The sequence below is a fragment of the Arvicanthis niloticus genome, chromosome 22, assembly GCF_011762505.2.
Source record: "Arvicanthis niloticus isolate mArvNil1 chromosome 22, mArvNil1.pat.X, whole genome shotgun sequence".
In the NCBI taxonomy this organism is placed as follows: domain Eukaryota; kingdom Metazoa; phylum Chordata; class Mammalia; order Rodentia; family Muridae; genus Arvicanthis; species Arvicanthis niloticus.
The window spans coordinates 1,485,980-1,557,107 of record NC_133429.1 but is presented as its reverse complement, the minus strand read 5'-3'; the positions used below and the strand labels follow the sequence as shown (position 1 = coordinate 1,557,107).

The 71,128-nt window shown below is 53.2% G+C and overlaps 1 protein-coding gene and 1 long non-coding RNA gene across 7 annotated transcripts; one reads left to right on the top strand and one right to left on the bottom strand.

Annotated features, from left to right (window-relative positions):
* The first annotated feature begins 11,826 nt into the window (after positions 1-11,826).
* On the top strand, positions 11,827-21,131 carry LOC143435811 (uncharacterized). 3 transcript variants are annotated; one of them, XR_013106203.1, is made up of 4 exons: positions 11,827-12,203; positions 15,705-16,756; positions 19,726-19,871; positions 20,684-20,926. It is a non-coding gene; the product is annotated as an uncharacterized LOC143435811 (long non-coding RNA). The 3 variants fall into 3 exon arrangements; XR_013106201.1 differs by having other exon boundaries at positions 11,828-12,203; positions 19,726-21,131; XR_013106202.1 differs by having other exon boundaries at positions 11,828-12,203; positions 15,705-16,481; positions 19,726-20,938.
* Positions 13,777-57,995, bottom strand: Gng7 (G protein subunit gamma 7). Of its 4 annotated transcripts, XR_013106199.1 has the most exons (6): positions 57,806-57,995; positions 54,443-54,495; positions 23,207-23,283; positions 23,077-23,117; positions 16,003-16,118; positions 13,777-14,886 (listed from the first exon to the last, which is right to left on the bottom strand). XR_013106199.1 is itself a non-coding variant. In XM_076919355.1 (3 exons), exons 2-3 carry the CDS (start codon positions 16,084-16,086, stop codon positions 14,761-14,763), a joined length of 210 nt encoding a protein of 69 aa, XP_076775470.1. In that variant the 5' UTR covers positions 16,087-16,118; positions 54,443-54,466; the 3' UTR covers positions 13,777-14,760. The 4 variants fall into 4 exon arrangements, 2 of the variants coding, with proteins under 2 accessions (XP_076775470.1, XP_076775469.1); XR_013106200.1 differs by lacking the exons at positions 23,077-23,117; positions 23,207-23,283 and having other exon boundaries at positions 57,806-57,969; XM_076919355.1 differs by lacking the exons at positions 23,077-23,117; positions 23,207-23,283; positions 57,806-57,995 and having other exon boundaries at positions 54,443-54,466.
* Positions 57,996-71,128: the final 13,133 nt, after the last annotated feature.

Sequence of the window (71,128 nt, the reverse complement as noted above, 5' to 3'; positions counted from 1 at the left end):
CGCTGAGCATCGCGGGACCTACTGTGTGCAGCCGTTGAGCACATTCCAAGTCTACTATGTGCAGCCCTTTCCCAGAGTGTACACACGTGCCTGTTGTTACTCCAGACAGCATGCAGAGCCCACCGTGCATAGCTTCCTCATTGCATACAAAGTCTATGTGCAGCCACCCATGTGCTATGTGTGTGCAGACACTGACACGCTACACACAGCACCCACTGTGTGCAGGCATCCATATATATAAACAAACACCTGTAGAGAGCAGACGCGCACATTTCGGAACTCTGCTGGTTGCTCGGCACAGAAGAACTAAACAGCCTCGCACACAGGCCTGACTGGACCAATATTCATCTATAAAAGCCTCAGTGTGTGCAGCATATGCAATAACCAGGGCAGAGCTGGAGAGGTCTCTCAATGTGACTGTCCACCCTGGCTGTTGTATATAACTCAGGAAGCAGGCATGTGCTCTGCACGGGGAAGCTGCCCTTGAGCTTAGGGGGCAAATAGAAACAGCCAGTATAGTCTTTACATTTCTGGGCCCGGTTGTTAGGGGCTCTGCTTTGCATGAGACTGGTTCTAACTTGAGGGATGCATCTTACTGTTGGAGAAGTGGCTAGGGAGGCCTGGGAGGAGGCTTTAAGCATACTGGGCTGTGGGTGGGGGTTGGGCCTCTAGGGTTCTTCCAGGAAGTGCTAAAGGCAGGTGCAAGGGCAGGCAGTCTCCGTGGGCAGTGTGCCAGTCCTTGGCTTCCCTGAAACTGGGCACAGCAGCTGGGAGAGGTTTCCGGGGCCTGCCCAGCCCCACCTGGCCTGGGGCACTCTCGGGGATGGGCGGGGCTGGCAGGCGGGCATCCAAGAGGTACCAGACTCAGCCTGAGCAGGTCTGCACAAGAGATACCAAGGCTGGAGCTGAGTGTACACTTGAGGGGTCTGCTTGGGTGGGGGTTGCTGTGCCCTGCACAACAGTCTGATGCTCTCCCATGCATGCCTTCAACAGCTGGACAGTAGCACAGCTGTGGGTCCCCAGGGTACTGTACACTACCCAGACGTTTGTGTGCCTGGGAGAAACTTGCAATCCCCAGTTCTGGATGGCTTATTAACACTCAGTAAATATTTGTTTAATGAACCGCTGCAAGAATACACAGACATTTCAGTTTGTAAATGTGCAGTAATTATGGACCAGACAGTTGTACATCACAAACAAGGAGGGGGGAGCCCTTGGAACGAACAGTCTGAGCACGTAAGCACCTACCTCTACTAACTCTCACTGGCAGATACTAGAGCCAGGTGCGTGCACCCGGACCGTCCCTGCTCGATCCGGCTTACCTTCCTTGGTGCCCCTTCCCCAATCTCCTCTCCCAAGGCCACTAGGCACCCAGGCCTTGGGTTTGGAAGGACATTTAGGGTGTGTCCACATTTCCTGCAAGCATTTTCATGATTTGAGATTTTCTTTGTTTGCAGAACATTTCAGAAGACAAACGATGGACATAAGTGGGGGGTCGGAGTTGAGGGGGGCAGTGTCTTAAGGAACTGACCTCAGGCACCCTCAGAAGCCTCCGCTCCTCTCACAGTGAAGAAACTAAGGCCCAGAGAAGGGAGGACCTCTCTATCCCAACTTCTGAGGACCCTGCTGGGACGCAGGCAGTGAGACTTGGGGGCGGAGGTGGGGGGAGGGGCTGAGACCCGGAGAACCGGAATGTAAGGATGGTTGGCTCTGGCAGTCCATCTTTACAGAAAAAAAGAAGACCTTTTCTTTCCTTCTCCCTTTACCTTAAAATTGTTTTAAATTTTGTTTCTTATGGGAGAAATGCACAGTACCACGGCACACGTGTGGGCGGCAGAGGATTAACGTGCAGGAGGCTGTCCTGGCTTTCGTCCACCAATCAACGGCGTGTTCCATCCATCTGTCTGCCAGGGACGCGCACACAGTGAACAGGAGAGAAGATCACTCAGCCATCCCACACCGTCCAGGACCCACATAGATACCCAAGTGACCACACCAAGGTCATCCCAGACCCCACCCAGGCTCTCTTCTCCCCCACAGTCCTGGGAACTGATCCTGAACCGCTGGGGAGACCCAGACAGGCTGCAGACACACTAGGATGTGTTCATCTTTCCAGCCAGCCTGTCTCACCCTGACGGTAATTAGATCCCAGACTGGTGGGGAGACAGAGAACAGCCCAGCCCGCCAGTCAGCACGGCGGCCCCGCCCACAGTCCACCACAGTCCGCCCACAGCCCGCCAATCATCAGGGCGCCCCATGCCCACAGGCCTGAGGCACCTGCTGGGTGTGTGGTGGTGGTGGTGGTGGTGTGTGTGTCCAGTCAGGAAAGAGGATAGTTTAGGGAACCTCTCTCTCTATTCTTGCCCCATCAGATCTTGAAAAATGAGACTTAGGGTTTGGAAGGATCTCTTGTAGCCCAGGCTGGCCTCAAACTCACTGTATGGCCTAGGATAACCTTTAACTCCTAACCCTCTCGCCTCCATTATCCCTGTGCTGGGGTGACAGGGACGCACCAGGCTCAGTATATGTAGTGATGGCACCTAAGGATTAGTACCCACTGAACTGTAGCTCGAGTCTCAGGTCCCTCAGTCCTCGCCCAGCCTGTGGGTGCACAGACCCTAATCTCACACATGCATATCTAGCTGGATCATTCCGGGATGCCACGAAGTCACAAGTGCTTGCACGCACTCGGGGCATGCGGGCCGGCAGTCCGGCAGCAGCACACTGGATCTGCAGTGTGTAGTGGGCGAGGCCACGCCCAGGCCGGCGGCCACGCCCACCGCTCCTGGAGCCGGAAGTCCTGCGCCGGCGTCACGGGTTTCCACCCGCGCAGGGATTCCCTGGCCGAGATCAGCCATGACGGTGGCGCCGTCCTGCGTGGGCCACACTGGAGTCGGCTCGGATGACATCAGCCTTACGTTTGATTCTGTGCAGGCCGAGCACGTGCAGAAAAAAATAAAATGTGTCCGTGGGTTTTCTTTTGTGTTTTTGCATGTGCATTTGTAAAGAGTGCTTAGGGCGAGGCAGAGCACGGCCTTGAACTATGTGACCCCCATTTCACGCACGGCGAAACTGAAGCTGGGTCCTGTCTGCCTTACCAGCTTACGTCTGTGGCCACAGGGTCTCAGGCTGGGGTCTCAGCACCTGATCCAGGCTTATTTAGGGGTGGAAGTATCTTCATCCCTAGCCGGTAGGACTGGGGCCAGGCGCTGTGGGCCTTCCTGGGATGAAGGAGCCCTGAGTTCTATCCCCAGCACAGCATAAACCTGATGGCACAGTGATACATGTCTCTCACTCCAGCTGCTCAGGAGGCTGAGGCAGGATTGCTGTGAGCTTGAAGCCACACAGGCTACATACAAACCCTTGTCTCCAAAATACAAAAAACAAACAAACACCCCTGCCCCCAAGGACTGCCATTGTAGTTCAGTGTGCAGGGACCTGGCTCCCTTCCTAGAACCACATTCCCCAGACTGAGTGACACAGACCTGCCATCAGCACTTAGGAGATACAGGAGGGTCAGGAGTTCAAGGTCATCCTCGGCTGCATAGTGAGTAGAGTTCAGTCTGTTTCCAAAAGACCACAGCAGATCTCTGTGCAGGGCAGCCCCCTTCTCTCTGGTCACCCTCAGTCCCTAGGGCACAAGTTGGCTCAGAGAAGGTCTTTGGGTGACATAGCTACACACAGCACAACAGGCGCCAAACCTGTAGCCAAGTGCTCACCACTTGACATCCCTGGCCTGTGCTGTGGCCTGAGGCGGTGCCCACAAGGGAGCCAGCAGACCAGGCCAGCCTGCCTGCTGAGTTTGTTGGGGCGTGCCCACTGGCTCCTTCTGACTCCAAGGCAGACAACACGCTAAATATAACCTGGGAGGAGAGAACTATTTTTAGCCCCGGTGGCTTGGGCCCTCCCAGTTCCCAGGTCAGTAGTCTTGAGGCCAGCCAGGACCTGGGAACAGGGAGGAGGTTTGCCTCATTTTCTGAGGTCCCTACACTCTGTGCAGCCTAGAAGACAGCTGGCCCTAGGGAGAAGGGCTGCCTGTGTAGGACAGGAGGAAGGTGAGGGTGAGGGAGATCTTGGTGGAAGAGTCCAGGGGCGCCTCTCTCAGATCCTCTCCTCTCCCCTGCCTGCCTGGCCTTCTCCAGGCCCAAACTGCCTGCTGTCTATTTGGAGATACTTTCCGTGGTTATATTTAGCTGCTTTGGGGATCCCTCCACCTAGCCTGGCCAGCAGGCTCCTCCTTCCCCTCCTCCTCCTTCTCTTCCTCGTCTTCTTCCTCCTCCTCCCCCTCCTCTTCCTAACTGGTTGACCCAGGGCTTGTCTCGGAGGGGCACTGCCCCTCTGACCTGCCACCAGCCTCAACATAGGGACCTTCTCCTGGTCTCTGATGGGGGGATGGCATGTCCAGGATCTCAGTGAGCAAGGCCTTCCAGTCTCCAGGAATGTATGACATCCCACACCTAAAATCTGCCTCCAGGACAGGGCAGGGCTCCCCTGGCTGTAACCTTTCACCTCATTTTGGGGTTGTCAAGAATGCCCAACACCTCCTTTGGCTGAGGGGATACCCTGTTCCACAGGTGGGCTGCAGGGTGAGGGTAAGCTGAGGCATAGAAGATGCTTGGGGTCAAGGGAACATGATCTTATTTCTGTCCATACTATATCGAAGTGCTGGGCCACCTAGGGACAGTGTCTTTACCTCTCTGGGCCTCCTTTCAGGCTATGACTTGGGAATACAATGATGTACAGGATTTATGAAGGAATGTGTTGAGGAGAACTTAGAACATGGGTCACCCAGAGGACAGAGCCAGGGTCTCGGAAAGGAGGCAAGTTCAGTCACCTGAAGTACTAGTACCTAGCAAGGTAGCACTTAGTACTCTATAAAGTGTCAGTGCCTGAGCACCCAAGCCCAGCTGAGGGACTTCTGGTGTCTCTGGCCTTACATCTGGTGAGGCCCAAGACTTTTGTTTTGGGAGCGTGATGGGGAGAACTCAGATCAGCACAGGAGGCTGAGGCCATGGGCCAGGCTCGCAGGGTCTCATGAGTGGTGACACACAGGCCAGCACATGCTCCTGGCTTGCCATTGGTGGTGAGCTGTACCTTATGCCAGGCTGCCTTGGTCATTCTGTTGCCCAGCAGTTGGACTTCCAGAGGCTTGTGACTGCTGGCTCACTGTGCCACGCGAGCTTTCAGACCCCTCCTCAGTGTCCACGCTCGGAATAACAGAATGTTGTTCTGTGTTAAGACACAATCTTGATATGTAATCCTGGCTGTTATGGAAAATATTGTGTATATTCCACTGGCCTGCAACTTGTGGCCACTCTCCTGCCTCTACCTCCAGAGTGCTTGACTGACAGGTGTGCCACATGACCTCATGAAAATACCAGAATTTGGGGGCTGGAGAGATGGCTCAGCGGTTAAGAGCACTGACTGCTTTTCCTGAGGTCCTGAATTCAATTCCCAGCAACCATATGGTGGCTCACAACCATCTGTAATGGGATCCGATGCCTTCTTCTTGGTATGTCTGAAGACAGCAGAAGTGTACTCACATACATAAAATAAATAATTAAAAAAAAAAAAAACAGAATTCCAGCCAGGCATGGTAGTGCATGCCTTTAATCTCAGCACTCAGAAGGCAGAAGCAAGTAGATCTTTGAGTTCAAGACCAGCCTAGTCAACAGAGTGAGTCCAGGGCAGCCAGGGCTATACAGAGAAATGGTGTCTGGGCTACACAGAGAAACCCTGTCTGGAAAAACCAAAATGATGATGATGATGATGATGATGATGATGATGATGGTGGTGGTGGTGATGATACTAATAATAATTTGGGCACAGACAATAATATGGCTGAGTAGGTAAGGAGTGGCTATGAGAGACCCACGGCACCTACATAAAAAGCAAGGTGTGGCAGCACAGGAGGGTCCCCGAACCCCGGGTTCAGTCAGCAAAGTCTAATCTGCCCAGCCTTCTGAGACTGTCTCTAGGCCAGGTCCTAGGTGTCCCCCTGGCCCCTAAACTTGACCCTCAGCTGCTCTGAGCCTGGCGTCCTCCCAGAAGCACAATCAGGCAGGATCGGGAGGTTGAAGTGCTGAGGCCCAGCCAAGCTCCTTCAGAGAAAAGAGCTGGATCTTCCGCCCCCGGGCCTGGCTTCGGGGAAAGGAAGCGGGCATCTTGCGCAGCCTGGCAGGGCAGGAGACAGAAGCATCTTCAGAGAAAACGGCCGGAAGTGCAGAGGAAGCTACTGGTCAGATGGGGAAGTCAGAGTCTTACCTCAAACTCACTCTGAAGCCTAGGAAGACCTGGCTAGGTTTGAGGCTTCGGAAGGGGGTGGGGTGGGGGAAGGTGGAAGACAGTGGGGCTCACTGCCAAAGCCAGGAAACAATTACCTCATGTTTGATCTTGTGTATGAAATTTAAATGTGAAGAGGTGCGTGTGTGTGTGTGTGTGTGTGTGACAGTTCAGAAGCGCCAAGGGAAAAGAACAGGTCAAGCAAGGAAGGGGCGCGATAAAGAAGCCGCAGAGCTCACAAGCTACAGACGCACAAGCTACAGACGCACAAGTTATAAACGCAGCGACACAAGGATTGGGGGAGGAGCTAAAAGATGGTCAGCAGTGAACCTCACTTGTCACAACCAGGACACGGTTTGATTTCAAGCATCCAGACTAGCTCCTGGAAATCTGACATCTCTGGCCTTAGAGGGCACCTGCCCAGAGGTGCCGCCTGCCTAGAATCCCCCACTGAGGGGCTTGGGCGTGGTCAGGGTGGGCACCTAGAAGCTCCCAAGGAGGAGCTGGGAACATGGGTAGGGCCCCTACTTTGCATATACAAGGCCTTAGGCTTCATCACTGGAAGTACAGAAAAACACTTGGGTGTGAAGAAAGGTCGTGGTGACAGCAGCCTGTGAGGAGCGGACAGATGGATTCCGATCCCAGGCACCTGTTGTTTGGCTCGGCCCCCACATCCCACTGGCTGGCCGGGTGTAGTCTCACATGAACAAGAGCAAGTTTCTTTCCCACCTTGAGCTTGGAGTTCTTCCCAGAATGATAAATTCCGGTGAAACTGAGTGGGTGCATTCTTAGGCCATCAGCCAGGGTAGCATTCCACCACTTTCCACAGTAAACTACTGGTTCCAAGTTTAGGGTACCATGTGTCTTGGAGAGAGCTGAGTTTATTCCGGGACACACACATACACACACACACACACACACACACACACACACACACACACACACACTGTGTTCTTTCCTATATGACCCTTCCCTTCACAGGGAAGGTTTTTTCCCTCTTTGGGTCCTCATCATCAGCCTGTATCCTTAGGTAGTTTGTTAACTCCATTTCTCCGGCAGTGATAAATGACCCCGAGAAAAAGCAACGAAGACGGAGAGTTTATATGGTCCTGGGTTCTGGTCTGTCAATGAAGTGAAGGCAGCAGGAAGTCGGAGCAACCATCAAGTTAGAGAATGGTGCATGACAGTCTGTCTCCACGCAGTTTCTCCTTTTTCATACAGTTCGGGGCCAAGCTGCATAGAGAATGGTGCCGCCCATCAAATGTGTGATTTCCTTAATGTCCCCTTGCAAAGAGGAAACATACATGGCTGGGAACAGACAACAGGGACGGCAGGCCCAGGACTATCACCCCTGTCCTTTCCCAACCTTCTAAGAGGCAGCCTGACAGCTAATAAATAGGTCTTGTTAGACTTGGGAGGCAGCTTATGATTATTGTGGGGTGCCTTACTTCAGTCCTGTTGTGGGGGCTGTCATACACTCCCTGTGTGGATCCACACGTGTGGTAGGGACCTTGTTGGATCTGCAGAGGTAGAGCTGGCATCTAGCATGGCTCATAGCTCAGCCTTGCCTTGATGTGTTTGTGTATACAGACCAGAGTGTCTTCTGCAATCTCTCTCCTCATTGTTTATTGACACAGGGCCTTTCACAGAATCCAGAGCTTGACAATTGTGCTAGACTGGCTAGCCAGTGAGCCCCAGTTTACTCCTACTCACCCTGAAGTACTGAGGTGCAGTGTGTCATCACGTGTGGTTTTCAACTTGGGTGTTGAGAATTCGAACTCGGGCTTGCATACAAGCCACTGACGTGCCGTGAGGGTCATCAGCTGTGGGGTGGGCAGCCACTCTCCATGGATGGGTGCCAGAGTGCACAGGAGGCACACTGTTGCCTTGAGGGTGGGAACTCGAGTGACACAACTGTCCAAGAGATGGCCACCATGCCACTAGAGGTGGGGATCCCCAGTGGGGCAGCTACCTAAGTTGTCTATGCTCCTGTAAGGAATCTCAAGAAAGTCCCTGGACCATGCCAGGTACGGTGACACATGCTTGGCATTCCTGCACCACAGAGGCAGGAGAAACACCACAGGCAGAGCTGTACTGTGAGTCCCAGGACACCAGGGTTAGACAGAGAAAAACAAATACAATACCTTCATAAAAATTAATAATAATAATGGAGCCTGTCTCTGGCCTGTCTGTACTCTGTCTCTGGTCTGTCTGTGCTCTGTCTCTGGTCTGTCTCTGGCCTGTCTCTGGCCTATCTGTGCTCTGTCTCTGGTCTGTCTCTGGCCTGTCTCTGGCCTGTCTCTTGTCTGTCTCTGGCCTGTCTCTGGTCTGTCTCTGGTCTGTCTCTGGCCTGTCTCTGTCCTGTCTCTGTCCTGTCTCTGTCCTGTCTCTGGGCTGTTTCTGGCCTGTCTGTGCTCTGTCTGGGGAATAGACAGTGCTCTTCTTCTTACTCTTTTTTTTTTTTTTAAATCTCTCTCCCTTTCTTTAATGTGTGTGGGTGTTTGTCTGCATGTTTGCCTGTGTACCTTATGCATGTAGTGTCCAAGGAGGCCAGAAAAGGGCGTTGGGTTCCCTTGAAATTGAGCCACCAGGTGGTTGCTGGGCCAGGAACCCACGTCCTCTGGAGGGGCAGGGGTTCTCCGGTGCTCTGCTGAGCCGTCCTCCCAGCCGTGAGTACCACATGCACACCGTCTGTCATTAGTCAGAAAAGAACCAACATGGCCTGTCATGCTATGTCACAGCCATCTTATTCCTTTGAGACAGAGTCTCTCCTGGAGCCCAGAGCTAGGATGGCAGCCAGTGAGCCCTGGAGAGCCACCTGTCCCTACTGCACAACACTGGGCAAAGGTGTCCATGCCACAAGCTGCCCCTTCAGGTGGGAGCTCGGGCCTCATTAGTGCAGCCAGTCCCTTTACCTCAGACGTCTCCCTAGCACTTGTCTGTTTTAATTAAAAACATTATTACAATGATTTATGTGTGGGAACCAAGTCACATGCCATGATATTAAGTGTGGAGGTCAGAGGACAGCATGCAGGAATCAGCCTTCTACCATGGGAGTCCCAGGGATCGAACTCAGATCCTTTGACTTGGAGCAAGTGCCTACACCCCGTTGGCTGTCCCTTTGGCCCTGTTTGCTTATTTAATTGTTTTTTAATTTGGTTACATTTGTGTGTGTGGCGTGTGTGTGAACACCCCTGTGGGTGCCTTTGGAGACCCGAAGGGCACATCACATCCCCTCTGGCTGAAGTTATATGTGGGCTCTGGGAACCTAACCTGGGTCCTCTGCAAGAGCAGCCTCTGAGCCAGCGCTCTAGCCTCCTCTGCCTTGTTTGTTTTTTGAGGCCTTAACTCACAGCAATCCTCTGGCCTCCACCCTGAGCGCTGACAGGACAGGCTTGAGCCCCTGTACCTGTCCAGTAAACATTTGCTTACATTTCTCCAGCAAAAGCGATGGTTCCTTGCTCCTATGTAAGTGGACCAAGTCCTAGGCTCTTCTCTTTAGATGTGGGTGTGTTTGGGGCTGTCATTCTGATGATCACAGACCTCTCCCACTGTCCATGGACTCTCACTGTTCTCCTCCGGGCAAAGCTTGCTTCATTCAACCTAAGAGTTCACAAGTCACCCCGTCCTAGCACCGTTTTCATCCCATGGCTGAGTGGCGTCCTTTGGTTTGTACATGTTGTTTCCTTTCTCTGTTCACCCGTGGCCGAGTGCCGGAGATGCTTCCAGCTTTCGTCTCTAGAACCAGAGCCACTCAGAACATTCCTTTAAAAGAAACATTTGTCTTGCTCTTAGTTATTTGTACTACGTCAGTGTGCAGTGCCCATAGAGGCCAGAGGGGGCGCCAGATTCCCCTGAAGCTGAAGCCATAGGAGGTTGTGAGCCGCCATGTGATTGCTGGGAACTGAAGCTGGGACCTCTGCAGCCAGTGTTCTTAACTGCCGAGCCACCTCGCCAGCACCAGGGTCCCATTCTGTAGCTCAGGCTAGTCTTGCACTCCAGATCCTCCTGCCTCAGCCCCCCGAGGGCTGTCCCTGTGTCTCTGTCTTGTGGCTGTGATCTGCCTCTGTCGCGTGAAAGCTTACACAGAGCCCTTCAGGACCTTTAGGTGAGAAGCTGTTCTGGAGGGCATGTGGGACTGCAGAGCCTCTGAGTGTGGCCTGTGATTCACACGCATTAGCTTGGGTCAGGGATATGTCTCATACACACCAGACACTTCTGGAAACCTGCCCTGGTTTTTTTTTTTTTTTTTTTTTTTTTTTTTTTTTTTTTTTTTTTTTTTTTTTTTTTTTTTTTTTTTCCCTTTCTTTTGAACCTTCATGGTGAGAGGCCCTGGCTACCACCCCCTTTAAAACTTCTTGTAGTTCCAGTCAACTTGAGGCTCTGTTTGAGGGAGGGGTTGTCACTGATGTCTCACCTCTTGTACAGCACAACCTCCTACTTACAGACGGAAACCCCTGTGCAAAGCAGAGCCCGGGAATCTATCCTCCCGCCTCCGTTTCTGGAATCCCAGACCGCTGGAGGTGAGTTTGCAAGGCCATGCTCTCTCAGAGATGACCACAGGCTGAGTCGGCAGCACACCTTCTAGCAGGCTCGCCCTCCTCACTGTCCTGAGTTCACCCTGGGCCTCAGCTCAGATAAATGTCTGCCTCAAACTCAGGCTCCATGGGATCCAGGCTTGGGGGTGGCTGCTACGAGCCCCAAACATCACCTTATCTGCTCCCTCAGATCTGTGACATGTCATCTCCCAGAACAGAGAAGCCTTGCAGAGGGTCAAGCTGAGGGTCCTGGCTGGGGACCATCCTAGATTATCCAGGACTTGCTGTCATCAATCTGGTCCTCAGAAGGAGGCAGAGTAGAAGACACTGCACTGCCGGCTTCAAAGGAGGAGGAGGGTGGGGCTGCAAGCCTAGGGATCGGGGCCTCTGGCTACTGTGAGGGACTAGCTGTGGTACTTCCAGGAACTTCCTTGCAGGCCTGGGCTACAGCTAAGGGATGCCTGTGTTGAACCTCTGATCGCACAACTGTTTAGGAATAAAAGGTCTATCTTTTATGCTGGGACTGAACCCAGGGCCTTTGCACATGTGCTGTGAGTTTTCTTTCCCTGAGCCACGTTCTGAGCCCCTTCCTGAGTGACTCTAGGCAGGTAAACAGTGTGCCTGTCTCAAAACAACAAAAAGGCCAGGGTGGAGCACAGTGGGTGGAGCACTCACCCAGTGTGAACAAAGCCCAGCTCCCACCCCAGCACTGCAGGGACCCAGCCATGCTGGCCACACCCGTCACCCAGTACTCAGGAGTTAGAGGCCGGAAGCTCAGGCTAGCCTGAGCTGTACAATGAGTTCAAGGCCAGCCTGGACTACGTGAAATGCTTGTCTCAAAACAAAACAGTTCAATGAGTAGACCTACAGTCCACTCGGCCTGAGCCTCAGTCCTCCCTCACCCCAGTGCCCGATGGAGCCTGTGAAGGAAGGGGGTGTGGAAGGCTGGCCACTGTCCCTCACATTATCTGAGCCATCCTGGCCAGGGAGAGAAAAAGACTTTGGAGTCGAGGTAAAAGGAAAAGGGAGGATTTTATTATGGAGGATTCGCCCTCCTGTGACCTCATTCCACACAATAGTAATACTGGGCGTGGCACACGGAATTTTTCTTTTAAATCAGAAATAAAAACCAACCAGTGTCACAAAGGAAGGGGAGGAACCAGCCCTGGAATTAGAACAGAGAGGAGCCAGCCCTGGAGCGTGAAGGGGGAGGAGCCAGCCCTGCAGCGTGAAGGGGGAGGAGCCAGCCCTGGAGTGCGAGCGGAAATGGAAAGTGCCTTGTGACATTGGCCGGTGTGTATGGCTTCTGTGTAGATACACCCTCATGTCCACCATTCTTCTCCTTAAGTTGGAAGTGCCTCCTGATGGCTCAAGCTGCAGCAGGTACGACAGCTTCGGTTTTTGTGTTTGTTTTTAGACAGAGTCTCTATAGCCCTGGCTGTCCTGCAACTCACTCTGTAGACCAGGCTGGCCTCTAACTCACAGAGATCCCCTTGCCTCTGCCTCCCAAGTGCTGGGATTGAAGGCGTGCCTCCTGCTCTGTCGTGTTCTGGTTTCCTCAAGTGTCTGTAAGCCGAGACAGGGCTGCAGTAGTAGGAGTGTACACAGGGACTATTGGGGCCCAAGGGCTGTCCTGGATACATCAGCCAAGCACGTTCCACCTTTCCTGGGAACAAGAGGTCACTTTGTCCTTGGCCTGTGAGTCACCTGGGGAAGGGGCACTGGAGTTGTGGGCAGAGATGCAGATTTGAGGTTTTGTCCCAGAGGTGAGAAACAAAAAGCTGCCACAAACACAGGCTGGCCAGGCAGCGTTTGCTGCCGGCAACCTCCAGAGCCTGTTATGTGGCTGAGGAAGACCCTGCAATCCTGATCGATCCTCCTGCCTCCACATCCCCTGTGCCCATGCCTGGTTTCTGCAGGCTTGAGGTGGAACCCAGGTTTCTAGCTGTGTGGGTGTTCTTCAAACGCAGTCCCCAGAACATGCTTTTCTTTCTCCTTGCTGTCCCCTGCTAGGGGACACACACCCTGGGACCTGGTCTAATGCAAGTTGTCTGTAGTTTTGGGGGGACACTGGCTTTTCTGATTCAACTACAGGTTCTGAGAACCAGGCTCACCAAAGTCTCTGGCCCTCTCTGACCAGTAATGGGGAGCCAGTGCACAGAAGGAGCCTGACCCTTAGTCTGTGCTCTCTGGGCCCCAGCCCGTGGAGGGGAAAATGGGGGCTCCTCTCTTAGCACCTGTAATGTCTCCCCTTCGTCACACTGGAGACTTCTTTCCCTGTTTCCATCAAATGGATCTGGGGGAGCCTGCCACCTTACCTAGGTGGTATGTTGTGCCTAACGAGCTAGGGGATGAGCTGTGGCCCCATTCACTTTCCTCATGGCAACTTGAGAACTGTGCAGGGATCAGCCTGGTCCAGAGATCAGCCTGTTACAGGCTTTTGGAAGCAGATTTCCACCAGAGCTTCGGGGAATAACTGGACTGGCTTCATTTCTGCTGTTTGCTTTCACGCGGATCCGGCAGGACAAAGAGGCAGCTGAGGTCTCTCAAATGCTTAGGGTGCCTCTGTGTATGGCTGCTGACCACGCAGGCACACGGCCGCCCTGTCCTCCATACCTGCGGCTGTCACTGTGTAGACAGCCAGCGTGTCATCTTCAGTCCAAGCCTATGTCAGACATGCAAGCACAGGCCTGTCATGTAGCTACTCTGGAGACAGAGGCAGGAGGGCATCCAGTTCCAGGCCAGCCTGGACTCTAGGGCTCTGCTCACAAAATAAAAAGAGAAGAGGCCTGGCTCAGGGGGTAGAGTGCAGTCTAGAATCCACCAGTAAGGGTCTGAGGCGTGATCAGGGGCGGAGCCCTGCTTAGAATCCACCAGTGAGAGGGCTAGGGGCGTGGCCAGTGATGGAGCCCCGCCCAGAATCCCCTCTTTCCCCCCCCCCCCCCCCCCCCCGTGTGGGAGTGCAGACCGAACAGGGCCACCGTCCTCACACTGAGGGACTTGGGTTCTAGCTCCTTAAAAATTGTTTGATCCAGGAAGGAGAAAAGGGATCTGGAGCCACAGTCACAATGTGGGATGGAGAATTCCAACACCCCTTCTCAATCACCTCAAGATAATTAAATCTGCATTTCTGCCCTCACAACCACCTGGGAAACTGGGTAACTGGGAGAAAACAGGGAGCCGCCAATGACCACATGGACCTCAGGGTTAGGAGACAGAATTACACACTCGGCCATACCAGCAAGTGCTTCCTTTGTATGGAGACCCAGATGCCTGTTTCTGGAATGGGCCGGAGAAAGGGCGTCACTGTGCAGACTACAGGGCCACTCAAGAAGGACACTGGGCAGCACAGGGTTCATTGTGTGTGCGGCGTGTGGGTGTGGATCCAGAGGTCAAGGCTGGGTGTCCTCCTCTGTCTTGTGTTTGAGGCAGGGTCCCTCACTGTCTGGAGTTTACTGACAGCTACGATGGATGGCAGTCCCTCAAGCCCTGGGAATCCTTCTGTCTCCACCTTCTGGATGCTGGAGCACAGCCTTGTGACACTACACCCCATGCTTGGTGCACAGCCTGAGGCTGCCAGCTAGGGACCTCACGCCTGCAAGGCTCACTCACCAACTGAACCCTTCCCAGGCCAACTAAGGGGAGCTTTAAAACCTGTCACATTAGTGATTCTCGACCAGAGCGGGTGGAAGTGAGGAGGCTATGGCTCAGTTATTCCAGGCAGTCAGAGCCCCCAGGGGTCACAAACTCCAGCTAGGTCAGGAGGATCTGGGCATCTACAATGGTTTCTGTTCCTTTAGAATTCAAAGGAGGAGGGATTCAAATATTTTTCTTACAGGAAAACTTGGACGATATCTTCCGGGTAGGAAGAGAGAGAGAGGAAGAGGGAAGGAGGGAGGAAGACAGAGAGAGAGAGAAAGAGAAAGAGAGAAAGAGAGAACTAGAGAATTACACAAGGCTTTTTGTCTTTGAATGGATTCTCAGAGGCTGGCACACCAACCAGCAAGGGGTCGGCCCGGGCATGTTGCTCACAGTAACTCATCAGCTCTGACGAGGCCTTGGAGACCTGTGTGGCACAAGGAGAAAGGAAAGGTCAGACGGGACAGATATCCACGGCAGCCACAAGGCAGGGGGAGCCCAGGCGGCCACACACACGCTGTGGTACACACGCTGTGGAAATATTACACAGCCATGATAAGGAATGAGGCTCTGACACAGGCCACAACATAAAGAGATTTTGAGGAACTTGTGTTCAGTAGAAGAATCAGACACAGAAGCCACGTAGTATAACTCATTCCAGGGGAAGATATTTCTAGAATGAATGAGTCCAGAGATAGGAGGTAGTAATGGCCGCTGGGGAGACCATGAGGTGATGGATCTGGTAATAGATTTTTTTTTGGTTTTTCGAGACAGGGTTTCTCTGTGTAGCCCTGGCTGTCCTGGAACTCACTCTGTAGACCAGGCTGGCCTCGAACTCAGAAATCCGCCTGCCTCTGCCTCCCAAGTGCTGGGATTAAAGGTGTGCGCCACCACTGCCCGGCTGGTAATGGATCTTTGCGTGGGCTTACGGTCCTGAAAGTAGACCATGAGGTTGTCTAACAAGCATCGTGACACACCAAATATCACCCACAGGGGCTGGGGATGTGGTCTGGGTGGAGCCCCGCCTGGAATCCCCCAATGAGGGGCTGGGGGCGTGGCTTAGAGTACCAATGTTCCGTGTTCACGTGAACCTCCTGGCTCCCCTAAGGATTCTAGGTGGCGGCGGCTCCCCGGACCACGCCCCAGCCCCCTTTTTCTTTCTTTGTTTACTACACAGATCAAACAGTTTTCTTTTGATTTCATCCTTTGAGATGAAATGTTTCTGTTTCATTTTGTCATTGCAAGAAATGAAAACCATGCCAAACTGTGGAAGCAGCCAGACACACATCTGCGCCATTGCTCTGTGTGTACCCCTGCTCGCATCTGTGGTAACCAGAGGAAGACAAGGAACTGTGACACCAGGGTGACCCGAGTCGCCTGCAGGGCCGGCCTGATGCGGCTCTGTCCCGACAGCACGCAAGCGGCTGTGGCTCGCTCAGGGGCCGAGTGCATGTCCCCTGAGCACACAGCCAGAATCTATGGCTAAGGACAGACGCCCATTCACGGGGGTCCCCCTAACCCCCCACCCCCTGACGCAGCTCACCTTGATGCGTTCGATCCCAGCTTCGATGCGCAGCTGCTCCACCAGCTTCCGGGCTTGGGCGACGTTGTTAGTACCTGACATCATCAGCCATGAGCGTGGACCTGGGGTCTAGAGAGCTGGAGGCACAGAAGGCGTGGCGTGAACCTGCTGCTTAGACCCTGTGAACCCTGACCCCTGACCCCGCTGGCCTCTCACAGCAAGAGAACCCAGCTCTTGCCGCTGTCCATCCCTGCAGGCGGAGTGGCAAGGGGCAGCAGCCACCGACGGACAGAGTCATCCCATGCTCTCCCCGGGTCCCTCTCTTAGCCAGTCATACAATCACGCATTCACTCATCAAATGGGTCTAGAGAATTGTGACCGCCAAGGCCCAGGCCTGGGGGCCGATGATAATTCAACTAAAGCTTGTCTAACTGTCCTGAGCTAGACGATTCAAGCAGAGGCCCTGATGTCCCCAGATGGCAGCGGAATCAGTGGCCTGGGTATGGGCTGGGCTGTTTGGGTGGGCTGAGGGAGCCAGACATGAACTCCTGGGACTCTTCAGACAGCCCGGGGTGGGGGGCGTGGAGGGGCTTCTACATGACTCCCTCCTGCTGAGCCACATGTAGCCCCTTTTAATTAATTAATTAATTAATTAATTTATTGTGTGTGTGAGGGGACAGTGTGGAAGTCAGAGGACGGCCAGCTGTAGTCCGTTCTCTCCAGGGATTGAACCAAACTTGGCAGCAAGTGCTTCATGGCTGACCCCTCTCAACAGGTCCAAACATTTGATTGTTTAAAAATAGCTGTGTATGCGTGCCTGTTTGCATGTGTGTGTGTGTGTGTGTGTGCACGCACGTTTGCATGTATTACAGAACCCGTGCAGAGGTCAAAGGACACGGTGTAGGAGTCTGCTATCTTCCAAGTGGGTCCTTGGGACAACACAGGTTGTCAAGTCTCTGCTGCAATCACCTTTTCCAGCTGAGCCCTCTCGCCAGCCCTCGTCTGTATTTTATCAAATGTCACATTAAGCAATGCTTCAGTGGAATGAAAAGTGCCTTATATGTTTTGTTGCAGCTTGCCATGAACTGACAGTGAATTTTGTTTTGTTTTGAGACAGAATAGTCCAGGCTGGCCTGGAACTCTGGGCCCTTCTCCTGCCTCAGCTTCTCAAGCTTCTGGGATGGCAGGCACAGGCCACCACATCTAGTCTATCAATTAATGAGCATAACAAAAATTCCTTTGGCCCTGCCTGGCTCCCTGGCATGTGGGCAGACACCCAGCTCCCCTCCTGGGGACAGCCGGAGCCTCAGTGTGGGCTGCAGAGAAATTGGTCAGCAGGGTTTCCAGGCAGGGCATGAAAACCGCACGGCTTCAGTCCGAGATTTCTCTTGAGCTAAATATAGTTGGATAGAGAGAACAAGGACCAGGCTTCCACATTTTTCCTGGGAAGCTGGGGAGAGAAGAGCAGGGGTGTGCGTGTGAGTGTGTGAGTGTGTGAGTGTGTGTGTGTGTGTGAGTGTGTGACATAAGGATGCATCTGAGTGCAGGCATGTGTATGTGTGGAGATCAGTGTTGAACAGACACAGTGGGAGTGGGTTGGAGTCTATCTTCAGGTGTGTGCTGTGTGTGCATGAGGATCTATACAAACAGGCATAGGGCATGGGAGTTCCTATGTGCATGTGTGTGTAGCTATGTGCATGTGTGTGTGGGGGCTCTGTGCATGTGTGTGTGTGTGGGGGGGCTCTGTGCATGCTAAGCCAGGGCTCCACTCAGGAGCCAGGCCTCCAGCCCCTCAGTGGGGGATTCTAAGCCAGTACTTAATCATGTGTACACACACACACACACACACACACACCTCTGCAAATCATCAGTATGAACACTGCAGTATTTGTCCACATAGTTGTCTAGACATGTTTGTATCTTTCATGATTTTCCTGGTGCACAGTTTGGGTTTTCCATTGTGTCTGCTGCCCCTGAGCTGTGATTCTGCGGGCTGTTCTCTGCTGTCCAGGCAGGGAGTTGTGTCACCAGCTAGTCCCTGACTCATGCTCCAGCCATGCCCCCCACAGGTAGTAAGGGAGTCAACAGCAGCTGAAACCTTGAGTGAGTCAGCTAGCTCTTCACAGGGAGCTCACCATGGCTTGGCTCAGCACGCGGCAGCCCTGGGGGAAGGTCTTGTGGTGCAGCGGGGCCTACAGAGTTCCTGGAAGTATCCGCGGTGACCACAGCCTGGTCTCCAGGCAGCACAGGCGAACTCAGGGCATTACCTGTGGTGACTTGGGATGATGGCCTCTCAGAGCAGCCCGTGCTCTTAAGAGAGGCTCTGAGCATCCTGATGGGGTTGGAAGCCAGGGCTGGGGTTTAGCTCCCCACGTGGGGAGAGATATAATTACACCTCCCATGTGCTGGGGAGGGTGAAGATGGCCACCCCAGGACTAAGCATGGAGGAAACAGAGAGTAGAAGTAACACAGAATTAAGAAGCACAGGGAATGTGAAGGAATTCACCTAGTTACCCAGGACGCTCTGCGTAGTGCCTGCCTCTGCCACTCCACTCAGGAGCTCCCCTCTGACAGCCACACGAGTCTCTGGGGACCTGAGGGGCCCTAGCATTCTCTTTTTGGTTTCACAGATGCCAAGACACCCTGCAATCTGGTCACCAGCCAGCTGAGGACATGGAAACCCACATGCCAAGAGGGGAGGGATAGAAGATGCCCCAGAAGCTGGGGTCCCCTGGGTGGGATGTCTTTGGGGGGGGGGGTCTAGTGCAGCAGAGACATCAGGCAGGTGTACCCAGGCTCTGTGGATGGTTCTCTGTGCAGCTTATTCAACCTATCCCAACAACATTGAGGAGGCAGAAGCCAGCCAGGTTTAGGATAATCACGGCTTCCCAATGAGGCCCTGTCTCAAAACCCCTCAATGAGTAAGTAAGTGCTGAGGTGATGACTGACCACAGGAAGACTGACACTGAGGAAAGCAGGCACGCCTGGCTGGAGCCGATCACACAGGGACCTCTTAAGACAGACATGGAGGTTCAGGGCTTTACCCTAGCGCTCACAAGGTAGAGGGTAAAGAGGAAATCAAGCTTATCCTTGACTACATTGTGAGTTCAAGGTCAGCCTCAAAAACAAAACACCACCATCACAACCACTGGCAAAAGCCAACGGAGACACCTGGAAAGGGGAGGGTGCAGTATGGCGGCCTTCTTGGTTTGTTCTTGGGTTTTTTTTTTTTTTTTTTTTTTTTGTGGTTTTTCGAGACAGGGTTTCTCTGTATAGCCCTGGCTGTCCTGGAACTCACTCTGTAGACCAGGCTGGCCTCGAACTCAGAAATCCGCCTGCCTCTGCCTCCCAAGTGCTGGGATTAAAGGTGTGCGCCACCATCGCCCGGCTGTTTTGTTTTCGAGACAGGGTTTCTCTGTATAACCCTGGCTGTCCTGGAATTCCCTCTGTAGACCAGGCTGGCCTCAAATTCACAGAGATCCACCTACCTCTGCCTCCTGAGTTCTGGGTTAAAGGGCACTACCATGCCCAGTAAGAGCTACCCTTCGTGGACTCTGTTTAATGACAAAGTTTCTATTAATGGTGAAACCCTTTTAGATTCACAGTGGACAGAGTTTTAGAAGGATGCATGGCCATGTAACCAGCCACCAGGACACAGGCCATTTCTGTCACCCTGGCTACTGCACTGCACTGTCATGGCAACTGACCTCAGTGACCTTAGATCCAGTCTTTATTTCCTTGTAGGTTGAAAGTCTTGGAATGTCACACTACCAAGGACCTGGTCTCACTACATCAAAGACAGAAGGCAGAAGCCAGAGACACAGCAGGTAATGGTGCTGCTGCCAAGCCGGAGAACCCGAGTTCAAGTCCTGGGACCCACAGAGTGGACAGTAAGGATGGATTTCCTGAAGTTACCTGAGCTCTGTACATATACTGTGGCACACACACACACACACACATATATACATATACATACATACATACACATACACACTCACATATATATACACACGTGTACAGACACACATACATACGTTCACACATATATACATACACATATACACACATATACATACATAAACATACTTGCACACATATATACACACTAACACACACACACCAGCTCTTTAGCTCCTGCTTTTTTTTTTTTTTGTGACAATTTCATGTCACCTGGACTGTCCCGATTGTATGTACATAGCTGAGGAAGACCAGATCCTGTCCCACTGCAGTGCCAGGTTGACTGGCATGTACCTGTTAGAAGGTTTTACTTTGGCAGTTACAGATTCACAGGCCTGGGTGTGTGGCCAGGTCCCAAGCACATGACCTGGACAACAGCCAACCCTGAACTACAGCACTGTGACTCCCTGCCCACTGCCCTCCACATCACCCTGGGCCGGCAAGCACAGTAACATGCTCACGGGTGGGACCAACATGGCGGCGGGGTGCAGGGGTCCCTCAGGTGCAGAGAATGCTGGTCTGACTCCTGAGCCCCACCTGCTGTTGTGACAAAGGTGACATGTGGGGGGTGGGGCAAAGTCTGGGTCTGGAGCGCTCCCAGATCAGAGAAAGCCTGTGACCCCAGCAGCTCTGTTGGCGAGAGGAGACAAGGTGAATTCTGGTGGCGTCACAGCACCCAGAGCCTGATGGGTCAGAGCCACCTCCAACCAAGTCACTGCCATCACCAAAGGTTCTCTGCTAACAGGGCCTGCAGCTCAGCGGACACAGCTTGCTCACAGCCCAGCCAGTAAGGTGCTTGCAGCTCAGTTGGTAGAGTGCTTGTCGAGCACACAGGAGGCTCACTCCCTAAACAGGGTAGAGCATACCAGCAAACGATTCAGAGTTCAAGACCGCCCTCAGCTACATCGCCATTTTGAGGCTAGCCTGTGCCACATGAGATCTAGTCACCACAAAAATAAATGATAAAATATATACAAAGTCTCTGTGTGGATACAAGGGAGGGCACGGTGGGAGGAAGATGAACAGAGCCCACAGGCAGGGGTTGAATGCTGGCAGTGAGAGGCTCTGTCTCTGGACATCTTGTGGGAAATCTCCAGGTCCCTGGATCAGGGGAAGGGGGACCTGAGCAACCACAACCACCATGGAGAAAGATGCAGTGTCTAGATCCAGGTCAGGAGTCAGCACTGCCTCGAGCAGAGGTGGCTGCTGACTGACAGCTGAGTGACCAGTGCTTCCTGCAAATGTGGCCGGGCCAGTTTGATGCTTTCTTTTGAGAAACCATGTGCAGGGTAAGGTCTCTTCTCTGACCTGTCCAGAGGCTGTGCGGAGAAGTCACTACCACCCAGCTAGGCCCGGGGGACCTGGGAAAGTCAGGGCCCAAACTGAGCCCAGTGGGCAGGGTGCTTGCAGCTCAGTTGGAAGGGTGCTATGGCTCTGTGCTTGCCTAGACGAATGAAATCTAGGCGCCATGCCCAGCACTGCATGTACGGGCATGGTGGCACATCTCCCACCCCAGAACTGGAGAGGTGGAGCCAGAAGATCAGGAGTTCAAGGGCACCCTGGGCTACAACCTCTCTGAGCCAGTGGTATTGAGTCACTGCAGACTGCTTATAAATCAGTAAAAATGTCTCCCCCTGAACTCCCATTGCATAACTCCATGGCAGAGTCCACAGGACGGCCAGGTCCCTACGCACGACAAGGTCACCACCAGGGACCTGGCTTTGTCACAGGTTCATGCAGACACGGGTTTGGATAATTCTCTGGAATCCCCTCTTTCCCAGGCCTGAGATTCGAATCCTGCCTTCTATAACCAGAAAACAGTGGCTTTGAGCTGGAACGGCAGGGTCCACGCTTGTCCTTCTGCACCCAAGACAAGAACCCCACATCCATGACCTCTTTCTGAGGCATGTGGACCTTGAGGGAAATACCTGCAGATCATCACCTTGCACAACCTGGTCAGATGATGAGCTCAGGTCACCTGTTCGTGGACAGAGATGTGGACAGAGATGAAAACACGTTCTGGGATGTGCTGGGGCTAGGGGCGGGGCGGGAGCTGAGAGAATACGGTGAGAAGTTCACATGGGGAGGACAACTCAGTGGGCAGGGTGCTTGGAGCTCAGTGGGCAGGGTGCTTGGAGCTCAGTGGGCAGGGTGCTTGGAGCTCAGTGGGCAGGGTGCTTGGAGCTCAGTGGGCAGGGTGCTTGGAGCTCAGTGGGCAGTGCTTGCCCAGCATGATGAAGCGCTGGGTTCCATTTCCAGCATGGGGTTGCAGAATTGTCATTCAAGTACTTGGGAGGCTGAAGGATCAGGAGTTCAAAGTTATCCTTGACCCCATAGGAAGTCTGAGGCCAGCCTTGGCTACTTGAGACTTGGGCTCAAGTAACAACAACAATAGTGACGCTGATGATGCAGGGGCATTCTAAGGTGGTGACAATCTCTGTGACCTGGTTGGTCTCAAGCTTCTGCATTGAAGCAATCCTCCTGCCTCAGCCTCCATACAGCTTGGAGTTGTTTGCAAGACACTGTCACCAGCTCATTTGTGTGTGTTTGTGGTGACAGCCTCGCTCTGGAACCCGGAACTCTGTCACACGTGTACTTGCGTGGAAGTTGAAGCATCAGGGAGTCTGTGCTTTCCTTCCAATAAGTGGGTCTGACAGAGATTGAACTCTGGTCATCAGGTTTGGCAGCAAGTACCTTCACCACTGAGCCATCTCACTAGCCCTCTTTCCTCTCCTTGCCAGGCAGGGTCTCATGTAGCCCAGGCTAGCTGGAAATTTGTTATGTAGCTGAGGATAGCCTTGAACTCCTGACCTGCTGGGATAGACCAAGGGCTTCAGCATGCCAAGCAAGTGCTCTGTGCTGTGCCCAGTACCAGCCATGAGTAACTCTGTCCACCTTCTGCAGTACCTGTCTACCCAAACCCAGAGGCTGAGGCAGGGGGATTGTCATAACGGTGAGGCCAGCCTGGGATCATCAGTGAGGCCAAGGCCCAAAAGAAAAACAAAACTGGAATCAAACCAATGTGCTGAGTGAACTCAGATGAGCTGGTGACCTGTCTCTGGAGACTGAGCCCAGGTTCCTACCCACAAGCCCTGCACTCCCAGCATTAATTGCTGGTTGATTGAGACAAGGTTTTACCAGGTACCAGGCTGGCCTTGAACTCACAGAGATCCTCTTGCCTGTAAGGAGATTAAAGGTAAGGAAGTTAAAGGCACGGTTTCCACCTTGCTAAATTTTGTTTATACAGTACAGTTGGCCGAAAACTCACCACAATCCTACTGCCTCAGTCTCCAAGACCTTGTGCACTTCCAAGAGTGGCAGAAGGGGGCGTCAGGTCCCCGGGAGCTGGAATCACAGAGAGCTGGAGTCACAGAGGGTTGTGAACCCCTTGTGGGTGAACCTGAGTCCTCTGCAGGAGCAGCCAGTGCAGTAACCGCTGGGCTATCTCCCCAGGCTACAATGCCCCTAAAGTACCGCCCCCACCCCATCCAGGAAACAATGACATTCAGATCCAAAACTGCCGCGAACCTGGAACCTGCGGATGCCGGGCATAGCTCTCATAGCTGGGCACCGCCACTCCCACAGGCTGGGAGAGTCCAGCCGCCCCCACCCCCCACCCCGCAGTCTTCTCTGCTGCTGAGAAAGTCCCAGGCAGCTTGGAGTCCTGTGTCAGGGGACCGGAATGTGGGGAATGCTGGGGAAGGGGGGGTGAGGTAAGGGTCTCGCCAGGTGGGGGAAGGAAGCCAACCCTGCTGAGTCTCATCTGGGAAGACACCCGCCTCCCTCCCCGCGGGGCCTGGATCTGGAAATAGGAGGGAACTAGGCTGTGTGTCTGCCTGTTGCTTTCCAGTGCAGGAGCCAGAAAACCGGCAAACGAAAGGATTCTTTAAGATCACAGCCTCGGGCTGGTGTGGTCCCAGGGACTCCCCGGTGCCCCCTGTGCCAGCCCCACCCACGCCCCCGCGTGTTCATGAAGGGGTGAGAGAAGTGGCTGGGGACGGGGGCTCCATCCTTTGCACCACAGAAACCGAGCTTGGTGGCCAGCTTCTGCAGGCAGAGGCAGGAGGATGGAATCCAGGGTCACCCAGAGTGAGGCCAGCCTGGGCTACATGAGACCGCGCGCGCGCGCGCGTGTGTGTGTGTGTGTGTGTGTGTTTTTTTAAAGATTGCATTGGAAATGAACATTGTTTAATTCAGGAAGAAAAATTAGCGTACAGACTACGTCGGGTGAAGGCTAGGAGCTGGGTAACACTGGGGGGTGGGGGGCTGCACTTGGGAGACTCTAGGCCGGATCTAGGGTGGAAGGAGTGGCCCCTATCCTTGGCCACGCCCCCAGTCCCCTCACTGGGGATTCTAGGCGGGACTTCTTCCTGGCCACGCCCCCTCATACTGTTTATTTTGAGACAAGGCATCCCTAGCCTGCCCTCCTCAGCCTCCCGGAGCACCATGTCTCACTCCTGTCTTCCTGTCAATATCCAGGAATCTGGCTCACTTTTCCCTCCCTGGTTTCTCGTCCTGCCTGCCAAAAAATAGTTAAGAAATAAGTGGAAAACAAACACAAAACACAACAAAACCGCGAGGCCGGATGGGCAAGAGGCAGACGCAGGACGTCTGTTCGCTCCCAGCACACGGTGTTCAGAAAGGAGCGGTATTTACAGAGACCAGATCAGAAGCCAAACAAACCAGGCTGAGCTGCGGCTGCGCACAGAGCCTGGCTGTAGCCCCCTGCACTTGCCCAGCCTAATACACACCACTGTATACAAAAAAGTCTCAGCCATGATTGCACACCACTGTATACACAGGGGTCCCAGTGATGACTGCACACCAATTCAGAATACAAGGTCTCCACAATGACTTCACACCACTGTGTATACAAGTGTCTTGAACTCAATTGCGTGCCAGCTGTATACACCATGACCTTGGTGATGATTGCACGTCCCTGGGGCCTATACACTGGAAGGAGCCCGGGACTGGTGAAGTGGGGAGGAGGGATTTCAGCTTCTGGGTCTTGTGACTGTGCTTGGTTTGGCTCCCCCCCGCCCCCCGAATTGCCAAACTGCTTTCTATGGCAGCTGTGCCCTCTCTTCACCCACCGTGCGGCTCCAGTTGATTTTTCCAATTTAGTTGTGCAATCGTTTGCACTGCTCCTGTAGCTTCTCCTGGCCTGTGTTCACTCAGTGAGTTCTGGCCGAGGGGCTCCCATATGGGGTGACTGTGACACATGGGGAGCCCCTGGTATGGAGTGGGTACAGGCCCTGTAGAGAAGGCTGTAGATCAGGGTGCCTAGCACCCAGCCGGGGGTCTCGGCTTGGTTTAGTCTCCACAGAGAAGACGATGGTCACAGCAGATGTTGGTCTTGGCCTTCAGCAGGCCCCTGAAGGACTGCTTCTTGTGCTTCCTCTGGCAGCTCCATGGGGACCCTCACTGTGTCCCCTGACCCCCAGCATGCCCTCCTGTCACAGCAGACACTAGAGATGGCAGAGAGCCCCGGGCAGAGGTTGATGCCCTCTGCCCAGCCACAGCAATGCACGCAGCTGGGATGCCCTGGCTATCCCTCCCTAGGGTGGATGGGCCGGGCCTGTAGCTTCTCAGGGTCATGGCGTGGGGTCGGCCACGTGAGGACAGTGTGTGACCTCACGACAGGACTCCGGGGAGGGGGCGTATTTCCGAGTGAAATCAGTGACCCAGATGAAAAACAACATCTTATGACTCTCTGTCAGCCGTGGGCCTTTGTTCACAGAGTAAATGGGTCTCTGTGTGGCTATATTTAGAAGAGGAACAAAGACTAGCCATGAGTTAAATGTCCACGAGAGGCAGAAACAGATTGTCCAGGCAGGCTCTGCTCCCAGCACAGAGCTCCAAAATGAGCTGACTTGTGCTGACAGTGACGAGGCTGTCACCTTAGTGACAGGAACTGGAGAGAAAGGACCACTGTTTACCCATCTGGGGGCAGTGGGCGGTGGCGTTTGGTTCCCCCCCCCAGCTGTGTGTGTGTGTGTGTGTACGGAGTGCGTGCCTGTGGGCCATGATCATGTGAGAGTTTGTAACCTTGGGAATGGGGGCTGGGCCAGGACACGCAGCCGAGTGGCTCCTGTCACCCACTCTCGGCTTCCCGGTCCTGAGGAAATGCTGTCACCCTGGTTCCATGCCAGGGCACAGGGCAGCCCGGGTCTCGTGAGCCTATAGCTCCTGGGCTGGAGAGAGGAGAGGGTTGTGTTGGAGACTCCATAAACTCCTGTACGTGCCACCAAGAACTCTATCTCTCCGCAGCCTCTTGGGTACCACCTCCCACAATCACAGCGTAATCCCTCCAGGAAATTCTGACAGAGTTCTTGGCTCAGTAGTGCTGGGCCTCAGAGCATGGCACCGCTTCCCTGGGCAGCAGCCCCAGGTGGGAACGGGAAGGCAGACCCCACAGGAGCTCCTGCCTACCCCAGGAGTTACAGACCTCACATCCCTTGGCCTGTGGCCCCTTCCTGTCTTGTCAGAGCCATCAGCATGGAACTTCCTGGTCTCTCTGCCTCGGACCCCTTCTCTTGCTCTGAGGAGGGCCACGTGAAGACATTATTCCCTGGATAAGCCAGATGGTCCCCAGCTCAGTTTGAATCTACCTGGGACATGCAGTCCCAGGCCTCAGATTTCATATGTAGATGTTTACAGAGCAACCCTCTCTGAATCCTCACATTCTACACTCTGGAAGCTAGCACCCAGAGCTGGCACCAGATGCCGGCCAGGGAGCTCACTGACAATCCTGCTTCATCGAGCTGATTCTGTTCCTAGATCCATTGTCCATCCCAGAACTGGGGCTCCCAGGGCCAGGCACCTGGGACAGAGCTCGGTGGGTGCCGCTCAGAGCACACGTATGACCTCAATTTGGGTGTGTGGGAGGCGACAGCCCAGCCAGAGAATGGAACACCTTGCTGAAGCACTGGCCTCTGGTGGCTGCTCCTATGGGAACACGGAAGTCTCCACACTCCAGGGCTGGGATCTCTTCCCTCAGGGGAGGAACTGTGAGAGTCTCATGAACACCGAGGGCTGTGGCTCAGTGAGCCTTGGCTAGCACAAGGCCAAGGCCGTAGGTTCTAATAGTAAATACAAAACAGAGGACAGGAGAAATGCTGGGGGGTGAAATGCTTGCTGTGCGAGCAGGCAGTCACGGGTTCAAACACACATAAACATCCGGGTCCTGCAGTGCAGACCTGGAATCTGTGCTGGGCAGAGGATGCCTGGAGTATTCGCCTGAGTCACCCTGCCTCAGAAAACATGGGCCTCCAGTTTGTGAGCCCACCATCCATGCACACACATACACATAATAGCAGACAGATTTTAAGAGTGGACAGGGCTAGAGAGAGGGCCCTGTGTCTATGACCACTGGCTGCTCCACATAGGACCCAGGTTCGGGTCTCAGCACCCACATGGGGTTCACAAGCATCTATGACTTCAGTTGTGGAGAACCTAACGGCCCCTTCTGGTCTTTGCAGGTATCACACTCAGGTTAACAATAACATAAAGGCAAAATACACAGAAGATAATTTTATGAGACTGACACACTTCCTACTGCGTTAAAAAGGCTCCTTCATAAAATAATTTTATAAAAACTGAGTGTTATATTGATATACTAGTAAGTTAGACAGTTGGCCTAAAAGACAAAATATCAGTTATTAAAAAAAGACAAACTACTGAATCAGACATGACTCAGATAAAATTAAGAGAGAGAAAGAGAGAGATTTGTTTGTTTTGCTTTTTGTGTATTTGAGTGTTTCCTACACGTCTGTATGCTCCCTAGAGCTGCAGTGACAGACTGGTGTGAGCCCCGCCCTGTGGGTGCTTGGAACAGAGCGGGGTCATCTGCAGGAACCAACAGAGCTGTCACTGCTGAACCAGGCTTCTAGTCTCTGCTGCTGCCTTGGCCACATTCTTATACAGTGGAGAAGACAGGACCGACCCACACGGGGCAGAGCTGACCCACCCACCGGAATGTGAAATTGAGCTCCTAGCTCTGAGCCTATTCTGAGATGACAAGAGGCTCCTCGTGGGTCAAGATAGAAGAAGAAGCTGTGGCTTCTGTCCCCAGTGCTGCAAACCAAACAAGCAACTCACTGGCTCCATTTTTCTTTTCCTTTCCCTGTCTGTCTGTTTGCTTGCTTGCTTTGGTTTTTAAGGATAGGGTTTCTCAGTGTAGACCAGGCTAGCCTGGAACTCAAGAGATCGCCTGCCTCTGCCTCCTGAGTGCTGGGACTAACAGTGTGTGCTGCCACCACCCTGCTCTAATGCACCTAGGCCTCAGAGGCTGAGGCAGGAGAGCCATGAGTTGCAGTCCAGCCTGGGCTATGTGAAATGCCCATAGACAAAGGAAACAAAACAAAGGAATGAATGAGTGAAGTTAGAAAGAGATTGCCTTCCTCTGCAGATGGGCACACTTACGTTCTCACTTTGTCTTCCAATTTGTATTATTCCACGGCAATCCCTGGAGCCTCCCAGCCAAGGTCAAAGTGCACAGAGGCACGTGCACCAGCTGAAGGAAAACAAAATTCCAGGGGCCCGTGTCTGCATGGAACATTTGGGAGGTTGCCTGCTCCTGGCTGCTTTGATGTGAGGCCCTTTCAGGAGGGTGGAGAACTAGAAGTTAGGTTAAAGCCTGTGACCCGGGACCCACAGCTGACAGGTAACAGAGGGCCAGGGAAGTGGGACACTTTAGGAGAGCACTGACTGTGAGCCATCTGTCTGGCAAGCTGTGGTAAAAATATACACCACACACACATACACACACACACACACACACACACACACCACATTACAACACATAGGAACATGAGCACAAACACATGAACATATACACACATGACATGTATACATGAACATGCACACATATGTGCACAAACACACACATATGCACACATATATGAACATGTACATTCACACACACACTTATGCACATATATGACAATACACATGCACACAGTCAAACACACACACAACACATATACACATATGAACACACACACACACACACACACACACACACACACACGGTCTTCCTGTCTCGGCTGGTTGTGTTTTGTGTATATGGGTATGTGGAGGCCAAAGGAGAACCTGGCTCACCTCTTGGCTGCCATCCATCTGTCTACTGAGACAGTGAGCTAGGCTGAGCAGCCAGCAAGCTTTAGGGTCCTGTTACCCTTTGTCCCTGGTTCTGAGGGTATGTGGGTGTTGGGGATCTGAGCTCAGGTCCCCATTTTTGCACAGCAAGCACTTTACCACCTTAGATGTCTCCCCAGCTCCCAGGCTGGCCTTGAACTTGGGCTCAAGGGCTGCCCCTCACTCTCTGTAGGATGCTGAGTGGAATTGGGCTGTGGAGGGACAGCAGGGGACTGGGGGTCCCGTCCTTCAGCTCTGGCCTTAGTTGGCCGATTCCTGGTGCCTGACTCAAGCTGAGGTCCCCGGTGAGATTAAACAGTTAGTAGCCAATGATCATCACGCCTGGGGGATCCCCATCTTTGAGGCTGCTTCTGCAGTGGGCTGTCCCTGGTGAGGCCAACCCAGGCTGGACTTCCTGCCTAGGTTGGGCTGGTGGCTCACGAGGCAGCAGGCTGCTGCCCTCTGGCTGGGGCAGCCCCTGTGACTCCTGCCACCCACCTCAGCCCCTCTTCCTTCACAAACAGTGGATGCTCTCAAAAACCAACAGGGGTTTTCCCATCCACACAATGGGCGGCTGCTTGGCCCGAGAGCAGTCTTCTCTGCTGGAGAAGGGGGCTGGAGCAAGCCTGAGACCTGGACTCTTCACTGTGGGAGTCCTGGGCACTAAGCAGTATTCCTGGGCTCCACCCTTTCCATGGCCAGATGCTTATACAGACATCACTCAGGTACCCCAAATCACACAGAATCAAGGCAGCAGGGCAGAGGCTCTGGGACATCAGTCACCTCACCTTAGAGATGATGCTTAGATGCTGGGAGGTGATTCCTCATCCCACACTCCCAAACATTCTGTGGGGTGCCTATCGTGCCCCCACCTCTGGAGCATCCAGGCCAGCTCCACCACACTCAGCTTCTCCACCACACTCAGATTTTCATTTTGGTTTTGAGACAGTTTCTGTGTAGTCCTGGCTTGTCCTAGAACTCACTCTGTAGACCAGGCTGACCTTGAACTCATGGAGACACACCTGCCTCTGCCTCCAGAGTGCTGGGACTAAAGGTGTGCGCCTCCACACCTCCACCATCCATTCGCACACCTTTTTATTTTGAAGTGCAAATTCACGGAAGCTATTCCTGTGGGGAATAATGTTGCACATTTTAAAGCACACACACCTGTGTCCTGGTAAGATGCGATTCAGTGGATAATCCTGCTTTGTAAGCACGAAGACCCAAGTTTGAGTCCCCAGGCGTGGCTGCACGGATCTGTAAAACCAGAGCTGTTTGAGGTAGAGGTGACAGGTCTCACAGACAATGGGCCCAGCCAGCTCCAGGTCCAGTGAGAGGCCCTGTCTCAAGATGACAGAACTTGACTTTCTCTGACCTCCACATATGTGCATCTGCACACATGTGTGCATACCACACTCGCACATGGCCTGCTTCTCAGGGTTCCGAGCACCTTCTCCCAGCATGCACCAGGACACTCCTGTTGTTGTGATCCCCCTTATAGTGGCGCCTCTTCAGTGCCGGAGGACATGAAAAAGCAAACAGAGCCAGACACTATAACCATCACTAAAAGACACAAAGTTTACTACAATTCTGTACCAAAATTACCACATCACTACCAACTAACGCTCTGCACGGAGGGTCCTGCCTACCATTCCCTGGCTCAGAAAGCTGAGACAGTAGGATGGCCGTGAGCTTGAAAGCAGCCTGGGCTGCAGAATAAAGCTATTCAACTGAAGAAAAGCAGGCAAGCAAAAAAGAGAAAGGGAGAGCCACCTGCTTCCAGAGCAGCAGACACCACAGGGAAGCAAAGACCCTTCATCGGAGGGGTGGGTTGGTCATAGCAGCTCCATCAGCACCTTCAAGGACACAGAGCCAGCCCACTTGTGGTCTGAGACATGGTCTTGCTGTGGGGCCCTCCTACCATGACCCAAGTGCAGCCATGGCAGATGGGCACCCTGGTGCCAGGCTCCTCGCTCCTCTGTAAATAGTGGACAGGGTGATCCAGAGTCTTCAGATGGTCTCCTCTGGCCTTTTCACAACCAAACTCTGCTTTGGATGCAGGGCAGACAGAGGTGCTTGCTTGCGTGACTGTAACAGGCAACAGTGCCAACTCTATCCCTAAGCTAAGACAGGGAGAGAGACCTGTTCTGACCCTAAGCAGCCTGGGTAAAATCTGGGAACTTGGTGTGTGTGCATGCAAGTACGTGTACATATGTGTGTGCATGTGTACAGTGTGCATGAGTGTGTATGCATGTGTGTGAGCATTGTGTACACGTGTGTATATGTGCCTTGTGTGCATATGTGTCTGTGTGTATGCATGTGTGTGTGCACGCATGTGGCAGTCACACCCGATGGGGCAGAGCTTTGAGTAGGAGGAAGCAGAGACTCAGCTCAGACCCCCAGTCTCAGGCTCCTCTGGCGGGGTTGCTTCCTGGGTGACATTTCCAGGTTGCCTGTGCCTGCTCCCCTCCCAGTGCCCACCTCAAAGTCTCCAAGAGCACAGACTCTGAAATGTCACTGCTGCCTCCTGGAAGGATCTGAAAACAAAGACTCCCCACTTCTTCTTTTTCTGTCCCTCAGAAGCAACCAAGGAAGCCAGCCCGGGTCTCAGCAGCTCAGCTAGGGCACGGAAACCCCCAAGCCTTGTCCTGTGTCTTCTCAGGGACCCAGGGCAGCTGGGCTTCCACCTTTCATGGACAGATTCTCATGTAGCCCAGGCTGGCCTGGGATTCTGTGTAGCTGAGGATCTGTTTCCACCTCAGGAATGCTGGGATGGTAGGTACCACTCCCAGGTTTTGTTTCTGGGTACTAGGGGTAAAACCCAGAACCTCAAGCATGTTAGGCAAGCGCCCTGCCCACTGAGCCCCAGAAATGGGGCCATTTTACACAAGAGGGGGTAAGTTCATGTATGCAGAGTTTGCACCCCTTCAGTCTGCCTTTCCAGCTGCTGCTCAGTGTGTTAGCGTCCTGTCAGAGCCGAACAATATCTGACCATGCTAATTCCAGAATGTTCCATCACCATAGAACAGGCCCTACTTCCATAAGCTGTTCCAACTAAGCCAGGTGTGATGGCATATACCTGTCATCCCAGCACTGAGAAGGCTGAGGCAGGAGGATTACTGTGAAGGGACTATAGAGTAAGTTCAAAGCTAGCTAAGGCCTTTTAGTCCTTAGGAGAGAACTGCAGTCTGTCCTTTGACCTCCAAATGCGTGCCCTGGCGCGTGCCCTGGTGCGTGCTCACACACAAAAGAGAGAAATGAGATGAAAACTTTAAAGCAAAATCTTTAGTTCTTGTTCAGGCTGCTTGGCAGCTGTGGAAAAGTCAAGGGCGGATGAAGGTCTGGGAGGGGTCATGCAGGGTCACGAATCAGAAGGAGAGGTGACAGACAGGGAGGGGAAGCTCCTTACAAGGAAGCCTATGGAAGAGGTAGATAGGGACTCGCCAACCTCATCATGGAGAGGCTGCAAATCTGAGTAGAAGCTGTGCCCTTGAGGAAAATGATCTGAACAGGACCTCTGCCTGCAGGGGCGGGGTGCGGTGTGGCACAGTCTGGAAAGGACTAGAAAGTTCCACAGACGTCTACCAGATGTAGAGCACAGCTTGGGCTCCTGTAGCCTCAAGGCTCAGTGCATGGCTGCTGCACAGCGCGCAGGCTGCACAGATGCCGGGCGGACACAGTCCAGCCTTCCCTTCTCAGGGCACCGAGCTCTCTGAGGGCATGCGCGGCCCTGTGCTGGGGTTACTGTTGGTCAGTACAGCGATTGCCTCACAATCGGGAAGCCTTGAGTTCTTCCCCAGTGATAAGGACGGGAGCACAAAGTGTGGGCTCACTCTGTCATCCAGGCTTGCCTCAAATTCATGGCAATCCTCCTGCATCAGCCTCCCGAGTGCTGGGCTGACAGGCACAAATTGCAATACTCAGTTCAGAAAAAGTAGCTTTGTGTTTTGAGACAGGGTCTCACATAGCCCAGGCTGGTCTAGAACTTACAAGTAGCTGAGGATGACTTTGAACTCCTGATCCTCCTGCCTCTGAATCCTCGGTGCAGGGGTGACAGGTGTGAACGTGTGTCACAGGGCATGTGTCCTCAAGGGTCATCTATGTTGGAGCAAGTAGCAGAATGCCTTTCTCTTTTCACAGCTGAGTAATATTCCACTGTATGGACATACCACCATATGGGTGGATGTTGTTTCCACTTTTCAGTTGTGAAGATACTTGTGCAAACACCTGTTCCCACCCTGGCTTTCAATTCTGAAGATCGAACAGGGTGGAGTGGGGGTGAGGTTATAAGGAATCCTGCCCTCACTCACTTTAACAACCAGCTTCTCTGTGTGAAGCTGGGCTGTTTTGTCAACTCACCAGCCCCTAGAAAACCCCATGCTCTCCTCAGCCCTGCACCCTCCTCTGCTAAAAGGGCTTGGTGTCCAGTGTCTGGGAGCCCTCTGTTGGTCTGGGGTCCAGGCGCCCTGCTGCCTCTGCACAAGAGGCTCAAGCTTGCTGAGGTAGGACAAAGGTCACTGCGAGCCTTTAGGAGGGAAAGGAAAGTGGGCGGTGACTTTGATTTATTTTTATTTGGCCTCGCTCCAGGATGCATCTGGAAGGCTTCTGGAAAACGAACTGCCCAGAAGCAGAGCCAGCCAGCGACGACGTGTGCACGCGCAGCCACGCACAGCCACGCACAACCACGCGCATCTACCCACGTCTGTGTGTCACGCATACGTGCTCTCGCTACCCTAGGCAGGCATAGCCCCAGCCCACAGGCTCCGGTGACGTGCTGCAGGGCTAGCCAGCGATGGTCAGCCAGGTCACCTCCTGACGCACACGGGACACCAGAGGCAAAGCCCCGGGGCCGCCCTGTCTGCACACACTGCACAACATGGGTGAAATTCACAGATTCCGCAGTCACCAGGACCCTAATTGTGAAAAATCCCGAAAGCCCGGGTGTCACCTCGCAGGTGGGAAGCCTCAGGACAGGTCAGCAGGGTGTTTTTTTTACTAATAGTGACAGGGATGAAAGCCAGAGTCTCTTCCAGCTAAAAAAAAATCTACCCCTGGCCACGCCCCCTTTGGCCTTAAGAGTCTCATTCATGTAGTCTAGGCTGCTGTGTAGACCAGGCTGGCTTGAAACTAAGAGAGCCGCCTGCCTTTGCCTCGAGTGCTTCCCTACAAACAGCTCCCAGCCCTGTTTAATCTTTATTTTGAAACAGGAACTCACTGAGGATCTGGGCTGGCCTTGAATTTACAATCCTAGGTCATCCTTCAAAATACCGGTGTGGCAGGTTTCTGTCTGGGCCACAGCCTGAGGCCAATCAGTCCAGTCCTCTCTCCACACCCCAGGTTCCTGGCTCAGGGCTGTATAACCACCATAGACTCACACACACACACACACACACACACACACACACACACACACACACGCGCGCGCATGCACGCACGCACGCACGCATGCACACACACACTCACGCACACACACTGGGGGGGGGGCGCCCTGGGACATTGGTTGGAGTCGTTCTCTAAGAGGTGCCCTGGGCCCTGCAGACGAATGCCAGGAACTCCACCATCTTCATGCACGGCGGTGAGGACCCCACTCTAAGAGATTTGGGACGCACAACTGGGAGGCGACCAGAGTCTCCAGCCTTTGTCCACCGGCTGTGGTAGGAGGATTTGCACCTTGGACAGACTACCACACGTGAAAACTCTCTGGCTGGCATGGAGCCAATGTCCCTGGCCTGTCTGTGGCTCCTCTGCCTGAAGTCAGGAAACGGCTGGAGAGGCAGTGACTGTTGAGGAAAAACATCCAAAGAATGCAAATTTCTCCTCGCAGCCTGGGTCCTGAGACATGGCTCCCTGTCCCCAGCTACACCCAGGGACCTCATGCCCCGGAGGATTCCAGTGACAGTTATCAAACAGGGGCCCTCGTGGCCCATCAGCGCTGGTCCAGGCAGGGTCACCTGTGGGAAGGCTGGCTGCTGCACAGCTAGAGTGGGGCTGAGCCATCAGACTGGACGCTGGTCAGCACTGACAGGGCAGCGGCAGGTAGGAGAGCATGCATGGAAACAAAGTGTGCAGCATGCGTGCTCTCACACACACATACATGCATGTACACACACATATACACATACACACATGCACACACAATGCACACACATATCATACAGACACACCATGCATGCACACACACCATGCACACATACATACACACACCATGCACACACACAGACACCATGAACACATACACACACATACCATGCATGTGCACACACACAATGCATGCATACACACATACACACCCATACCATGTGTGCACACACACACCATGCACACATACACATACACCATGCGTGTGCACACACCATGCACGCACACACACACACACACCATGTGTGCACACACTCATACTGCTTGGGACATGTCTCCATCCTGCCTCTTACACTTCTAAGTGACCCTGGGCTGCAGGTGCCCTGATATCAAAAATCAAACGCTTCTGTCCACGGGGTCACAGTTTGATACGGCCTGAGGTGTCCCCCACTTGCCCACAATCTTCACAGTCTTTTCTAAACAAAAGACTCCCGGGGCCCATGTGACCACTGCTTCCTGGGAAGGGAAGGAAACACCAGAGCTCCCACTCAGCAGAACTGTGGGCCCAGAGGGGGAGGGTGGAGTGTGGAGACACTCAGCTGCCACAGTCGGCCAGGAGATTTGAGCTCAAAGACAAACCCCCCGCCCCTGTGGGGTCCTATAGCCTGGCCTGCAGGGTCATGGAGTCGCTCGGCAGGATCCCTCTGCTCTGATCTGAATCATGGGGTGACCACCCTGACACAGAATAAGGTGTGAACCTTCTTGGGCTACCAAGATGGCTCAGCAGATAAAGGGGTTTACTGCCAAGCCTGGCTACCCAAGCTTCACCCCTGAACACACATAGTAGAAAGAGACACCCAACTCTCACAAAAGTTGTCTTCTTAATTCCACATGCATACCCACCCGCCTACACACACACACACACCACATACACCATGTACTGCACACACACACAGCACACACCATACCACACACACACACACACACACAACACATAGCGCACACACACCATACACACACCATACCACACACACACACACACAACACAACACATAGCACACACACCATGCCACATAACACACACACACACACTCTTAGTCACAACCATCTTGTACAATAAAATGAAATCTTGCCACTATGCCCCTTCCACACGTGTGACAGATGGCGGGAATGTCTGGGAGGGAAGGGAAGGATTCCCCACCGGTGTCTTGTGTCCTGCTGGGTACCTCGGGCTCATTCATAAACCAGCTCTTGGGACCCAGTCTGTGATCCTAGCACTGGGAGGGTGAGGCAGGAGGATAGCATAGCTGGGCTACTTAGAGAAGCTGTGTCAGAAGGAAATCACACAGCCAGGTGGTGATGGCACAGGCCTTTAATCCCAGGGAGGCAGAAGCAAGAGGACCTCTGTGAGCTCGAGGCCAGCCTGGACTACAGAGAGTGTACAGAACAGCCAAGGCTACACAGAGAAACCCTATCTTTAAAAAGAGAAAGAAATCAAATAAAAAATTATGCAACGAAAAGAAAAGACATCAGACCCACTGACAGGCTGCGGCCCCATCAGTCCACAGCACACGGTTGACACCGAAGTAGACTTTATGGCCAAAGACTCGATTTTCCTGCGAAAAGTTACATGCATGTGAGTGTCCATGTAGACATCGTACAGTGCATATGACTGGGAAAACGATCGGTAGTTAACTTTCCCTAGAACTATTTCAGGGCTGGCACAGGACAGAGTTACCCAGAATCCCCAGTGAGGGGCTGCGGGCGTGGTCAGGAGTTGCACTCTGTTTTAGATGAGAGATGACAGGTTCCTCTCCTGTCACTGCGAAATAAGCTAGGCAGTAACTCCATACACACTGGGGACAATTAGAGTATTAATGTCATGCAAACATCTACACATCTGAGCGTGAATGAAGGAAAGGACGTAGCCTTCCTGCAGCAGATGGCCAGCGGGAACTTCTAGAAGGAAATCATTAACCGACTGTAGCGGTAGGAAGGTCAGTCCACTCGTGTTCAGGGCATCTTCACACAAGTGACTGATTGACAGCAAGGGAAATGCAGGAATAATTAAAGCTGAGGTGTGTCTCTGTATCCTGGAACACAGGACAGCAGGGACTCCTGACACTGCGCATGCGTACAGCGGGCTGCACGTTCTGCATGGGCGCAGCACCCAAATACAGAACCCACAGACCTTCCTGGGAGACATTAGAAAACTCCTAATTGGGGGTGGGGGTGTTCTTATTTACAGTAAGTGGTTTGTCCCCAAGAAAAGGCTGGAATCGAGAATGATCATGTGACGGGCCAAGGAGATGGTTCAGTGGGTCAGTGTACTTTTATAGATATGAGGACCTGAGTTCAAATCCCCAGCAGCCACAGAACTTTACGCGTGGAGCTGTGCATGCCCGAGCGGCACTCACTTCGTGGGGAGACGGGAGGATGGCTGGGCTGCTGGCCCCTGCCATGCGTGAGATGCTGCCTCGTGGAAATAAAGTGAACAGTGAGAGAGCAGGGAACCAACGTCCTCCTCTGGCCTCGGAGTACACACACGGATGCTTACAGGCACACACACACACACACACACACACACACAGAGTGGTGTGTACCTGTTTTCCAAGCACTCAGAGGCAATCTTGTTTGAGATCAGCTTGGAATACAGAGTGATAGAAAACCTAACCAAAAAATTAAAAGAGAAAAGGAAAGCAAGGCCCCTTTGCTCGGGGCAGAAGCAAGTCAACTGGGTGCTGTGTAGATCTGGGACTGGGTGAGACCCGAGAGGAGTTCACACCACCTCCAGTAGGTGGGACAAGCAAGATGACCTCCCTGTAAACAGAGGCCAGAATGACTCGGCAGTCCCCACCAGCTCTAAACCACCATCGCTGCCCCAAGGCAGCCAGTACAGACTCATCAAGGAAAGGCAGTAAGGGCCAGCGTGAGGGCTCACTGGGTAAAGGTGCTTGTGGCTAAACCCGATCACCTAAGGACCCCAGCCTCCTCCTCCACTTCCGTCAGCCGGAAGAGGACAGAAGTGGAGATAAAGCGACTGAGGACTGAGGTAAAGGCTGCTCACTGAAGGGCTCCTGGAAGCTCAGGTCTGTGGCACAGCAGACTGGCAGGGTGTCCGGCTGGGAGGCCTGCCTCAGTGCAGTGGATTTTGCATATATATATATGCACGCCTTTAATCCCAGCACTTGGGAGGCAGAGGCAGGCGGATTTCTGAGTTTGAGGCCAGCCTGGTCTACAGAGTGAGTTCCAGGACAGCCAGGGCTATACAGAGAAACCCTATCTTGAAAAAAACCAAAAAAAAAAAAAAAAAAAAAAAAAGAGAGAGAGAGAGAGAGAGAGAGAGAGAGAGAGAGAAGGAAGAGAGAACCTCAGATTAGAATGTCACACACTTCCTGAGGCAGGAGGATTTCTGAGTTCAAAGCCAGCCTGATTTACAAAGGGAGTTCCAGAACAGCCAGAGCTACACAGAGAAACCCTGTCTCAAAAACAAAAACTAAACAAGAAAGAGAGAGAGAGAGAGAGAGAGAGAGAGAGAGAGAGAGAGAGAGAGAGAGAGAGAAGTCACATAGAGATCAAAATAAACTGGCTTTGCGGAGGGCACAGGTATCCATGGGTTGTTTTCCTTCAAAACCGACCACCGACCGTGGTCAAAGGTCCTGCCCCTCTGCCGAGAAAAGGACCAGAGCCCAGGGAGGGGAGGCTGGATCCTGGCCCTGTGGCACTTTCTTAAGTCAGAGACCATATTTCTTCTCCACCCTCCCCTGACCTCGCTCCTTTGATGACGTACCTCTCCTGGCCTGTCTGTGGGAACTTGAGTTCACAGTGACCGGCCCACACGGTGGCCCGGGTGACCCACCCATCTGGGCTTTCCGTGTTCTTCTGCCTAGGTTGGTTGTTCGTGCCATACACTGTAGCACATGTCACATTCCTGGGAAAGCCACTTTCTTTTCCATGACCACCCTCCGGCCCAACCTTCTGATTTATTTATTTGTTTATGTGTTTGGTGGTCTGTTTGTTCGGGTGTGACGAGGATGCCCCACCCCTCCTCTTTCATTATGTGGGGTCTGTGACAAGGATGGGGAGGCCCTGATACCACGCCTACCTCAGTCACTTGGGGTGACACCCAGTTCTTGCCACAGTGTGGAGGGGTCTTGAGGACTTCTCAGTGACACAAGGGCCACACTGTGTGGACTCCAGGACAGGAATGCCAAGACAAGAAGTAGCTTTCAGAGTGTTGGGGTAGAAGCAGCCAGGGACAAAGCGGGAACATTGGGCTGGCTTAATATTCTGGCAATTGGCAGCTAGGATGGGTGTAAGGATGGATAAAGTCTTTATCTGATAGAGCTGCTAGAAGCAGACTCTGTGGCACAGCTTTCAATCCCAGTACTCGGAGGCAGAGCAGGCAGATCTCTGTGAGTCCTACAGAGGGAGAACCTGTCTGTACAAACAAGACACACCCACCAGAGTCTTCCCATTCACTCTTCCTCAAGGGTTTGGATCGTTCTATCTCAGCTTCCAGACCAAGGATCCAGGGCCCTGGCTATGCCTTGGGAACTGTTGGCTACAAAGGAATCTGAAGACTTGAATTTGATTTCTGCACCCTATGCCAGATGTCCTCTGACCTGGACATCTACCCATGAATCCAACTATACAACCATCCATCCATCTACTTCTCTGGCTATCCATCATCTATCCACCCACCCATCTATCTACCCATCCATCCATCCATCCATCCAACCATCCATCCACCCATCCATCCATCTACCCATCCATCCACCCATCCATCCATCCATCCACCCATCCATCCATCCATCTATCCATCTATCCACCCATCCATCCATCTATCCATCCATCCATCCACATATCTGTTCATCCGTCCACACTTGCACACATGGACAGAGGCACCCCATTTGTGTAGCACTGATTCTTAGTGTTTCTGGACTTTGATCCCTAGTTTCTCTTTCTGAGCTGAGTGAGATCATAAGGAACTCTGACGCCTTCGGTCACCTAGTAACCACACACGTCCTGAGAACAGACAGGAAACTTCTTGAACAAAGTGTAACTCACACTCCCACATTCAATGCCAAGGCAAAAAGAAAATAAAAACCAACTTTCCCTCCATCTGACAGAACCTCCTCTGTCCTTTCCCCGCCTCCTGCCAGGGCAGCCTGAAGAGTGGTGGCAGGTTCAGCATCTCACCCGGTGGGCTGCACACAGGGTGCAGGGCTGGGGAACAAGAAGCTGTGGCTTCAGCATCTCTGAGGACCAACTGAGGTAGCATTGTGTCAGGGCCAGCTTGACCTCTATGTCACTTAAAAAGGCATGACTCTTGTCTGACTCTAAGCTGCACTGAGGATTTCCCACTGTGTCCTTGCTTCAGTTTTGGGGGAGAAGTTTTGAACTTTTCTTCTTTTAAATCAGCCAGGTGTGATGGCCATGCCAGTAATCCCAGCACTCAGGGAAGCAGAGGCAGGAGGACCACCACAAGTTGTAAGCCAATCGAAAATGTATGAATGCATGTGTGCATGTGTTTGTGCACGTGTGTGTTCATACCTGTGTGTGTGCACATGCTTGGGGGGGATGTATATGCGTGGTATGTGTATGGTTGTGTGCAGTGTGCATGCGCTTGTGTGTGTGTGCCCTTGTGGGGGTTGGAGGATGACTCACAAAACCACAGTGCCCTTCCAGCGGGCACCGACCTCAGGAGCCGGCATGGGGAAGCCGCTACCCTCTGAGCTGTGCCTGCTTCCACTTCTCACAAAAGTTATTATTTTTTCAGGGAGAAATTACGCAGAACCAAAACCATGACCTTGAGTTTGTCTCTTTCCCTCAACTCCTTGCTAAAGATTTTCACCTAAAGAAGAAATGATGGGAGGGAGGGAGCCGTCTATCCCGGGCTTCAAACAGGTAGGGGCACAGATGAGACATAGAAGGAGCCAGACCAGTGAAAAGCTAGAAGAAAATCATCAATCACAGTGTCATGTGCCTGTCATATGTAAAAATTACAACAAATCAACAACAAAAATTCAAAGGAAATATATTTACCCGACGTTCTTAGGAAATATGACGAGGCAGTCAGGTATGAACTTCAGGTTCATTCATCAGATACACAGTGATTTTAGAGGCCAGCCTGGGCTACATGAGACACTGTCACACACACACACACACACACACACACACACACACAAACCTCAAAAATAAAACAGAATCACTTAAGTATAACTAAAGGAAGAAGCCAGTTACTCCCTTCTGTGATAACTGTTTCTGAGGGCAAAGATGGATACTGCTCTAAGCAGACTTAGGTTAGCCTACCTATACGCCTACTCCAGACTAAGGTTAGCCCATACGCCTACCATCCAGCCATCCACCACAGACACACATGCAGCAAGTGTGGCTGCAGTCATGAGGTGAGACCTTATCCTTGGACTGTGGGGTCTTATGGGGGTATGATCCAGCTGGACGGACCCCGCCATTTATTCATGTACATGTCAAGGTACAATGTATGAGAAAGGGTCATTGAAACATGAGAAAGTTCCAGAAGGTAAGCGGGATGCACCCCCTGTCATCCTAGCACGGAAGACTGTGGCAGTGAGACCCACATTTGCTCCAGATTGGGGGAGATAGCAAGACCCTGCCTTAGAAACACACAATCCAGCAGCTGGCGCGTGCCCTGTAAGCAGAGGGTCTGTTAGATCCTCCGACCTTAACTTCCAAGGCTGGGTTTGGGGTTGCTGAGGTGGCTCAGAGGTAAGGGCGCTTGCAGGGCCGAGGCTCACAACTCTGGGCATCCGAACCACGTGGTGGGACTCCAATAGGTTGTCCCCCCGACCTCCATAACACATTAGCAAAAACATAGTATAATTTAGGGTGCTTTTTAAAATTTTTGTGCATGTATGTTTGTGTGTGCACACGAGTGTGACAGCCCAGCCACCACATGGGTCGGATTCCATGGAGCTGCAGTCGCAGGCAGTTCTCAGTCCCCAACCCCGGACCTGGGTGCTGGGAACTTGACTCAGGTACTCTGCAAGCAAGGCTGGTGCTCGCTCAACTGCTGAGGGGGAGCATTACCAGGAGGGGACAGAGGGCTTGGGCTACGGCGGGTGGATTCCTCACCCAGTTACGGGCACTGTCACTTCTTCCCTTTAAATGTCAGCCACAAGCTGTTAGAGCGAGGACCCGAAGGCCCAGCACAAAAGGCCAGGTGCAGCCCCAGGCTCTAGGAGCTGCGGCAGGGGGTTACTGTCATTTGGGGAGAGATGGTGGGTACAGGCTCTGGGGTGCAGGGGCGGTGGAGAACAGAACAGGCCGGCGGAACCTTCCCGCTGCCACCAGTGACAAGCAGCTGGCAGGAGGCTTCGCTTTTGAAATTTGGAAAAGGGCAAATAGGTTCTCAGGTGCCCGGAGGTGGAGCCTGAGCCGGGAAAAACCCGGAGTCCCCAGTGACTCAGCACACTACGATCCGCACCCCAGCCGGGTCAGGTGACCCCCCACTCCGCTGTTCCCCGCGGGATCAGGCATCTGCGGCCAGGGCGAGGCTTCCCGGTGCTCACGCACCCGGGACCCGGACAGCCCCGGAGCGACCTGTTCCTCGCCCCCTGCGTGACGCAGGTGCTTAATCCAGCAGCAGCTGGCTCACGCGTCCCCGCGTCCCGAGCAGGTGCACCTGTGACTGCTTTGAAGCTGCCTCCACGCTACCTCACGGGACAAGGGACACCCGCAGGGCTGGACGCTGCCGCCCCAGGGAGGGTCAGGACTCAGGGTCCCTGCGGGGACTCAGCCAGCCCAGGCGCATAATCTCAGGTGCCACCCTCCCTCGGGGCTGTGTGAGTTTTTTGTTTCGGTTTTAGTTCAAGTTTGCCGAGTACAAACTGAGCCACTTGTAGGCGCAGGAGCCAGTGGTATTTACACACATTCCCAACCTTGTGCAAGCTCCAGTCCTAGAATACAGCCCCCCTCAAAAAAAAACCTTCGTCCTGGCATTCACTCTGCCTGTATCCAGTCCACCCACCCCCAGCACCCACCGATCAACTTTTTGTCTCTAAATTTCCCTGTTCTGTGTATTTCCTGTTACAGAGGCTCACACTGTGTGGTTTTGGTGTCTTGGGCACTCGGTCCCACCACGTTGGGCTGTTTTCAGAGCATCCCTTCGTTTAGGCTGTGTGCTGTGCCTTATCCGTGGGCTAGCCTTCCCACTTTTGCCTGTTGTGAACGAACCTCTGTGTGAGCACACAGGTTGGGCTGAGCCTCCCAGGACCCTGACCCTCTCAAGGCCAGGCAGAGAGTCTCAGGATAGACCAAAGACGACACCTGCAGCACTAAGGGAGATGTATCTTATTGAAGTCTGCTGTTATTTTGTTACACTTATTATTGTTGTTTCTGTTGTTGATGTTATTTCATGGACCCATGTAGCCCAGCTGACCTAAAAATCCCCACATAGCTAAGGCTGTCCCTGAGCTCCTGACCCTCCTGCCTGTGTATTTTCATTGGTAAGACCACAAGTATGCACCTTGTCCCCTGGCTACCACAGAACGTGTCTAGGAAGGACAGGAAGGTAGGGTGACCCCTTGAAGAGTTTCTGCCCTTGCGGTGTCCCCATTAAGCTATGGGAGCCTGCCAAGGCCTCCTTAGGGCACTATCAACTTTGGAGACAGCACCAGAGAACACTACCCTCTGCCTCACCTGGCCAAGGGCCACAGCTGCCTCTGTGACCTGGGCTGTGTCTGCCCTGTACCTCCCTGTCAGGGGTCAGAACAGGAGAGTGCAGCTCAGGCTGGGGGGGGGGGGGGGGAGAGGGGCTGAAGCCTCTCACATATGAGTGTTTTGACTCTTGGGTCCTTAGTATGTGGTGTAAAGGTTAGCCTGGACCGAGTCCCCAAGCTCTCTGAAGGCTGAGGGGGCAGGACATCCAAGTTCCCAGTGGGATACAAAGTAAGACTGTCTTCCCTGTGGTGGTGCACACCTTTAATCCCAGCACTCAGGAGGCAGAGGCAGGTGGTTCTCTGTGAGTTCAAGGCCAGCCTGGTCTACAGAGTGAGTTCCAGGATAGACAGGGCTACACAGAGAGACCCTGTCTCAAAAAATAAAGTAAAGAGGGCTAGAGAGATGGCTTGGAGATGAAAAGCCCTGCCTGAGTTCAGGTCCCTGAGAGCACATGGTGCCTCGAAACCATCTAGAAGGGAGTCTGCTGCCCTCTTCTGTCACGCAGGCATACGTGCAAAGATGCAAAGAGTCTCATATACATAAATAAATGAATCTTTAAAAAATATGAAGTAAAACGAGGGCTGGGGGTGTGGTCAGTGTGGAGTCCCACCTAGAATCTTCCCCTGTGAGGGGCTGGGGGCGTGGTCAGCAGTACTGGGCTATCCTAATGCAAGCTCCCTATTCATCACCAGGGTCACATAAGAAGGGTCCCTGTCATTGTTTTGGATTTCAAGGCACTGTGGTTGGAATCCAGAGCCTCCCGCACTAGGCAGCAGTCACTAGAAAGCCACGTCACAGCCCCACCAAACCTTTTCCTATTTGTATGGCCCAGGTCCCAAGGTAGCTGTGAGATTTGTCTCCCAGGCTTGGTTTCTGTCTGGCTAGGGCGCCCACAAACACCTGCTTCTAAACTGTAAACCTGAAGTCAGGACAGAAACTCAGTCTGTCCCCAGCCCTGTGGCCACTGAGGGAGCCTGAGTCCACCTAGCCTAGTCCCCTCCATCCAGGGACCTCTTGTCTTCCTGTCACACAGAAACTTGAAGAAGGCGGGGCACCCCTGTCCTGAAGTTTCCCCAAGGGCTCCCCAGCCCTCCTGAGCCTATGCATAGCCAGACAGCAGGCTGGGCAGGGATGACAGGGCTGACTTCAGGAGAGAGGAATTCCGCCCAGCCAGCGTCTAGACTGTGGGACTCAGGCTGCAGGGACTCGGCGGGAGCAAGGCCAGCGGCAGGGCTGCTGCCCCCTGGTGGCCACGTCCACGCACCACCTTCAGGGGTCCCAGGCTGTGTGGAGCCCACAGAGAATATCAAAAGAGAAAAACCTCCACGTATTTCACAATTTAATGTTGAAGAACGATATTTTGGGACCGCTGCTCCGTGGGTGGAGCTCGGGGCTTGCCCAGAGCGCAAGAAGTCCTGAGTTCCACCCCCAGCATCGCAAAAACCAGGTGCAGCAGGGTACACGCCTGTCATCCCAGCATCCCAGATCTTCAGGCATCAGGATAAGGAGTTCAAGGTCAGCCCAGTCTCTGATGTCTACCCATTTCGTGCAAAGAGCTCCTGAGTAGGACAGACATCACCCACAATCCCCCAAGAACTGAACGAGCACCCATTGGCTGGAGGATTCCATCAAACCTAAGAGACTCTGTGGCCCACAGTCACCTCACATAGCTCCTAAAGAACAAGCCACGTCCTACACGTCTCTGTGTAGGATTGGTCAGGACCACACCTGACCCCTCTGAGAGCTCAGAACCCATGGGCCTGCAAACCAAGGCCATTTGTCTGTCCTTCTGTCTGTATCTTCTTCTCCTTCTTCTCTGCTTCCTCCTCTTCCTCTTCCTCCTCCTTCTTTTTTGGTTTCTTGAGCTGGTAAGTTCCTGGCTGCTCCAAATCACTCTGTAGACCAGGCTGGACTTGAACTCAGAATTGCCTCCCAAGTGTTGGTAGTAAAGGTATGGACCACTACTTCCCAGTTCTGTCTGTGCACCTTCTGATACAGGGTCTCATGTAGCTGAGGTGAACCCTCCTGCCTCCAACCTCCTAAGTGCTGGGACAACAGGTGTGTCTTATCACACCCAGTTTTTATGGCTCTGGGGACAGAACCCAGGGCTTCGTGCATGCTACTGGAGCACTCTACCCACTGAGATGGAAGAGGTGAAGAGAAACCAGGAGTCAGGCTTGGGATTACCTAAAGTTACAGGTGCAACCAGGAAGGTTGCCAAGTTTGAGCAAGGAAATCTGCTGTGCACACAACCAGCTGCTGCAGTAGGGGAGCCCTGGGCCCCTTTGCTCAGCACTGAGCTCCCAGACTGAGAAGTCCAGCTGCTCTGGGGACCTGTGTCCATATGGCTTTCGTTTGAGACATGGTCTCATGTGGCCTAGGCTGGATTTGAACTCCCCATTCAGCCGAGGATGACTGTGAGCTGACCTCCCCAGGGCCCTGATTCCTGTGGCAATGGGGTGACACCCAGGCCCCCTGCCTGCCTGGCAGGTGCTCTGCCCTTTGAGCCTTGCCTACATCTCTCTAATTTGCATCATTTTCTCAGTTTTCTTTCTTTTCTCTCTGACATCCTGTTGATCTGGCGGCTTGAGTAGTTCCCAGAGCTGAGGCTGTCCTGACCTGGGCTGAGGGCGGCTCAGGCCTGTGGTCACAGGGCACCCACAGAGGAGGAGGTGGGGATATACCCGACACTGAGACGGGATGGGGTGAAATTCTGTAGGAACCGTGCCCAGAGATTGGGTCTCACTTCCTTAAAATCCCTTCATTGCTCTATAATCCACACAACACTTAGCAGAGCTGCACCCATTCCTCCCAAGAGCACGTTCTGACTGGGGCTGTGTTCTGTGGGTAGAGGCTAGTCCAGCACTCAGTGCTTAAATCAGGTATGTCAGCTCAAGCTGTCACCCAGAACTCAGGAAGTCGGGACAAGGAGGGTCAAGAGGTCAACCTCATGTGTACCTGGTGGGGGGTTGGGGGGAGAAGGGAGAGAAAGAATTGAGCATGCAGAACCAAACATACGTAGGGAAGACTGATTTCCCAGTGGATTCTGGGAAGGGGAGCCGAGAGTGGGGCCTGTGGCTATGAGGGTGACTGGGCCCCTGATTACACGTCCATCCGAGGCTTCACGTGGCAGGTGCAGCTACTCAAGTGTGAAGTTCACTGCTCTTCACACAGCTGTAGGGGTGGCGGGGGTGGCACGCAGCAGCTTGGTTTACCGATGTATTCTCAGGCTCAGCCACCCCCAGACAGGGTCCAGTGTCTGGGGATGCAGGTATCGAGATGAGCAAGGGCCCTGGGAACAGGGGCTGGCATCAACATGGTTCCTGGAAGCCAGAAACCGGAACCTAAAGTGTCCATCAACAGACATAGTACATCCCTACCGGACTCCTTGGCCATGAGAAAAAAGCCACGTGACACTTGTTCACGGAGAGACCTCAAGGACACAAAGCCCAGTGGCAGGAGACAGACGGACACACAGCTCACACCTGGGACCCACTCCCAGGATGTCCCAGGAGTCCTCAGACCCAGAGACGAGACTGGAGAGAAGATGGGGTGGTGTGAAATGAGGACAGAGCTTCAGTGCCGTGAAATGGAAAGTTCCAGAGATGGCAGTGGGGGCAGACACGTCCTGTGGACAAGCTCCGTGCTCCTGAGCTAAGACATGGTACATAGGATGCTTTGTGTGGATTGCCATGGATTTAAAAAGAGAAACACTGGCTGGAGAGATGGCTCAGTGGTTAAGAGCACTGGCTGCTCTTCCAGAGGTCCTGAGTTCAATTCCCAGCAACCACATGGTGGCTCACAACCGTCTGTAACGGGATCTGATGCCCTCTTCTGGTGTGTCTGAAGACAGTGACAGCGTGCTCATATACATAAAATAAATAAATCTTAAAGAAAAATTAAAAAGAGAAATATGAAGTCCTGTGGTGCTGACACACACCTTTAATCCCACCACCTGGGAGGCAGAGGCAGGTGGATCTCTGTGAGTTCGAGGCCAGCCTGGTCTAGAGCTAGTTCTAGGACAGCCAAGGCTATACAAAGAAACTTTGTCTTGAAAAAAATAAAAAGAGAAACATGGATGCTGGTTGCTGATTAAGAACCCCACATCCCTCACCTCATCCCGTTATCCAGCAAGCTTAGCCAACACCTGTGGGTTCAAGGTGACTCAGTGTACCCATAGGTCAGGGTTAAGGAAGGGCACAGTCTGTTCCTTAGTAACCTGAGGACCTAGGACAAGGGCACCCTTTAACCACTCTGAGCCTCCATTTCCTGGTTTTTTAGTCAGGGATGTTAGACTCCTCTCATCATAAAGCTAGAGTCTTCTATGGCTCCCAACTGCCCTCATCAAAACCAGAATATTAATGTCACTTCCTTTAGGAAAGCCACCTTGAAGCTCCGGGGTCTGACCCAGGTTGACTCTGCCTATCAGGGGACTCCAGAAGGACTTCTAGGAACACTGTGGCTTGTCACACTGACGACAGCACACCGCAGGGCCCAAGACATCCTACCCTTGAGACCAAGTGGGTCCCACACAGCAGTAACAATAAGGAGTCACTGTGCCTCCAGCATGTGGTGCCAGGAGCCCCCAGAGCTGCATCTCTCCCCACCTTCTCCAAGCAAAGCCAGTCTCTGACTTCAAGGCCTGGTGTCCTCCCAACCCCCCGTCCCTCCTGCTGCTGCTGGGCTCCTGAGCTCCCCAGAGTCTCAGAGGCTGTGTGCCCAGCACAGTTCTGACTCAGCACAGTGTGTCAGAGCTGTGGGGACAGTGTGTGGCATACCAGGAGGCTCACAGCTGAATCACCCAGGGAAGCGCGTGAGGTCCTTACTCCTCCTTGGGGTATGACAGGCATGATGTCCTGGCTCCATTCACTGTCCTTAACGTGTCAGGCTTGGTCCTGTCCAGAACCACAGGAGGCTCCTCAGCCCTTCTCCTTCACCTCAGCTGTCAACTTCAAGCTGCTTCCTGAGACAGGGTCTCAGTGAACCTGGGGTTCATCTGTTAATCTGGACTGTCTGACCCAGATCCCAGTATCCTTCCGCCTCCACCTCTCCAGCACTGGCTGGGAATACCACAGGCTCTAGCTGCAGCCAGCTTTTTACTTTCATGCTGGAGATTTGAACTCACATCTTCATACTAGCCCAGCCAGCAAAGACTCTACACACCGAGCCACCTCTCCATTCCCAGCACATATATAACCTCCAACACACACACACACACACACACACACACACACACACACCACGCACATGCACACACACTGGGATGGAGCAGATACCTGTGCAGGCTGCACGCTGGGCTGTCTGTGCTCAGCTGCCTGGAGCTTAGGGTGTCCCTGAGTCACAGGGCAATGAGGAAAGGGTAAGAGGGTGGTGGCATGTTAGGATGGATCCAACCAGGTGTGTTATCCAGGTGGGGACCCAGCAGTGGCTGTGAATACAGCCCAAGGACAGAGCGGAGCCAGTAATGTAAGAAGCCCAAGTAGGGGTCTTGCTGGGGAGAGAGACAGCTGACAGAGTAATAGCCCTGGCTGCTCTTGCAGAGATGATCACTCACAACCACCTGTGATTCCAGCTCCAGGGACCCCACGTCCCTGCTGGCCACTGTCGGTACTGCATGCCCCCCCCCCCCCCAAATATGAATAATCTTTTTTTTTTTTTTTTGAGACAGGGTTTCTCTGTGTCCCTGGCTGTCCTGGCACTCACTCTGTAGACCAGGCTGGCCTCGAACTCAGAGATCCACCTGCCTCTGCCTTCCAAGTGCTGGGATTAAAGGCGTGCGCCACCACCACCCGGCTTTTTTTTTTTTTTTTTTTTTTTTTTGGACGAATAATCTTAAATCAAGGCCCGCTCTTCAGACACTGGCATGGACCCGGGGTGTTGTAGGTGCCTTCCGCCCACTGCAGCTGAGCTGTGTCTAGCCTCTGCCGGTGCCCCCGTGTCCCTACCACCCCTCACACATCATCCTACATGACTGACACCCCCATGTGCACTGAGTCAACAGAGGCTGGGGCCCAGCAAATCCAGGAATGACCTATTCCTGCATCAGCACCACTCTGGGGGAGGCTGATGCTTCAGGGGGTTGCTTAGCAACAGCATCCACTGCAGAGGAAACTTCTAGCTCTTTCTGTGCAGACTTCTCTGGGTCTCAATTTTCAAATGGTAAATTGGGTGAATGGGGTTTTAAGGAGTGAGCTGCTTGCTGGGACTTGGAAGGAGACCAGAGGTCATTGCAGAAAATAAAAATGATGATTCTGAAATGGGGGTGCAGCTCAGTCAGTTGGGTGCTTGTAGCTTGGTTGGTGGGGTACTTGTAGCTCAGTTGCCTGGCATTCATGAAGCCCTGGGCTCTGTCCCTAGCAGGTGGTGGCATACACCTGTCACATAGCATTCAGGAGGTGCAGGCAGGAGGATCAGGAGCTTGGTGTCGTCATTAGCTACACAAAGAGTATCTGGAGCTAGCCTAGGCTACAAGAGAACCGAGTCTCAAACAACAAAGAGGCTCCCTCCATGCCAGGTGAGATTCAATACAAGAGTGGCAGTCCCCCAGAACTGTGGGTGTTGGTCAGGGTCTTCATTAGCCACTCTGTGTCTGTGCAATTGTCTCCACCAATTCTGTTTGTTTGCTGTTTTTCGAGACAGGGTTTCTCTGTGTAGCCCTGGCTGTCCTGGAACTCACTCTGTAGAGCAGACTGGGTCTCCACTAATTCTGATGGGCTGAAGAAATAGCCTGTTCTCAGCAGAGATGCTCTGATTCAGGGGTTCCCAGGGACCCTGGAGACTCTGTATCACCCAGCCACTTGTTCCCACTGAGGTCCTGCTTTCATGGAAACCTACATGCTAACCATGAGGAAAAGATGGTGGCCTTCCCCTGCCTCCTGTAACATATTCTACCCCGGCAGATGTTTAAGCATCAGTGTTCCTGGAGACACTCCTCAAAGTTGGTATCTGTGGGGTGTCCTTGACCCTACAGCAGCCTCCACAGCCTCTATCCCAGAGGGACAGCTGCACATGTCCCTAGATGTCACTAGAATCCCCTGAAGCATGGGGTAGGATCACACTAACATATCTTGCTGGCCTAGAGTAAATGTCATACTTGAAGTCTTCAGTGCTCTGGGAAGTTTCTGGAATTCTGAGCTGCAGACTGCAAGGAGAAAGTTCTAGGCACCATGGGCCACACTCCCAGTGAGGCACAATGTGACACACTGTGACACAGCACTGGCTGTGTTTGGTGTTCTGGCAGCTGCTGTGACCTTGTGAGCCAAGCACCGCAGACCTGTATCTCGGTAGCCTGTTCCCAGGACAGCCTGTCCACAGAGACCTGATAACAGCACAGCGTGAACTCACCTGGGACAGACCCGGAGGGTGACCAGCCAATGGCATGTGTGCGGAAGCCAGCTCTAGCTGGAAGCCAGCGACTGTACCAGACTGTACCACGGCGGCTCCTGACAAAAGGCACTAGTCATGTTCCCAGCAGAAATGTCCCCAAATTGCAAGAAAAATGGGAACTTGAAGAAAAACACCTTGTGCTGGGGCTGCTCCAGGGCTCTGAGCTCACGTGGATCCCCTGAGCATCAAGGTTTTATGAAGAAAGGTCCCATGAGGCTCTTTGGCCTGGCCATGCCATTTTCTCCTGCCATCCCTGGCCCTGCAGGGTGCTGACCTGACTGTGTCCGCTTTGTGACAGGCGCTTCCCACTGTTGGGAGCCGACCTTTAGCAGAAAGCGGCTAGAGAGCAGCTATCCACATGCTAGCCACGCCTCCAAGACTTACATCATATCCACGCACCTACAAGGGGCATGGCAAAAGTGTATAAATACCCTAGATTTCCCTTCAAATAAAGAGACTTGATCAGAGACTTGATCAGAACCTCTGTCTTGTATCCATTCCTTGCATCTCTTCTCTTCATCCTCACTCTCTCTCTCTAGACCCTGACCGGAAGACTGGAGTGGCAGTTTGAAGCCAGGCAGAGCGGAGCAGGCTGCAACATAGTAACTATTCAGGCTTGTTAAGTCTTTTGTCTCAAGCCAGGTAGAGCAGAGCCGGTTGCAACATCCCACCCTGTTGCTTTGGGTGGCTACTTGTTCCATGTTCTCGAGCCTCCTTTTGTCCATGGGGCTGGGGGACACATGGAGTGGCGACTGTCACCCCAGCATCATGGACGGCGGAGACAGCCTCTACCTTTCCGTTTCCAAGCTTTGTCTGAGATACACACGCATTGGGGCCTCCCCTGCACGTGGCGGCGTAAACCCACGGATCTCTCCTGCCTCTTCGTGGCCACATGTGGTAACAACAGGCACTGTTTGCTATCCCAGCCAAACTTGTACAAAATGCCGAGGGAGTTGGCTCAGCAACCTGGCCACCAAGCCTGAAAACCTGAATTCAATTCCCCATCGGAAAAGGAGAGGCCCGGCTTCCATAAATTGTCCTCGTAAATTTCCATACATGTTCCAGGACATGCACACGTGCCCAAATAAGTACACGTAGCTATTTTTTAAAGTGCCCACACTGGACTGAACTGACCACTCAGTGGTTAGAGCACCAGCTGCTCTCACAGTTCATCTTGGTTAGTTCCCAATGCCCACACGACAGCTCACAAACACCCATAAATCCAGTTCCAGGGGACCAGATGCCCTCACTCAGACACGAATGTAGACAAAAAAGCAAGGCACATAAAACTAAAATTAAAAGAATTTAAAGATGCTGGGTATGGATGCTCACATCTTAATCCCAGCACTCGGGAGGCAGAGGCAGGCGGATCTCTGAATTGAGAAGCCAACCTTGTCTACAGAGCAAGTTCCGGGACAGCCAAGGCTACAGAGAAACCCTGTCTTGAAAATCAAAAAGACAGACAGAAAAAATAAAAATAAAAAACAAAAATTCAGGAGTTATCTTGCAGCCCACTCTGCTCCTGAGAGGACTGCTTCTTCTACAACAGAAAAGTCCTCATATCAGGGGCCCCTCAATAGGTCCCTAAGGTCCCCAAACCTCAGACCTGGAGGCTTCTCTGTGGGGCACACTGAACCCTGAGTGTCCCACAGCCTCATGTCTGCCCCACATCAGGGGCTCCCCAGTCATGCTCGCCACAATGTGCCCTGATGTCACACAGGGTCCCCTAACAACATAAAAGCCAAATTTAATGTTTTGTTGTTTGAGATAGGATCTTACTGTGTAGCCCAGGCTGGCCTTAAACTCACAGAGATCCTCCTGCCTCTACCTCCCAGGTGCTGGGACTAAAGGTGTGCACCACCATGCTGGGCTGACCTTTTAATTTTACTTTAGTTTTTAGAGAGAAAGGAGAGAAAGGTGGCCCAGGTTGGTCTCAAATTCAAATTCACTTTGTAGCTGTGGATGACCTTGAACTCCTGATCCTCCTGCTTCTACCTCCCGGTGTTGGGGGGACGAGCGCGTGATTATGCCCAGCCCCAAGCCCTTGTGTGGTTATATTCTGGTGGTGGATGCACAACATCAAGTAGTGCAGACATGGCTTCTAATATAGTCTTCACATTAGGACAGACATATGGACGTAAATATACTTATAACTTATTGTACCATCTTCAACGATATGTGTGTGCAGTACCTGCAGCACCCAGAAGGGGAGTCGGGTTTCTTCTGGAACTGGAGTCATAGACAGCTGGGATCCCCTATGTGGGTGCTGGGACTTGAACCTGGGTCCTCTCCGGGAGCAGCTGGTGCTGTAGCCACTGAGCCACTTCTCCAGCCCTGTGGTGGGCATTTGTTTAATCCCAACACTCAAGAGTCTCCAAGAGAGTATTCGTGGCAGCATTTCCAGGTCAGCCTGAACTACCTAATGAGAAACTCTCTCAAAACAAAACAATAAAAGCCAGGGCCTGGCTTCAGTCTGTCACCATGTGATCTTTCCAGCACGCACACGCCTTCCCTCCTGAACCTTGCCTCTAGAACCGAGAGTCGGAACAAATGTTTTCTTTATAAAGCCCCCAGCCTTGGGTGGTTTGTAACAATCACAGGAATCAGATTAAGATGATGCCTCTCACACATGCGCCATGAGGCTCAGCACCACCGTTTCCTTCTGAAGCAGCTGCTGCCGTGGTGCTTCACACAGGCACAGACTCAGACTAACCCGCAACACCGACTGCTACTCAGAAGGAAACCTTCTGATACCACAGAGTATCAGTCTTGGATGTTTCCTCACAGGCACAGAAAACAAAGGCAAATCTCAAACGCACATCACGACGGAACACATACAGCGCTCGCTTAGGTCTAAGAACCAGCCTCAACCGTGAGATCAGGAAGCGGGTGCAGGAAACAGAGGATGTGGGAAACAGGTTGTGGGACCAAAGCATCTTGGGGTGGAGCCAAGACAGCTGAGAGGCCGACTGCATGGCTGTGACCTTTGCACCCTGACCCTATCCGGGGTCGAGGTCACCCCACACAGCATCATGGGCCTCCCTCAGAACATCCATCCCCTGTTGCCAGGCATCAAGACTCCATCCTGCCCCTTCCTCGCTCTGCACGATCCTGGACAGCCCGACGCTCCCGCAGCCTTGACACTCCACTCCCACCCAGTCTTCAAAGCCGCGAGCAAATCCTGGGGCACAGAACCTACCTGCACCGTTCTACCGTCCCAGCACCGAGGTTCCAACAGGAAGGCTTCACGCCCTGGAAAAGAAACACCACCCATTAATTTGGCACCGCAGGGTGCCAGGCTGGTATCTGGGTCTGTGTGGACAGGAGGTCATGCCCGGCCCAAGCAGCGACAGGAACCCTCAGCCAGATGCTCCGGAGGCCCCGACAAACTGTGGGCTTCGGAGCCCGCGTGGGCTTCGGTGCCCACGTGGGCGGCTTGATGGGAACAGCAATTTACCAAAAGGATGAGGCGGAATTTATAATTAATCTCCCGCGCATTTGAAAGGGAAATCGCGGGTGGGAGTGGGCGAGTCTGAGACATTTGTCTGCAGAACTGAAGAGAGGATCAAGGGTACAGAGGCAAGGGACTGCCCATCCTGGGGCTGCAGCGTCAGAAGGCTGGCCCTTGGCCTCTGCCTGGGTGCTCAGGTTCACGGTGTGCTTCTCCTCCCGCTGTTGCGGGGACACGCGTGAAGATTCCCAGCCGCAGGCAGGCTCATCCCTCCCAGCCTCTTTGAGGATTAAACCAGGTCATTTCTACAAAGCAGTTTGTATAAACAGTGGAGCACAATAAACACTGGACCTGCCCAGCGCGATGATTCACAGGGAAAGACACTTGGGGTTTATTTCTCCAAATCCCTGTATCCCCAAGACTGTTTGTGTTTGTTTTTTGTACGCGTATCTATCTATCTATCTATCTATCTATCTATCTATCTATCTATCGAAGGGTGGTGGTTCTGGGACTCAAACTCATGACCTCAGGCTTAGCAGCAAGACTCTTTCATCTCCTGAGCCCTCTAGCTGCCCTTATTTTATTTTTATTTTATTGAGACAAGACTTCACTATGTAGCTCTGACTGGCCTCAGACCCACTATCCTCCTGCCTCAGCTTCTTTGGTGATGAGATCACATGCTGGGCTATGCTCCTGCACCTTTTTTTTTTTTTTTTTTTTTTTTTTTTTTTTTGGCATGGTGTCACAGGCAGCTGTGATCCCGGCCATCGCCTGCAAGTGGCAGTGTCGCTGCAGGAAGCGGTCGGAAACTTGCAGGTGCAGAGGCTAGCCCAGGCGAAGACTGCATGGGGTGAAGAAAGAGCCGAAGCAACATGCCCACGAGTGGTTAAAGGCCCAGATTCCGGGAGATACAATGGCTTTCAATGGTGGCATATATAAAATAACACTATGGAGGGCCCTGGGTGCCTGTCATCCAGCTGTCTCGCAGCCACACTTCAGGAACTGAGTTTGACAGGTGCTCAGACACAGGAGGACTTGGGGTGCGTGCTCTGTGGACTGGGAGTTTATCTCAGAAGCTGGGGTCCCCGGAGCAACACCACCCGAGCACATGGGGTGTGTGCTGGAGCCTATGTTGAGCACAGAGAATTTTCCTAAATGATTAACTCCGGTTCTCCTTGTTTTTGTTTTTTCTTTGGTTTTTCGAGACAGGGTTTCTCTGTGTATCCCTGGCTGTCCTGGAACTCACTCTGTAGACCAGGCTGGCCTCGAACTCAGAGATCCACCTGCCTCTGCCTCCCAAGTGCTGGGATTAAAGGCGTGCGCCACCACCGCCCGGCTAACTCCGGTTCTCCTTAGGCGCCTTGGCCTCGGCCTGGTTCCCTGTGGGGTATGGAGCAGCATCTACTCTGCCAAGAACTCCCGCGTGTCCCCAGACACCGCTGCGGGGCGCGGGGTCGCAGAGCTGCCCAGGTGCCCCATCCCGTGCTCTGCCCTCTTCTAGAACCTTTGGGCGTCTCCTTGCCCACGCTCATTCTCATCATTCTCAGACGACTCCCGGTCCCCTTGGCCTCCCTGCGGATGAACCGGACAGACAGCCTTCCTTGTTCCCTTCCCGCCCTTGTCTGCAGGAGAGTATCCCCTTGGAGAATGAGGGCTGCTTAGGAGGCATGAGAAGACACCCCGCAGCCACTGAGACACTCCCCTCAGCCCTCCGTCCTCCACACTCTACGGAGCATCCCAGGGTGGGCACCCTGTCCGCAGCATCCCGGACTTCCACCCACTCCACGCGTAGGGTAACAGCCACGCGTGTCCCCGACATCACCCAGGGCCCCGTGGTGGAGACTGGACGGACACAGGCATGAGGAGGTGACCACGAGAAAACTTCTTAACATACACGTGCTCACACACAACCATGTGCATATATTGGCCAAGTGCATGCAGCGCCCTCAAAGTCGGGGGGGGGGGGCAGGGGAGGGGCATCAGAGTCCCGGGGAATGACGTCACAGACGTCAGGCATCCTTGTGGGAGCCTGGCACCAAACTCCAGGTCAGAAGCAAGAACGCGTGCTTTTAAACACTGCGCATGGCCACCAGTCCCAGTCAGACCCACTAAAAAAAATTTTAAGTACATGTTTAGCTAATTTAAGTCCCAACAGTCATGGCCCCAAATTTCATCTTTCCATTAACTGACTGTGATACCTAAATGAACAAGGTGCTTGAAAGACTTGAACAAGCCAGGTGGCGGTGGTGGCGGCAGCGCACGCCTTTAATCCCAGCACTCAGGAGGCAGAGGCAGGAGGTTCTCTGGTCTACAGAGGCCAGCCTGGTCTACAGAGCGAGTTCCAGGACAGCCAGGGATACACAGAGAAATCCTGTCTCAAAACAACAAACAAAAAGCCCTGACCAGTGCATCCTGGGAATAAGCTGTCCTAGAAAAATTTACATAACTGTTCATTCATAGGAAGGCCCGTCGATCTCATATCGGTTGGTTTATTGGAACCGGGGTCCTACTATGCAGTCCAGGTTGGCCTCGAACTCAATTATCTTCCTGTCTCAGTGTGATCTTGGTGTTAATCTTCACTGTCACCTTGACACTGGCATTGAATCAACAAGAAGACAAGCCCATCTGAGAGGAAGTCTACACCTAGTTAACTGACGTGGGACCCACCCTAACTGTGGTGGCGCCATCACAAGGAGATGGTCACCTCTCTCTGCTTCCTGACTGAGAACCCCGCCCACCTCACGCCGCCACGCCCACCTTACGCCGCGACGCCCTCCCCGCCAGGATGGACATCAGAACTGTGGCCAGAGTAAAGCCCCTCCGTCCCTTAAGTTGCTTGTGTCACAGCGACAACAGGAGCCGAAACTAGGACTCTCAGCTTCCCAAATGATTAGCCCAGGGGCGCTGCGCACACGGTCCTGGGTCATCTTCCAGTGGGTGCTCTGGACCTTGAAGATGCTCAACAGAAGCTCCCATCCCGCTACATGCCAGGCGCTTCCTGAGCTGGGGCAGCCACGTGTCCCTAGACATGGCCCAGTGTCCCCTGGAAGACACAGTCACCCTCAGGTGAGACCGTTCTTCCCTGCACATCTCTCAAGGTGACAGGCATACCTCTCCAGCAGGTCGCAGCTCCTCCGCAGGGAGCGAGTGGGTGGGATGGGCTGTCTGAGCCCCCTTCTCTTCCCACGCTGACATGGGCACGTGGCTCAGGCACCGGTCTCCTGCAGGCTCGATATAGCAAAGCGGGGCCCTTCTTTTGTGCCACATGAAGCTGTCAACATCATCACCATAGCAACCATCTAAATATGTCACCCAGGAACACTGATTGCCAAGGCAGGGAGCAGAGGGTGACGGCTCCACTCTGGATGGGGTGCGGGGTGCAGGCAAGAGAGCATTGAAGCACTGGGGACCAGGGTGTCAGGTGAGCTGGCTGTGTCGCAGTCCCGAGTGGTCAGGACAGAAGGACAGTTGAACTTAAGGACTGAATGCCAACCATTCAAAGTATTGTATGCTTCGAGCACTGTGGTCAGGTTGAAATGGAAGTCCTGCCTCAGCTCCCCGAGTGCTGGAATGACTTGCCCACAGGGCCCAGCTTGCTGTTTTGAACAATTCCTGTCCCGGCCGTCCAGCCCGTGGCCAGTAGGGTCCTGGCACCCGTCTCCATTTAGCTGGGAGGCACTGGAATCCTACAGAGCTGGGGTCTCTCCCGGGTACCAGCCACACTTCCGGTGGGGGCGTCCCGGGGACCCTGAAAGTGCTCAGCGAGTCTGGCTTCCACTGACTCCATGCCAGGGGCTCCCCTGGTATATCGTGGCCCAGGATCCAGAGGGAAGAGTCACCCCACAGCAACTGGTGTGGAGAGACAGACACCTTGATGATGGCCTGGGGTCGGCAAGTCTGATGGATGGCCCAGTTCAATCTCTGGGACCCACATGATGGGGAGAGAGTCGACCACCAGGATTCATCCTCTGACCCAGGCACTCAACAAGGTGTGAGCAGACAACAGAGACAGAAGGAAACCACTAAATGTGGAGAGGTTCTGTCCAAAGGAAGAGATGTGTGGGGACCCAGTCACCTCGCAAAGATGGCTGATGGCAGACACTCACACACACACACACATGACACACACCACACACATACCACATACACCACACACACACACATGATACACACCACACACACACACACTCATATCCCACATGACACACACCACACCACACATATGTACTATGTGCACTGCCACATGTACTGCCACATCACACACATATGACACACACCACACCACACACACACACACACACCACACATATGACACACACACCACACATACATACACATGACATACACACACCACACACACATATACCACACACCACACATACACGACACACACCACACATACACGACACACACCACACACATACATACATACATACATACATACACATGACACACACACACACCACACATACACACCACACACCCCACACATACATACACAACACACACACACATACCACACACACCACACATACACATGACACACACCCCACACATACATACATATGACAAACATATCACACACATATACCACATGCCACACACACATACACACACACACCACACACCACAGCTTATAATCAGGGCGGCTGTGGCTTCCATCACTGCGGGTTTCCTTTGGGGTTCCATTGTAGTGCTACGGTTGAACCAACCCCATGCACTGCAGAACTCAGCCAGGACCCCGCCCCTCACTGGGGGATTCTGGGTGGAGGCCTCTGGACAAGATCAGTGAGGGAGGATGCTGGGGCGGCTCCCAGGGAGCAGATATTTCTGAAACGTCTCCTCAGGCCGCCTTAGCACACACCCGGGCTCTGACCTTGGATCAAGGGGACATCAAAGACTGTCAATAAGGTGCTTACAAGGAGCGCATCAGACCCTGACTGCACTTCACTGTCCGAGGAGAGAGGAGGGCCGCCCTAAGACCTGAGTCATGGAGACACCTTTGCCCTGGGCTCCTCAATCAGCTTATTCTCCATCTATCCCAAAATGTAAAATTCATTTAAAAAGAAATGGAGAAAGAAGATGTGCAATTAGCTTCCAGAGGGGACCGAAGTGGGAGGGTTCGGCTCCCATGACGCCTACCGACACGATTACATAAAATCCAGAGACGACGCTAAAAACAGATATGCAAATTAGAGAGGGTGGGTCCAGGGAGGAGACAGGTAGGGGAGATGGTCCCCCATGCAAGGGCGCTGTGCTGGAGGACACTTCCCGAACCCTGAGGACGATCAGGGCAGTGATCACACTCGGTGCCACACACATGCCACACACATGCCACACACATGCCACACACATGCCACACACATGCCACACACATGCCACACACATGCCACACACATACCACACACATGCCACACACATGCCACACACATGCCACACACATACCACAGACATGCCACACACATGCCACACACATACCACACACATACCACACACATGCCACACACATACCACACACATGCCACACACATACCACACACATGCCGCACACATACCACACACATACCACACACATGCCGCACACACTCCTGGGCTGTGTACAGGGTGCGGCTGGGACTGCGCTGACAGACAGCAGTCACTTTATGGGTGGAAAGTGCTAGAAAACCAGAGGCAATCAGAACTCTTGAAAACAGAAGGTTCTGGAATGGTGGCCATGCAAGCCTATAATCTAAGCATGGAGGAGTGGGGAGGCTGAGGCAGGAGGATTGCTGTGTGAGACTAGCTTGGACAACATAGCGAGACTGAAAAAAACAAAACCAAAGCTAGCAACAATACATAAGCCCAATCAATGGTGCAGACTGGAAACCCCAGCTTCTTAAATAAGAGGGTGACAAGCCAAGGCTAGCCTCATCACAGAGCGAGTTCAGAATCAGCCTTTGTGTCAGAAATAAAAAATGGAAGGGGGTCAGTGAGAGGGCTCAGTCCGGAAAGGAGCCACCTCGCCTGATGACAGAGGTGCAGTCCAATCTCCAAGACAGGGTCTCACTCTGCAGCCCTGGCTGTACTAGAACTCACTATGTAGACCAGGTTGGACCCCAAGTCACAGAGATCCTCCTGTCTCTGCCTCTGTCTCCTGAGGTGGGCGTGCTTGCCTGGCATGCACGAGGCCCTGGGCTCAAACCCTAGTATTGGAAACAAACAGAAACTCGTCGGAGCGCTGTATTCAATAGTGCAGATTTGCTCAGAACTCATGGCCCACAGGTCACATGTGGCCTTCAGTTTGCTCCTGTCACGATTCCCACAGCAGAGTGACACTTGGTCCTTCACCGCTGTTTTGGGGCAGGTGTGGACAGCATCAGGAGAGCTGAGAAACAGAAACGTTGCCACCAAAGCCAAGAGTGTCGCCTCTCAGACACGGCGGCGGCGGCAGACACAGCCTGGCCTCCTTGTAAGTTCGGAGGCCCTGAAGGATGGAAAACTCACGTCTTATCAAGGGAGCTGAAGCTGGGGGCTCAGCTCATGAAACAACGCAGTCTGCAGGAGACAAGCCAGTGAGGGCGCTCACCCGCCTGTCACCCCTGCACTCCAGATGAGGCAGGAATTTGGGGACAGACAGTGAGTTTGAGGCCAGCCTGGGCTATGTGACTGATTTTTGTGGCCCTGTCTCAAAAATCCAAAATGGACTCTGCTTGCTCTCAGACAAGTAGGTCCACCAAGAGCTCCTGTCCCCACTGGACCGACGATGGGGCTGAGCTGTGAGCCCCTCACACTCCAGCCCAGGGGGCTGATTGGGGACCCACAGGACTGACTCTGCGAGGCCACCACTGAACCTGCTGAGCCATTGGCCCTGGCTCTGCATGGCTGGTTTTCTACAAAAGGCTCTCTCAGGGTAGTCACTGTCCCCTGGGGTCCCTCCTCCTCCTGGGCTCTGCAGGGTGCTGACCACGGTTCCTGGTCCCCACTTAGCCCAGGCCAATGACACCCGCCCCATCCTCCATTTGTGGCAATCCGAGTCTGTCTAAGTCTGAGGTTCCCACACTCGGCATTATGTTACCAAGCCTTCTAGGCTTCACACACGATGCAATCCTGACGGCCGCCTTGATTTCTGAGAGAGGAAGGGCTGCCAAGGCTCTCCCGTCACCCCAGAGGCTGTGGGCTCTAACCTTGAGCAGCAGGGAACATGTGTGTGGACGAACATGTCCTTCACATCCAGCCTGCAATGACCGTGGGCCCTGCCATCCAGCACTCCTGAGGTCTAGAAAGTGCTGTTGGAGGGACAGAGCGGCTGGCCTCAGGGACAGAGTGGCTGGCCTCAGGGCCATGAACTTGATCAGCCCCAAGCAGAGCTGGAGAGACGACTCAGGGTTCAGGGACCCGACTGCTCCCGAGAAGGACCTGGTTTGGCTCCTAGTACCAACACATCGCTAACAACTGACTAACTCAACTCCAGGGGACCCAATGCCTCCTGGCCACTACAGGTCCTCTACACAGGGTGGCACACAGACAGACATGCAGGCAAACACCCATATACAGGAAATAAAAAGAAATGTATATCTATATGTATACATATGTATGTAATATATATTTAATATTAAAGAAGGGCGGGGCCGGGGCTCAGTGGGCAGAACACTCAGTTAGCACACCTGTCACCTGGGGCTCCATCCCCCACACGAGGACCAAAGCACCTTTCTTTTTCTCATGGGACATTTGAGGTTCGGGGATGTTATGAGCCCATCACGATGAAACTCACCGCCAAAAGACACCATCCAGGTAGCTGTCCTTTCTTGTCCTATCTGAAGACATCCCACCCCGTCCCTCACTCTGCTCCAGAGCACAGGTAATTGGAGGTGAGAGACACAGAGGGCACATGCACCACCCAGCACTCAGGAAGCTTGAGCAGGAGGATCAGAAGTTCAAGGCCAGCCTATAAGAGATTCTATCTTGACTTCCTGTATGCCGACCCCCAAAGCCGGTGGAGTTCAATAAATTAACTGGTGCACTTCCCTCTAGGTAGTCATCTTGAGCAACTCTTTCTTGAGCCATCATGTGACATTTCTGGAAGCATCGGAGGACACTGCTCACACACAATAGCCCAACTGTGTAGCCTGGCTACACAGAAAATTGGCCCAGCATCAGCAGGGCTCCCGAGGAAGAAGCGCTAACAACAATTCGAAATCCAGGTCTTTTGAAAAGTTTTCCAATCTGTGTTGTGCAAGGGTAGATTTGGCTCTGGCTTGTATGAGTCAGCTAACACCCTGTAACACGCAGCACCGATGCTGTGGACTGAAAGGACTTGCTGTCTGTCATATCATAGCTCCCCAGGGTGGGACTCTTCTGGTGGTCCCTGGGTTACATGGCCACAGCCTCTCCAGTGATCCCCCTAGATGTCTGTGACATCACCCCAGCACCTATCCAGCAACTCCAAAGAGCCCAAACAGAAGATCTGCGACATTGTTGGTGGAGTCCTAACCCAGGAGAGCATGCTACAATAAGCAACAAATGCTTTAGGTGTGGGGAGCTGGTGCTGCTTGTTACACAGCACTGGCTGACTGATGCAGTCTGAGATTCAGGTCCACCTTTGTGAGACTGCAATCCTTAAAGGCAGTCCAGAATACACAAACAGCTGGCCACGTGTCCTCACTCTCCAGAGAGTTCCTCTACTTAGCTAGGCTTAAACACTGAGCAGTTTTGAGAACTCTGTTGGTTAGAAAATGACACCATGCTGTTATATATACTGTGATATTCCTCTTAAAACAGAAATATGCTAACACCTCCCCGTCTGGTTGAGATGAGAATAGGCTTTCTAAAAATCTGGAGTTTTACACACTCGGGGACAGTCACACTATCACACGTAGAAAGAAAGTGCTATAGAGACAACCTCAGACTATGCGCAGCTGCAAACCCAGTCTTCAATGAACCATTCTCAGACACAGTCGAGAGCACGGAGAAAACACATCATTCCCTCCCCCAGAACACAACCGACATGGCCATACCCTTCTGGAACACAACACGCCCAATTTAGCTGTGCTGTCATCCATTCAAGCAGCAAGCATTGGGCTGTGGGAACCTGGCTGTGTGCAATCACTGAGCTCAAGAAAACACTAGCTGGGCTGGAGAGATGGCTTAGCGGTTAAGAGCACTGACTGCTCTTCCAGGGGTCCTGAGTTCAAATCCCAGCCACCATATGGTGGCTCTCAACCATCTGTAATGAGATCTGATGTCCTCTTCTGGGGTGTCTGAAGACAGCTACAGGGTACTTACATATAATAAATAAATAAACCTTTGTGCCAGAGCGAGCGGGGCCAGAGCAAGAGGGAGACAGGAAGGGAAAAACAAAACAAAACAAAGAAAACTCTAGCAAGGGACCCCAAGACCAAGTGGGTCTCATGTGGCCCAGGCTGGCCTCAAGCTGGTTATGTAGCTGAGGATGACCTTGAACTTCTGACCCTCCTGCCTCCATGCCTCATGTGCTGGAATGGCAGATATTTACCACAAAACCCAGCCACAAAGAACACGCCAGGTTAATTTAACTATTGAATGTTCTGAGAATATTCTGAGAGACACCTCAGAGGTTGGCACCTTTGGAAAAGGGAAATATTCATGAGGTAAGAGGGCATCGTGGCGAATTAGGAAGAGTCCTAAACTAACTGGCAGCAGTCTGTATAACACGACAGACAGGACTGACACACAGGAACGGTAGCAGAGAACAGCCCGGAACCCATAAATAGAAATTATAGCAGCCATAATCTGAAGACCCTGAGCTTGCTAGGCCAGTGCTCCACCCCGACCACGCCCCCAGCTCTTCAAACTGAGGAAAGCTATTTCTGCAGTCTTGAGTGCCCTCAGACTTTGCTCTTGCATAGGGCATCCTGCCGTGGCCTGGACAGGCAGCTTCCCCCTCACCCGCTGAGGCTCACGTGTGGATGGCTTGTTCTCAAACTGACGGCGCTAAAGGCCGGTAACGGGATCCTGGCCCCGCTCATTTCATCCGTGGGTGAACACATCGATCATCATAGCCGAATAGGCGGTCAGGAGGCAGAGCCTGGATGGAGGAAGTGGGCTGTGAAGGAAGTACCTGCCTCCATCACAACAGAAGCCACGAGGAAACGTCCTAGCTGTCTGTCTCAGGCTCAGCACAGTGACTAACCCACACTAAGCACCTTGTACAGCCCCTCCATCCATGGCCTTTCCTGGTGGCCCTCCTGGGTAGATTCCCACAGCCCCCACAGCTTGGGGGGCGGGGCGCAGAGCACTGCGGTCGCTGATCCTGCATCCCCGAGCTCCAGGCTCTGCAGCTGGAGGGGGTGATTTTCATGAGGGACACTGGGGAGACACACTCAGACGTAGAGATCTCACATCGATGTCCCCAAAGCACCCCAAGTCTCTCACTCCTGAGCCACCGTCAGCTCTGAAGGGAGGGACAGATCTGTGTCACTGCCCCAGAGGAAACAGGGCCACTTAATTACTCCTGCACCAAAGCTGCCCGGGATCCTGGCCCACATCCCCAGTGGAGGGCACACGGGCATGAGTTCAAGTCTGTGCAGGTCTGCCTTCCGGGACAAGGGTGAGCCTGTTCCTACAGATGAGTGACCGGAGGGTCTTGTCACTGGGGAGCTCCTGGCACAGAGAGTCTTGCGGGCAGAGACAGTGCTCAGGCCCTGCAGGTCTGAGATGCCCAGCAGGCACTAACATGCCACAGCCTTAGGAAGCGTGCATGCCAGAGTCCAGGCCTTCCATCAGGGCCCTCAGCCTCCACCAGGCCGCCTTCCCCACCCCAGAACCGACAGTATCCACGGACGCCACCCCCCCCGTGGTTTCTAAAGGAGTCAGCTGAGTCCAGTTATGGCTTCTGCCTGTGGGCCCCTTAATCCTGTCACCGGCTTAATAAATATTAACATATTAGATATACAGTAGTCATATTAACTTACTATAGGGGCACAGTTTCAGTCTGTCAGAGTAGCCCAGGCTGGCTTCAAGCTCAGAGACCCGCCTACCTCTGCCTCCCCAGTGCTGGGACTGAAGGAGGGTGCCATGAAGCCCCCTTATAACCTACCTCCTTTATGTCTTGCCCTCATGGGCTCCATTTCCTGAGGGCATAGTAGTCATCACCTCAGACCCTGTCTTCACTTCTCTGTCAGCTTTCTTCCAATGACCCCGAAGTCATCTGGAGTCTCCTGCTTGAACATTTCCTCTCATGGAGTTGCATGGCCACCAGGCTGGCCAGCCAGTGAGCCCAGCATTCACCTGTCTCTCCCCTTCTAATGCTGGGGTCACAGACATGCGCATTCACACCCAGCCTCTACACGGGTGCTGGGGATTTGAACCTGGCTCCTCACATATGCAAGTCAGGTGCCCTCGCGCACTGGGCCATCTCACCTGCCCCCAGGACCCGCTTTGCCAGTGCAGAATTCGACAAGCATCTAACTTGAGGGACACTGGAGAGGAGGGTCCTGTGCACGGCCACAGAAGCCAGAGTTCCAATCAGGAAAAACTGACGGGACACACTGCCACTCCCATCATGGGGACAAACACAGCAGAGACAGCTATCCGGAGCTGGCTGGTTCCACAGGAGTAGGGTATAGAGAACAGAGAGGGGAACTTGAACCTAAGGTTGAGAATTGGCTGGATAGCCTGGGCTATGGCTACCCTCATATTTACAGAGACCCCAATGCTCCAAGCCACCTCAAAAGACCCACGGATGTACAAGGAAAACTCAGGGGTACAGATGATCCAATCTGTGGGTTTGATGGTGGCTAATGGTCCCGTTGGGCACTTCCTTTGGTGTTCTCAGACCAAGAAAGAAAAAAAACACTCACCCTTAAAAAATAAACCAACCCTGTATACATGGTCCTAGCGGGGGTGGGGTGGGGCAGAAGTAGCCTGCAGGAAGAAACTGCCCTAAAAAAGCTCAAACGCTTGAGTGAGCCCACACAACCAGGGTTCCACGCACAACGGAGCAGTATCAGGCTGGAAGACAATGGCTGCACGGTGGGCTGTGCCATCCCAGTTGGGGAGGCCTGGCATGGATGAGCAGACTTCAGGGACTGAGCACAAGTAGGCCCAGGAGAGCCCCCAAAACACCCCAACTCAGGATGCTAGTACCATACTCAACCACCCTGGGCTGACATGAAGGAGACTGGGAAACTCGGGGGGCTCTGGCCACAGCTTTTACCTGGCCAAGTAGTAGTCCATCTCAAACTCCTGCTTGGTCCCGTTCCTGGGCTCCAGGCCCCCTGAGAACCCAGACCCACCTCTCTGCCCCAAAGCAATGATTTTGTTGGGTTAAAAATATTGTTGTGCATGTGTGTATACAGTGTATTGCATGTGTGTACAGTGTTTTGCATGTGTATAATACAGTGTACATACACAGTGCCTGTGCACAGTATGAGATCGGAGGAGGGTGCTGGGCATCTTCCTCCATCTCTGTCCACCTTATTTCCTTGGGACAAGCTTCCTCACCAAACCCAAAGCAAGGCTGAACTTCAGCCAGCGCCTCCTGTCTCTGGCTCCACAGTACGGGGGTCACTGGTGTCTGTGTGCCATGCGTGGCTTATTATGGAGGTTCTTGAGATCTGAACTCACATGTTCATGCTGGTGCAGTAAGCAAGACCCACGGAGCCTGTCTCCAGCCCTCTGCAGCTCAAGCTGGCACGGAACTCACAATCTCCCTGCTCAGACCTGTTCAGAGTGCTGGGATGACAGGCACATCAATGCCACATACCTAGTGTGTCCCTTAGGCACACACACCACACACACACACACACATGCACATACACACACCACACACACACACTACACATACATACACAACACACAACACACACACATGCACATACACTACACACATGACACACACACCACACAGACACACATATGCACACACAGACTATACACATGACACACACACACACAGCACACACACCCCACACATATACTCCTCCCCACACACCATACACACCACACACACCACACACACACACCATACACAGCACACACACACCACACATACACCACACACACCACACAGACACACACATACCACACACCACACAGACACACACATACCACACACCACACAGACACACACACATACTACACACATGGGGCACACACCACATACACACACAAACAGAGTCGTCCGGTCACATGATCTGGGACTTGGCATGGGTTCTGAGACTGAGAGCAGGCTAACAAGAGGCCTTTGTGGGACTGGGAAGGAAGGAACGTTCTCGTTCTCAGAGCACAGGAGCAGAAGGTCCGCTTGGCTGGAGGTCGGGCTCGGAGGAGACAGTGGGCTGTTGGTCAGAGTCCTCAGGAGGGCCACCGAGGTCGAGCGGACTAGGAAGCTGATCTGCAGGCTGCGTGTTAGCTGCTGACCAGCTAGACCCAGCAGGGAGACACGGCTCTGGGCTCGGGGAGCTTGGGGATAAAAGGGACCAGCACAGAGGAATGGATAAACTGACAAGAACAGAGAACAAAGCCTAAGTTCAGTAAGTCATTATGACCAGGACACCCTCGCTTCACCGTAACAACTCCCAACAAAAGTCAGGAGCAGTCCGGGTGTCTACAAATGGATGGTGGAAATCTGGTGTGATCGGTCCACACAGCGGAATACCACACAGCGGTGAACAAGAGCCAGGCTCTGAGGAAGCCAAGGACATGGAGCACAGTGAGAGACCCGTGCAGAAGGTCCCCCAGCCTGCACCTCAACGACGGCGGTGTCCAAATCAGGAGAAACCAGAGCCTGGGGGAGCTGGGCTGGGTGGGGCAGGGTGGTGGGGAGAACGTGGCATTAGCCTGTCATGTACGGATCATGGCTGCACCCGGAGATGAGCTCAGGAAAACCCTGAATTATTACGCTTAAAATGTTGAATTTTAAAATATGCAAATCAGACCCGAATTTAAAACAGGAAAAGCGATCAGATTTTCCACTTTCCAGAGCCCTCAGGAAGAAGTTGGCAGCTGTTTTAGAAGGCTCTCCGATATCCCATCCCCAACCCTGTCCCCCAACCCCCACCAGCAAAGGACACTATGACAAGACTGGTCTCCCAGGAGCCAGGGAGAAAGTTGCCAGACCACAGGGGAGGCCCGAGGGAGCAGGCTGAGGTGTCTCCTCCTCAGTCACAAATGGCGGCCTTTGCCTCTCAGTGTGGAAGTGGGACAGGAGGCAACAGAAACAAGTCCTCCGGCCTGGCCTTGGTGCCACGAGAACCTGGAATTGCAGGGTCAGCCATTAAAGGACTCAGGCGTGGGATACCCTTACACAGAAAGAAGCAAGTAAGCAGTGATCTGCCAGGCGGTTGTCACACAGTCACACCGGCCAGAGAGGAAATAAAAGGGGCATGCACTTTAGCCTGTGTCCACTGCAATGGATGCCGTGGCTGTGGCAGCTCTTCTTTCTAGAAAGTTCCATGGTCTCCACCAACCCCCACAGAGACAGACACTGCTGCACAGTCCAGGCTGGCCTGGAACCCACAGAGACCCACCTGCTTCTGGGATTATGTTATATTCTTGAGGTACTGGGGACAGCACTGGGGACCTGGTGCATGCTGGGACATGTCCCCAACCCAGGAAGCATCATTTCAGTCACTATCCCTAGACACAAAGAAAACACCTGCGACAACACCTTGGCGGGGCAACTGTTCTTCTGTTACTACTTGGTGTGCCAGAGCAAAAAACAATTCTGTGCTATGTAGACAAAGATGAACCACCCTACTGGGTGTCCCTCGCCTGGGCGTACCACACTCACTAGGGGACCCCAAGATCCTTCACAAAACAAACTGTGGGTGTGGGCAGACTTTGATGCCTGCCTGTGATGCAGGCTCAGTCACTCACAATTTCAAAGTCACACAGAACTGAGTGTGATGGCCACCCTATTAAGCCCAACACTCAGGAAGCAGAGGCAGTGGGAGTTCCAGGCTAGCCTGGGCTACATAGTGAGACCCCCGTCTCCAAAAAGAAGAAGAAAGAGAAGGAGGAGAAGAAATGAAGTAAAGGAAGGAAGGAAGGAAGGAAGGAAAGAAAGAAAGAAAGAAAGAAAGAAAGAAAGAAAGAAAGAAAGAAAGAAAGCAAAAAAGCAAAGCAAAGCAAAGCAAAAGAAATCGGAGTGTGGGCAACCTACACAGGGCCACTCAAGACAGAAACAGGAGGATCAGGAGAGAGTTGGAAGTACCTGGGTACAGGAGACCTTGTCTCAAAAACAACACAGAACAAGCCACCTGGAAGAACTAGGCATTGTAACAAATGGAATGGACATGGCTCCCAGCCCTAGTGCCTCACTGGGGGATTCTAGGCAGGTGCTCCCCCACTGGGCTCTACCCAAGTCCACACACTTCCAACCTGGCTGCATAGATTGCGGGCAGTTTTCCTCACCTCTGGGCTATGGACTCTGGGCCTGTTCATTCTCTGCGGGATGCTCTGGGCCCTGCATGGCGCCGTGCAGTCCTAGGCTACATACTACATGCTAGGACCTTCCTGATTTGAGGCAGCTGCACATGTGTCCAGATGTCACCCAGAGTCACCCAAGCTCGGAGAAGCCTCACACTAAACTGCAAGCTGACTGTGGTGATTTTGACACAGGGTCTCACTCTGCAGTTGTGGCTATCCTGGAACTCACCATGTAGCCTAAGATAGCCTCAAACTTCCGCCTCAGTTTCCTGAGAACTGGGAGACCGTGCCTGCCGACACCAGGGTGGAGATTCCCATTTGCACCCCAAGATGGTATGGTGGGGGTGAAGGGGATTCCGCCCCGTCTTTCTATGACAGTTTGTACCAGAATGGGCTTAACGTGTACCCTTCCCTGGCAGATACTGCGGGGAGCCTACCCAGGGCTAGCTGCCACTGCCCTCATGGGGAGGGAGGGGCTGAGGAACAAACAGCAGGTGACAGACTGAAGCCGAATCCCAGAGGCACTGAGAGCACTAGACCTGTCTGCAGACGCAAATGGGTGAACTTGGTGCCGGGTTCCCTGACACCTGGCAACAGTTTCAGTGCTATAACAGGAGATCCCCCAGCTTCGGGCAACCTCTCTCCCACCTCACCCCTACCCCCACCCCACCCCTCAGTGGAGACCCTCGCACACACCCTAACAAACAGGAAGTTTCTGAAGCTGTCAGTCAGCCACTGGAGCCTTGTGCACCCCAAGATCTAAGCCTAGGTACTCTGAGTCCCTGAGAGGGACACAGGTACCTTCCCACGGTTCCATGTCCTTGTCTCCAAGGTGTTGGCACCATGTGCAACCAGACAGAAAACAGGTAGTGCCCCACTCCTTCTGGACTGCACCCCACTCCTCCCTGACTGCACCCCACTCCTCCCTGACTGCACCCCACTCCTCCCTGACTGCACCCCACTCTTGTCTGAATTCACCTCACTCCTTCCTAATTGTTCCCCACTTCTCCTGACTGTACCCCACCCCTGTCACCTCACCCCATCCCT

Coding starts and splice junctions, on each gene's coding strand:
- Gng7 (XM_076919355.1), bottom strand. CDS start 16,086: ATGATGTCAGGTACTAACAACGTCGCCCAAGCCCGGAAGCTGGTGGAG. Junction 14,887..16,002: donor CTGGGATCGAACGCATCAAG/GTGAGCTGCGTC, acceptor TGTGCCACACAG/GTCTCCAAGGCCTCGTCAGA.